Source organism: Xyrauchen texanus, chromosome 4, assembly GCF_025860055.1.
Source record: "Xyrauchen texanus isolate HMW12.3.18 chromosome 4, RBS_HiC_50CHRs, whole genome shotgun sequence".
NCBI classification, from domain to species: Eukaryota; Metazoa; Chordata; class Actinopteri; order Cypriniformes; family Catostomidae; genus Xyrauchen; species Xyrauchen texanus.
In genome coordinates, this window is record NC_068279.1 from 18,648,746 (window position 1) to 18,720,834 (window position 72,089).

The following is a 72,089-nucleotide window of genomic DNA, read 5'->3' on the forward strand; positions in this document are numbered from 1 at the left end:
ACCAACTGACTTCATTACACATTACCACAAACATCACACAGTTATCATCAATTGACTATCACAAGCTGTAACACATCTACGTTTGGCTCATTTCCCCCATCTGTCCAGCCTGAAAGATTAACCATATTCCAACCTGCGTATCAAAGACAGTGCGCTCTAATTGAGTAGATTAATACAATTTCGCCTTTAAAAGAGAAATGTGTTTCCAAGGTTGCATTCCAAAATTTCATTTTGCTTCAGAACTTTATGTTCTCGAGCATCTGCGCGTCACCAAACATCATCTTCTAACCTGCGTAGCGCATATGGTGCACTCTTAGTCATATGCAGATTAATGAAATGTGCATTTAAAAGAAAACAAGTATTTATGATTGATTTTTTTTTCTTCAGAACCCCGTGTTCATAGCGTGTGCGCGTGTTCGCGCGCGACTTCTCTTTTGGCACGCGCTGCGCACTTTGCAGCGACGCTCAGAGGAGTGAGGTGTGTGTAACCAAGAGCTAAATTTGGTTTCGTGATGAGGAGTGAAGGAGCAAGCCGTTGGGTTCTGTTCTCCCATTTTCTGTGAAGGAACACAGGACTCTGCCCTCATATCCACAGAACACAACTCCGGAATACAAATCGGAACTCTTTTTGCGTATTAAAATATATTCAGTAATATTTTGACGATTTAAAGTGGGATCTCTCTGATTTTTTTCTTCAAAAGGGAAAATATGTTAGATTGAACACTAATACCACATCCTACCAAAACAAAAACAACATTTAAATCATATGTATATTTTTTTTTTCCAGAATAGAAATGGATCCGCTCATCACTTCCACTGAGTTCCCGCGTAATTGGACAAACGACTCCACCACAAAGAATGAAACGGAAATATACTGGAACCAGTTTGTGCAACCAATTTGGAGGATAGTTCTCTGGGCAGTAGCTTACAGCACAATTGTCATCGTGTCCGTGGTGGGCAACATCACCGTGATGTGGATCATTTTGGCGCACAAACGCATGCGAACAGTGACGAACTATTTCCTCGTGAACTTGGCTTTCGCTGAAGCGGCGATGTCCGCATTTAACACTGTTATAAACTTTGTCTACTCCGTGCACAATGAGTGGTATTTCGGGCTTTATTACTGCCGATTCCACAACTTTTTTCCCATAGCCGCTGTATTTGCTAGTATATGTTCCATGACAGCGATTGCACTCGACAGGTAAGTTCCTTCGTCAACTCTCACTTCCCTTGTGGAACATTCACTTGTGCGTGTTCTCTCTCAGTTGACTGTTTGCGTTTGTATCTTTTTGGTTGTTAATGAACAAGATATTACACGCAGCACTGGTTCTGATGTAGCGACACTTAGGAATAGTTCACCCCAAAATGAAAATTATCAAATCATTTACTCACCCTCATGCCATCTCAGATGTGTATGTTCTTTCTATAGAAGATTATCTCAGCTCTGTTGGTCCATTCAAAGTGAATGGTGGCCAGAATTTGAAGCTCCAAAAAGGATATAAAGGCAGCATTAAAGTAATTCATATGATTCCAGTAATTTATTCTGAAGCTATATGATAGTTGTGTGGGTGAGAATCTGATCAATATTTAAGTCTAAAATATTTTAGTCATGCACATCTTGGATGGCATGAGTGTGAGTAAATGATGAGAGAATTTTCATTTCTGGGTGAACTATCACTTTAAATGTTCTCTTCAATTGAAAAAGTTTAAATTTCTGGTATAATTTAGTGACAAGCAATTGGACTCTATTTTTCAAATGGATTTGCCTTTCCGAACTAACGAATGATACAACGTCAACGAAACGTCTTCTGAATATAAGTAAAAAAAAAACAAAAAACATTATTGCATGGTTTAATTAAAAAAAACATAATTGCCCATTTTAGATTAACTTTACATTTGCCAAGTATGAGAACAAGTAAGCTAAAAATAATTATTTGCTATTTAGAATCACTCGTGGTACAGCTGTACTTACAATAGCCTTAATTTAACATTCTAGATGGATCATAGTATAGGCTACTACATAATTTACTCACAAATTAAATTATTAGTTATTCTAGAAATTCCTTTAAAAAATGTTCTATTGATACCAGTTCATGCCAAAATATCATACAGTGATTGTTAATAATAAAACTATGTTAGTTTGGTATTTGCCACCACTATCATAATATAAGATGGAAAGGGAAATAAATAAAATTAAACTGTGATTATTATTATTATGCATTTTGTTCAGTGTTAATAAAGCTAGTAATAGTAATGTTTAGCAATGTTTAGTACCAGCAGTGTTATCACAAATTGCCTTCACAATGTAAACACAATGACGATAGCTCTTAGCATAGATTGATGTCAGAGCTTATGTCTCTATGACCATATAATAGATGGGTGTTTATCATCTCACCCATAGCTTACCATATAGTCATTGCTCAGAAATCATAATTGAGGGGGTGGGGGGTGATGAGAATTGTGAGAGGGTCTGCCTTGTTCTGGATTTGTTTCTTCATTCATCAAGTGTTCCAAATAGAGTGATTAATTATTCATAAGATTATTGAGAGCTAATATTTCAAAAACAATGTTTGCCTCCCATTTATATCTTTATATGCAGAAACATAAATTTTGCCTTCTTTAATATTCTGTTAAACCTGAGAGAGCTAAGAGATGGATGGCAAAGGTTCTAGGAAGGAATTCACTCTGCGCTCAGGTCCTTGTAGATGAAATACCCATCAGAACTAATGGATCATTCATTACATCTTAGTAAAACACTTTTGAGCAAAGCTAGCCAAGATTACATTCTCTCAATCAAGGGTTTACAAACAAATAACCAAGAGCATATGCCTTGATGTGTCTAATAAAGAAGTTTAGCAGAGCCTAGCATTTTCCATTAAGCGTTCCCATTAAGAGTAGTTCTGCTGTTGCAATGTTTAATTTGAATTTGATTTTGTTTTATCTTCTAGCACATTTAAGAGACTTTCCTAAGGTAATTTGAGGAACTGCTGATTTGATAACCATCAAGCAAAGGGCAATGTGAGGTTGGAAAATTAAATTAGGTACTCAAAAATTTAATTTTCACAGAATGCACTTAAACCTCAGTGAAGCCCTGCTAATCATTGCCCCACTAGTTATTCCTTGTGCCCCCCAGAAACTTCTGACATCCCCCTCCAGGTCCGATAAAGAGCCAGCCACTTGCCCACTCTAAAGTTCAAAATGCCTCCATTTAATATTTTTGGGTGAACTAACAACCACATGCATGGTGGTATTTATGTACAATGATATTATAAATAAATACTTCACTTTTTCAAGTGCATTTCCTTGCATTGAAATGGTTTTTATCACTCAATAAAAGCTAGTTATGCATCATTATTGGAATACAGACACATTTTGCTTACATAGATTTCAGCTCTGTTGCTCTAGTTGAGTCATTTGGCCCATTTACACTTGGTCACTTTTTTTTACTGATCAGATTGCTATCCAATTGAAAAAGCACATTCCATTTACACTTGGCCACATCAATGTGTCTCCACCAAATGGATATGAATCCGATCTTCAGTTCCAGTACTGTATGCAAACAACACTTACGCGATTATGCTTATGCCTGGCAGAAAATGTAAAAGATGTGATATATTATTTGATTCCAACTGACTTTGAACATTGCACGTGTGTCTCTGTTTGTGTGCGTGCTGTGTATTTCCCCCCTCTTGTGTTCTCACAGGCAAGATGAATCATTGAAAATGTTTAGTTTCAGTTTCTTATGCAATCTGCATCAAATAAATGAAGAAAAAATGACCTATCTTTCCAACAAATTGCTTCCATCTCTTTAATTGTTGTTATTTATTGCGAGACGTAAGCCCAATGCAAATACTCAGTAGCAGCTGTTATATTTCACGGTTTTCCTATGACGACGTAGAACTGTTCGGGCTGAGTGAAGTTTACATATTTGGCTTGAACATCCAGATGCATGTACACTTAACCAGTTTCATCTGGAATACATCTCAATCCACCTCTTGAAGTGGTTTGAACTATTGGCTTGCAGTCTGTCTCGAATGCGCTTCGGGGGGCATTTACACCTGGTCTTTTCATGATTGGATAGCTATCCGATCAGTGAAAATGTATGAAGTGGCCAAGTTTAAATCGGCCCATTGTTGCTTTGCAAGCACATGCAGATGGGCTCACATAACAAAACAGCAGCAAGACTGTCACCTTCGTGGACAGATCACTTGCATTGAGCTACAGTGTGACATAACTGTTTTACATGCTTTAATGAAAGAAGACTGCCTCTTTGTCCAAAAATAACATCTCACATTCTCACCTGTCTCACCAAGCAGGTGTTTGATGTCTTCACACTAACTTCACCTCTCTCATGGTTTCTATGTTTACATGTTTTTTATTTGTATTTAAACAGAAGACAAATCTTTTGTTGTGATGTGCTGTGACAGCAGTGGTATACTAAAAAGTAATTTACATTTTTTCACTTATTTTGGGGGAAAAACAGGAATTCTGTGATTTTTTTTATTATGGTCAAATGTGTGAAATGTAGCTGAGAATACTGCACTTTTATTGGTGGCTATATATACATATAGGCCGGAGTATGTGTAGAACATTTTTAATTCAAACTGTTACGCAGGACAGAATCTGAAAGAGCCAATGAGTCCTGACAAACAATCTCCAGTATGAATCAGCATTTGATTATCCTCCTCCTGTCACCCTCATGGCCTTCCGCATCCCTTCAGCTAAAGAGGAGCCAGAGAGGCCATTTCGAGAGCGAGAGAGCAAGAGAGAGAGAGAGAGAGAGAGAGATGCACACAGAGCTGTGTTTGTGTGTGTTTATGTTTGGTTATGCTGAAAAGCACTTTTATGTTGTGTTTAATTAAAAGTATTTTTGGTTGTTAACCCCGTTCCTGCTTTATGATGATCAAGAGACCTATCTGCCACAATGACTTTCTTGTCTTTCTTAATATTTCAGCTCTAGGTCCATAAAACACAAATGAATGTGTGCCAATTGTTTGAAGCCCCAAAAAGCACATATAGCCATTTCAAAAGTATTGGTAATCCGTTCGACTCCAGTTGATTAATTAATGCCTTCTAAACCTAGTGTGAAACACTAGGTGTGTGTAAGAAATTAATTTTTTTTGACAAAAAATTCACGAGGGTCGCGGTCAAGCACTTTGGCAGTTCACGCAAGAACATTTACAGGACAGTGTACCTCTTGTGCTTTTTTAACCAGAAATTAACTTCAAGAAATAACCCCTTCAAATTACTAAACTGCCTCAAAAAAATATCATTACTAGCCAACTTACCTCACAGAAATATATGGTTCTTTTGAATTTCTCTCTTAACAATTACAAATGAGTATGCTGTGTGTGTGTTTTGGGGTTAAAGGTTTCTATTAATAACTACTTTGAAAATCCTGGTAACCCCATATTAATGACTGAAGTATTGCCACATCCTTCTGAAGGAATTACTAATGATCTTGAACAGTATTCTAAAGTGAAAACGTATTATAAACCATTAAAAGTAACTGAGGATTTACTTGTCAGTTATAATTGAATACTTAAGCATTTGGTTCTACAATTTATTAATTTAATCAGATAAATAAATCAGTTACATACAAAAGTAAAAACATTCAAAACATCTTTCTATGACATTAAATTAATTGAACACAATACAATGCATAATACAAGTAATACTGCTTTACATTATCCTTTGTCAAACCTATAGCAGGATATGGTGCTTTTAAAGGTTCTCACAGTTGCAGCCTATACTACACAGGCTGTGTGCAGTGAACATGTGTGCTGTGCTGGAGACCTTCCACAAGTTTAATATGCAGTAATTAGTGTAAACATTAACTCCACAGTTGGCTTTCAAAGCATTACCTTTCAATGTAAAATAAAAAATCAAGATGTATATAAACATAAAGGGCCTACAGAAAGTGCACTGATTGCCAAAAGTCAATGGACAACGATGCTTCTCCAAGGCCAATTCCATCTGTCTGTGTACTTCCGCTAAAATGCCTCTGGTCTAAAAATATACTCCATGTGTCATTTGCCTATATTTTTGATCTGAACAGAACTAAACATATCTTAACTGCGTGAATGTGTTCATCGCAGCGCGTGTTCAGGCAGAGCAGTGTGAGCTCTGACAGAGATAATTTAGCAGATACAGACCACTTCTATTAAAATGAATTGGATAAATTGGAATGCCCAGCCAAGAAGCTTAAATGAATGGGATAAATTGGAACACCCAGCCAAGAAGTTTTGTGCCCTATGTTCAATGGACATAGAAAGGCACTCCCACCTTACAGGTAAAAGAGCTAATCACCTTTTAGATACAGACATCACCTGTCAATCAACTTGCTAATGCGCATACGCTTTAGCTATAAAAGCCGGGAAAATTGCGTGTTTTATCATAAAATGAGGTAAAGAAGCACAATTTATGATTCAAATATTATCAAATTTTATTGCTGATTTGAAAAAATGTTTTTTGTTCGTAACTTTGACCACCGTTTTTGATATAGTATTGGTGTGGAAAATCCCTTTTCCACAACCTAGTGGAAGCCCTTGTATCATTATGCCAATCTTGTGATTGGCCATTATGTTTGAGTTCTGCCCCATTTGCCCTGTATAACCGGCAGTGATGGGCAGTAGCTTCGTTACAAATAGATATTATTTTAACTAAATTTCTGAGTAATAACGTTGCTAGTTTTTAAATCAAGTAGCTTTTCAGTAGCAAAGCAATATTTATAGTGGTGTAGCATTGAGAAAAGCTACACCGCTACATCATACCTTGTACCCAGTATTTACTAATGCCAGTTTTGAATCAGAGCTAAAGTTGTCTGACCAATAATGAATCACTTATTTGAGTTGGTTCTTTAAAATGAATTGGTCACACGTTTTAGGAAAGCAGTCTGAATCAGTTTGCAATTCAGTCTGAATGACTCAGAAAGCTTGCAGGCTTGCTGCTGAATAATTTGCCATGGGCTCTCACTTGACAATAAGCTCACAGAATATTTTATAACACGGAAAATAAAGATAACGCTGATTGCAGTGGATCTACAATCAATGGAAATGAAACCTGCAAATGCATCCTATTGTTTGCCAGTGATGAAGGTCTTTATAAATTTCAACATGCTTGCAACTTCAAAATGAATTCTGCAGGTAAATACATTTTCCAACCAAAAGAGTATCAAAGCATATATTATCCTACATGAAAACACATAAAAAAGTATCATGGCATGACCATGTTTTTTTGGACATGTACCATTACTTGGATTCACTATGTTAATACAATGGTAGGCTATATGAATATGGTAATCATATAGTGAAGTAACATGGTATTTTTTAATTAACTTGAAGCACCACGCAAATACAGAATGGTATGTAGATATGGTAATTGAATATCAAAGTACCATGGTATTACCATCTGATACAATGAGAAATCACATTGTTATTGCCCAGATGCACATACACATGCAAGCACGCACGTGCGCGCACACACACTCACGCACAATTTGGCCTCTGATGATTTATCCTGTAATTCTGTGTCTAGCTGCTGTATTTCTGTATTGAATAGATAAATATATATATATATATATATATATATATATATATATATATATATATATATATATATATATATATATATAGATGAATGTATGTACAGTATTTTAGTGTTTAGAGTTTTTATACAGGAATGTGCAAATTAAATTATGTTTAAATGGGTATGGGTTTGTATTAGTAGCATGTCTAAATACGAATTTACATGTTTGATTTCTTTTTAATGCACTGACCATATTGCACCATACTGTATACTTGTAAACTGTATTGCATAAACTGTAATATACTGCACCATGCTTTGTCTATGACTATGCTCTCTGAATCTGTGATTGAAAAAATATGAAATAGCTTAAATGTAGCAAGCTACTTTTAGCAAGTAGCTTGTAGTGTAACTTGCTACTTTCTCTGAAGTGTAGCTTTTAGCATAGCTTTACTATTTTTTCTGTTGAGTAGTTTGTAGCTTAGCTGGCTAATTTTATTGAGTAGCTTGGCCAACACCGATAAGCGGGCGCTCAGAAATACTTTCTTCAGAATTTCTGACTTGGGGACAAGAACGCAGCGCTCATTCCTTGAAACTGTGACGTAGTACTGCGGCCTAGTTTTGCAATGTTTCATTCCCTTCATCTCAGGGAACTGAGGTTATGTGAGTAACCGGAGACATTCCCTATCGATACAGTTCACTCAATATTGCATTTGAACGCTATGGGGAACGGAGTCCCATCATGCCGCACTACGTATCATCTAGGTTATAAAACCTGGTGAACAGGTTCTGCGAAGACCATACTGCTGCAAAGCATATATGTTCTATGGGTATACAAATTGTCCATACCCATGAGGAAGCCTTGCCTCTAGTTGAATGCACCTTTACGCCAATAGGGCATCTAATGCCCTGTGACTCATAAGCGAGGGCGATCGCATCAACAATCCAGTGAAAGAGCCTTTGTTTGGAGACAGACATGCCTTTTGTGCATCCTTCATAACAAATGAAGAGCTTATCTGACAGTCTAAACTGGCGAGAGTGCTCCACATTCATGTGCAAAGCCTGCATGGGGCATAATAAATGCGCTAACTGCTCCTCATCTGAATTAGACGGTGGAGAAGAGAAAGCTTGTAGGTGCACTATCTGAGCCATGAAGGGTGTGGAAAGCACCTTAGGCACATAGCATTTTTTGGGTTTGATGTTGGCTTTTGAAAGCCCTGAACTTAATTCCAGATATGATCAACCGACAGCACCTGTATATCACCCACTTGACTGAGGCCAGAGCCAACAGCAGTGCGGATTTTAAAAAGAGCACACACAACTCAACGGATTCCAATGGTCCGAACATAAGCACTCTCAGCACCAGATTTATGTCCCATGTTGGAACTGTAGCAGGGTGAGGGGAGGGTTCAAGCGCCTCGCTCCCCTAAGGATCACGCTCCCCTTTGAAACAACACCCCCCCCCCCCCTAAAAAAAATCCCTCGAAAGTTATCAAAATGTACGAGATTAACTGCATTTTCTTTCATATTCATATAATGTAAAACATTTTTATTTAAAAATACTATGAAAACTGAATGAAAAGTCACACCACTGAAAAAGAATCTGAATGAACATTTGTAACAATGCCAATATTGTTCTGATATTTTGTGTATACTTTCTGTATAACATAAATACATAATTTTTTTTAATTATGCCTATACACCTTCAAACCATACAAAAACAGAAGGAAATATAAATAATTAAAAAGTGATACTGCAGCAGGAGCAACCCCTGGGCTTGAACACAAACCGAATCCTCCATTCATCTGCATTTAAATAGCAGAGCATTTTTCTCTCAATGGAGACATTTACATTGGATAGTTATTTGTTTTTTAAATATAATAATAATAATAATTGCAAGGATTCATACATGTGAATGTTAATCCACCTCAGTAGGACCTATAAAAGCATTTTTAAACTGTAGTAAACTTCCAGTAAGAATAAACGGCTGTGATTGGCCTATCCTGGCCAGCGCTGAGAAAAGTAACAGGTACTACGTGTCAGCGACAAGACTAAGGGATGAGAGGATGGTGATAGGCTTGGATAGCCAAGTTCAAAAAGCACCATACAAGTCATCCTTAAATCTTGTGCCTTATACAATCAATTCTTTTGAAGCCATTTGATAGTGTTGTGTGAGAGACCAACAGAAATATCAGTGTTAATTCATCGTTTTCCCCATTTGAAACTGGCACGCGAGACATCTTTGTTTACATAAGCACAGCTGAGAGCACACCTGACACTATTACATGCTTTGTGCAGTTAGTGCTAAGGTGGCTGCCAAAAGTTTAAACAAAGCAGGAGAGAAACCATTATTATGGAATTGCGATTGCGCACATTGGTTCTTGCATGTACTGTCACTATTTTTGCTGAATGTGTGAAAGTGATTTGAGAATGTGTCAGTCTGCTGCGCCCACCCCTTACAATCCTTTCGTGCACCCCTATGGGTACTCGCCCCACATTTTGAGAACCACTGCTATAGAGGAACCTGCCTCTGTGGCGTAAAATGCCGAAATGGTCGCTACATAGACCTTAAGTGTTGTCATAATACACTCATCCCCCCCCATTTCTGGAGAGGAAGTCAGCGACAGCCATCTGCACCCCCGGTCTGTGGACCACCTTGAACTTAAAGGGCTGGAGGGCCAGATACCAACGGGTGATCCGGGCGTTAGTATCCTTCATGCGGTGGAGCCATTGGAGTGGGGCGTGATCCGAGCAGAGAGTGAAGGCCTGCCCCAGCAGGTAGTATCGGAGCGTGAGGGCCACCCACTTGATGGCCAGACACTCCTTCTCCACTGTGCTGTACTTTGTTTCCCTCAAAACCGAGCAGTACCCAACCGATCGAGCAACTCATCAACACGGGGCATTGGGTACGCGTCAAATTTATACACCGCGTTCACTTTTCTATAATCCACACAGAATCGTACAGACCCGTCGCACTTGGGAACAAGAACAACCGGGCTGGACAAATCACTGTGGGATTCCTCTATTACGGCCATATCGAGCATCACATCTAATTCCTCCCGCACAATTTTCTTTTTATGTTCGGGCAAGCGATAGGGGCGGCTACGTACCACCACTCCTGGCTCGGCCTCGATGTGGTGCTGGATGATGTTCGTACAACCCAGTAGAGGGGAAAACACATCTGCAAACTCCTTTTGTAATTCAGAAACCTCTGTGAGTTGACGCGGTGAGAGGTGGTCTCCGTAAGTAACCGGGGTGCTATGATTACACTTTTTATTTACCTCCGGTCCGAGCTCCGCCCTCTCCCGAACTACCATGGCCAATGTCACAGGGACCTCCTCCCTCCACAATTTCAGGAGGTCGAGGTGATATATTTGACGCGCGCCCCCCTATCGGTTCGTTTAACCTCATAATCGAGATCCCCAACTCGTCGTGTGACCTCAAAGGGTCCTTGCCACTTCTCACAGAGTGAGAAGGCAGAGAGGAAGGGGAGGGAACAGGGGAAAATACAGGGGAAGGGGAAAGAGAGAGAGGGCTCCTCTGCCCTCGGGATCGCCGCCATGTGGTCCTCCACGAGCCGGACAGCAGCCTCCAGCAACGCCGGGTGTTGGCCCTGGACCCACTCCGCCGTTCTCCTGGGCAGGCATTGGATGAACTGTTCCAGCACTACCTGGTCAATGAGTCCCTCGACGTCGCGGTCCCCCACTAGCAGCCACCTTCGGCAGGCGTCCCGGAGCCGTTGGGCACAAGCGAATGAGCGGTCGGTCTTCTCCAGCTTCATAGCTCGGAGGAGTTGACGGTTCTCTTCCAGAACAAGGCGAGCTGCCCATTGGTCGTGCGGCCAGCCCCAAATCTCGGCGGTGCGCTCAAAGAGGTCGAGGAACGCTTCTGGATCGTCCGCCACCCCCATCTTCTGTAATGCAGGTGGGGGCAAAGAGGCGCGGGGGTCCGGGGTCGCGGCTGTGGCTGGATCGGCCTCCTGGTCGAGAAGACTCCGGATCGCATGCCGATCCTCTGCTTGAGCCCGCATGATCTCAAAGAACCGACGATCCTGGTCCTGCCGAAGCTCAAGCAGGGACTGTTGGTGGCTCTGATGCATCGCAGCGAGGGACTGGAGGACCTCCGCCAGCTGGGAGGACTCTATGGGGCGGTTACCTTCCATGACTGGGATAACGTTTTCCCGGGTTTCGGCACCAGTGTAAGAGATCTACTAACAAGGCAGTTCAGGTCAGTCACTTTTAATGTTTTTCACAATGTCACACAGACAGCTTCAATGACATACAACACAGCTCTGAGCCTTCAGCTTCACACATATATCAAAATGTACGTTCTTAGTGGACATTTATCTACACAACATCTCATATCTATCTGTCTCTCTCTCCCTTAGAGGCTCTGTGGCTGCTCTCTTATGCCGCTCTCCCCGTGCTCACTGAAATTAGAGACAGGTGCAAGCGCCCTTACCGCTTCCTCTCCCGGATGGGCGCTTGACCACGCCCCCGCTGCCACAATCTTGTAGATGGCGCTCTAGCATGCAATATGGTGTTCCTTATATACTGAGGCAATTCAGGCTCATGCACTGTGCTCCATTCAGGAGACATACGTGTAGGTCTACAGCTCCGACTGGGGATGCCAAATCGTGCCTTGCGCTTGAGAAAGCAGATCCCTCCTCCGCGGTATTTCCTATGGAAGGCTGACTAATATCTCCATCATTTCCGAAAACCATGGCTGGTTGGCCATTTTGGCGCAACCAACAGAACCATTTCCTTGTCTTCTCAGACTTTGCTAATGACAGAGTGGTGGAGATGTACCGGTGGAAACGCATATTAGCGTTTCGTCGACCACTTGTGGGCCAAGGCGTCCACTCCCAGAGGATCTTGGGACATGGAGTATCAAACAGGGTAGTGGGCTGTCTCTGCATAGGCTGTCTCTGCATAGTCCGGCAATTTCTGGGTTATGTCTGGATGGTAAATGCCCGGTTACCTTAAGTTTCACATGAGCTGCATTCAACATTCACACACTGTTATTGTGTTTATTTGGAGTCCTACAGAAACCCAATACCCCTAAACCTATTCCTTACCTTAACCTTACCACTAAATCGAACCCTAATCCTAACCTTTGTAACAGCGAATGAGACACTTGCAAGACTTAGGCTGCCGTGGTGTTACCTTCTGGACAGTCCAATTTTTGTGGATGAAGCACAATCTAAAATAAGGCTAATTTAGTCTACATAGAAAGGAAGTGTGTTTGTGCGCAAATGAATAACAATGACTTAATTTACGCAGTGCAATATGAGCATGGTTCACACCTACATAAACTAGACTGAGGGTGGTTAGTGAATAAGACGCAGCTTTTAGAGCTGAAATGACCCGGACAAATTTTAAAATCCTTGTTTTACCACATTGGTTGATTGGCAAGTGAGTAGGCAGTCCTTCGCCTTGTATCAATAGTATCAAAACGCATTATGGTTTAGACTCCAATTGTGTTGTAGTCACAATCATTTCTGAGAAATTGCAAAAAATGTTGGACCCTGTTAACACCTGTATTTAGTGATTAGATCACCCAACATGGATGTTTTATCTTCAGATAAAACAGTAACATCCCTTCAATCCCATTTCACAATGCCAAAATGGACAATTGAGTGGTGCATGTGTAATGGTAGCCAGCTGGTAGGTAGAGTATGTAGCTCACACCCCTGGCCTCAAGATGCACACTAGAGACCTCGTTAGCCTGCCCGCCTCCTATGCTGGAGACACTGGTTAAAATCACGTTTGGAGTGGGTCGAGCAGGATTGGTAACACATGGTTTCTTCCAGCTCCACATGAATGAATAAAATATTTCCAGCCATAAGTATTCATTGTCTATTTATTGTCCACAGATTACTGGAACAGATTTGTCCGCTCTATTTTTTTAAGCTCATATTTTGTCTTAGAATAGCCAAAATTATACTCTTGGCTATTTTTATTTGGTATAGTCTATTACTGCAAAACAAACCCAAGACTAACAACCACACAAATCCTCTATAAAGGCACTCACTATATTTGAAAGCTTTGTGTGTGGGTTTTACTGGCTTGGCTTTCTCATTCCATTTTATGAGGATAAAGTTCCACATTGGAGCAAATGATTTAAGAGGATTTAACCTGGATTACACTGAGATCTTTGTGAACTAAGAGTTCACCCAAAAATGAAAATTTCATCATTTACTTACCCTCATGCCATGCAGGTGTGTTTGACTTTCTTTCTTCTGCTGAACACAAACAAAGATTTTTAGACGAATATTTCAGCTCTGTAGGTTGTCAGTGCAAGTGATTGGATGCCAACATTTTGAAGCTCCAAAATGCACATACTGGGTGAACTATCCCTTTAAGGGTGTGTGTTTGTGCATGTGTGCTTGATGAAGTCACTAATGTTTTGACAATTTAAATTGTCGAGTGTGCAGCAGGACAATATCGCCTGCTTTCAAGCACATCCTGAGCTGCAAGATATGAATTACATTCACAGTGGGGTAAATAAGAGTGGTTGTAAAAGGACTGAAATGTATGCTGAGAGCTTAATCTACATGCAGACAGTTTACAGTATCTTAATTTCTACCACCGAGGTTTTCAAAGGATGCAAAATTAACACTCTTTTCTCTTCTCTTTGAAAAAATGCAATTGTTGAGGTAGTTTTTTTTTTTTTTTTGCAGGAAGAGATAAAACGATCCTTAAAAAGTAGCATAATTTCTTTTCTATTTAATTATAAATGTAATTATTTAATTATCTGTTAGGACTGAAAAGAGCTAAAGTAACATTTAGACAAAATATCTGTTTGTGTAGCTCCACTGATATAGCATGGTATTATTAACGCCAATGACATGAGTTTTGTTACTGGGGAACAACACAGATACTGATCAAATGTGTACCTTGAATGCACAGTAAGTTTCTTTGGATGAAAATGTCTGCCATAAATGAAATATATATATATATATATATATAAATTTTTTTTTAAGAAATCAACCACAAACAAAAGTGTTTACTGATGAATGTGAATTAATTATTTTGAATTTCTTTTTCATAATCATTCAACAGTAAGTAATGCTGTATGAATTGCATTCAACAGTAGTCAACTGTAAATATGCTTATTGTAAAACTGCACTGTTGATAAAAGAATTGTTGAGCAAACTTACAAATTCAAGGCAACATGATGGAGTAAGATTTTTTAGTTCTCTCAACAATTGTCCTCAGTATCATTGCTCTGATCAGACAATGTGTGTTTGCTTGTTCACCAAATGCAAAAAAATCTTGTTGAGAGAACTAATCATTTCTTGTTCAGCCAACTATCAATTCACAATACGGGTTGTCACCATTTCAATTACTTTTACATGAAGTTAACTGCAATATTTGCAGGAATGTCTTGCAAGACAGTATGTTCAATGGACACACAATAGTCCTCAACCCATAACACACAAACCTCAATAACGGTGACAATCAACAAATTTCATTACAGTACAGTATGTTAAAAGATGGGCTCCTTACATCAACACACACAATGTTACTAACAGTGGCAACAAACAATAATAAAAACAGCATAAATAAAGTCACCAAACAGCAAAAAATAAGCCTATAACACTAACCACATACTTTATTCATGTTGCAATGCATGCTGGGATCTAAAAAATAAGCAATTTAATATGAAATTGTTCTGTTCTCTAACAGATATATGGCCATCATCCATCCCCTGCAGCAGAGGATGTCTGCGACTCAGACAAAGTTGGTCATTGGGGTGATCTGGGTGCTGGCTTTTCTGCTTGCCTTCCCCCAGTACTACTACTCCAACACAGACCAGTTGCCTGGAAGGGTTGTCTGCTACATCGATTGGCCTGATTACACTCTCCTGAACTTCAGAAAGATGTAAATATCTCACTTATAACTACTGAACAGGCAATGTTATTGCCCATGGTGCCATGGGCAGATATTGGAAAATATTCAGGTTTACATTCTCAACGTAGATTTATGGTTTTAGGTTCCTTTGCAGCCGCTTAAAGATAAAATGTCCACAAATGGCTTCCAATATTGTTGGAAATATAAGCTTTAGAATTTATTTGGAGTAATCAAAAATTATAGCAGCTATTCCACATAATGTTTACTTATATAACAAAATAAAAGAGCTTCATTATAATACAAATATTAAACACAGGAAAGTTATGGCACAAAGAGAGGGAAAAGGAAACAGTGAAAGATTATTAAAGCAAACATAATGGAAAATGTTGCCCAAGGGGAAATACGATGACTTAATAAGAACAGACTCTAATGATTATTAATCCTTAGTGTGGGGATAGAATCTCAAAACCTTTGCTTGTACGCAGATCAACATTAATTTGAAGTGCTGAAGTCTAATCTGAAGTGCTGCGAAAAACTACACAAGGCAGACAGTCTGTAGGGTTCAGTCCCGCAAAACCATTAGAAGTGGAGACAATGCTGCAAAGATTCGATTAAGTTCCTTGTGTACATCTCATCTCTTATCTCAAATAATTTTTTTTATTTTTATTTAAAAAACTCCTGCTAATAGTCTTTGGACATTCAATTTCAGGCTTCTCCATTTGGTATAAACCCCAAAACAGCAGTCTGCACTTTAAAACAGACTGATCTCACAGTGAAATCGGAAAAAGTAGGTTGACTTTGCTTTAGCTAAAATCAGTCTGTGCTATCAAAATTCGAAACATTGGCCCCAGTGGCCAAAGCATTAAGTGTTGTTGGTCATATGGGCATGTGTGAGCCCCATTTTCAGGACATAATGTCCACAGAGGGGCACCAAAGGTGTAATACAGTGAAGAGAAAAGCATATTTTATAAACTCAAACCCCAAACCTAAACCTAACCATCAGTGGAGTAAAAATGTAAAATCAATGATTATGCAAATGTGAATACTTCCTGGTTTCAACACAGGATCCAAACCTGGGTCACTCATACAGCTGATGCAAGGCACTTCTGTTTGGGCCAGAAGGAAAGGTGAATATGCTGGAAGCTGCTTCAAAAATGTCTGCTAGGAGATGGCACTGGTTGTGAGTCGGCATAATGTGGTCCATCTTAGGGTACTGGAACTCAACAACAGTGAAACAACATGCCGCCTCCCCACGTGACAATGTTGCGTAAAAAGCAGCAACCTGCTATTGTGTTTTTTTAATTAATTTTTTTATCCCCTTTTCTCCCCATTTTGGCATGCCCAATTCCCACTACTTACTAGGTCCTCATGGTGGCGTGGAGACTCACCTCAATCCGGGTGGTGTAGGACAAGTCTCAATTGCCTCCGCTTCTGAGACATTCAGTCTGCGTATCTTATCACGTGGCTTGCTGCTCATGACATAGTGGAGGCTCACAGCACATGGAGGCTCATGCTATTCTCTGCGATCCACACACAACTTGCCACGTGCCCCATTGAGAGCGAGAACCACTTAATCACGACCACGAGGAGTTTACCCCATGTGACTCTGCCCTCACTAGCAACCGGGCCAATTTTATTGCTTAGGGTACCTGGCTGGTTTTAACCTGCAATTGTTAAAACCAGGTGGTAAGCGTCGCATAAGTCCAGTTTGAATACCGACAATATCATGTGCATAGGATAATGATTCTTCGCCATGATGTCGTTCAGCCCCTATAGTCTATGCATGGCCTTAAGGAGCCATCCTTCTTACCAACAAAGAAGCACCATGACCAAGCCGGGGAAGAGGAGGGATGAAGAATTCGTGCTGCAAGAGAATAACTGATGTAACTCTCCAGGGCCTCCCTCTCCAGAGCAAAGAGCAAATAAAGGCGTCCCAGAGGTGGAGAAGTTCCTGGTAACAGATAAATTGCACAGTCGCACAGTTGGTGCGGAGGCAGAGAAGAAACCCTTGACTTACTGAACACTACCCTCAAATCGTGGTAGCCCCCTGGCACAGAGGTGAGATCTGCAGGCTCCTCCTGTGGCACAGAATAAGGTGAGACAGGGGAAAGAGCAGAGACAAGACAATGAGACAGGCACCAAGTCAAGAATTAATTTTCTGCCCAGTTAATATGTGGGTTATGAGTTTCTAGCCATGGGTGTCCAAGAACCACTGGAACTGAAGATGATCGAATAAAACATTTTTCCTTGATGTGGTTGCCGGATAAGGTGAGGGTGATGGGAACTGTGACATGAGTGACCATGGTGAGCAGCCTACCACAGAGTTGGCAGGCTGGAATGGGTTCCTTAAGGGGTTTCAAGGGAATATACCAAGTATTGACCAGTTCAGAGTCCATAAAATGACCCGCAGATACAGAGTCAATAAACGCAGTGATGGAGTGGATCTTGTAGTTGTGTTGCAACCTTGCTGGCAATACTGTCTTTTCTCCAGGGGATTTCAACAGGGGGATAATGCACACCAATAACCCTGGGCTAATGGTGAGTATGGTCTTTTACTGGACAATTAATGGCTTTGTGTCCCTGCTGCCCACAGTATAGGCACAGACCATTGACGAGGCGATGGTGTTGCTCTATAGAGGATAGCCGAGTTCTCCCTACCTGCATGGGCTCCTGCTCCAACACAGGTTCCGCTGATGGTATGACGGTGGAAGCATCTGGAGCCTCCCAAGGTGTGGTAGCTCTACGATAACTTAGATTAAAGGCAAGGCAGTTGTCTACTCTGAGGGCCAGAACAACTAGGTCATTGAGATGTTTCAGGGGGTCCAGCACATAGATCTTTTCTTTCACCTGGTTGGAGAGCCCGCACAGGAACCGACTCCACAGTGCCTTCACATTCAAACCACATGTGGTAGCGAGAGTGCAAAATTCGACAGCGTAATCTGAGACTGACCTTTTTCCTTGACCAAGCTCAGACAGAACTCTTACTGCTTCTGTTCCTGTGACAGATCAGATCAAACACTTTATAGTTAATCAGAGAAGGTGCGGAAGGAAGCGCTTAATGGATGTTCATTGTCCCACACCACTGTCCCCCATTCCTAAGCCCGACTGGAGAGCAGTGTGATCACATAAGCCACTTTAGACTTCTCTGATGGGAATGATGAAGGCTGAAGGGCAAAAATCAGAGAACATTGGGACAAAAAGGATCTACATGTCTTAGGCTCACCGGAGTAAGTTGCGGTGGATTAAGGAGGTGCTCATTAAAGAGGTGACCGGTAGAAAATCAATTTTGGAGGGGTGGTGGCGGCACTGGGAGTGGAATCGGCATAGGAAGAAACTATAAGCTGTTGGATCTTGGATGACAGACCAGCTATCCTCTCCACCAATTGTTCAATGGCAAGGCCAGTTATGTTCAGTTGCTTCTGTTTGTGACCGATGAGCGTCCCCTGCTGAGTGATGGCAGTTTGGAGAAAAGTGTCCTCCGCTGGGTCCATGTTTGGCCAGATTGTTCTGTCAATGATTTTAGGAAGGATCCAAGGATGCAGAGGAACACTAAACAGTTTATTGAAGAGATAATGATGTACAGATGCTAATGGAGAAGCACAGGTGCAGCGACCTAAGCAAACAGTGGAGAACAACAATATACAGAGACTGGAGTAGAAGTGTCGAGGCTGCTCTGAATGTCTTTCCACTCTGGGATGTCTCTCAAGTCTCTTGCTGTCCTATTCTGCATATCAAAGCACTGTTTTGTGGTCCGGTCTGCATAACGCAGGAATGCCCCTGATCGGCCCAAAAGTGTGTCGGCCCACTGGGAAAATACCCGGTATGCCAGATTACCAGTCCAGCCCTGGCAGCATGCTTTTTTGTATGAACATGCAGCATGATGATGGTGCGGAAAATGAGCTCCACAAATCTCACACCTTATTTTACTAGGCTCTGTCTTTTGTGACTCTTTTTTGAAGGTCCTCATTAAATGTACATGCATGCTTTCTTGACATGTTTTGAACCACAATTTCACCTGTGTGCTCTTTCAAACTGAACCTTGTCTAACTGGATGTCTATTGATAGGGGATTGTTATTGGATAGTTTAATCCAGTCATGTACTTCAAATAACCTGGTGTGATTTTATTGGTTTTACAAGCCATATACTTGGCTACCTTTGATTAGAATACTCACATGACTGAGAAAGCATAGGTGATAGAGACATTTTAGGAGAGGGGGAAATATATTTTTTTTTCAGAATAAGTCGGGACCCAAATAAAGAGCTTATATACGGGACTGTCCCGGGAAAAACAGAATGTCTGGCCACCCAATTTTAGGTTAAAAAAAATGTCAGTGTTTAAAATAGTATACACTGAAAAAAGTGGTAAACTTTGTTATCTTCTCCTTTCGTTAATGTAACCCAAATTGTCAGGTAAACTAATTTAGATTAAATTAAAAAATTTTTTTATAAAACCTGTTAGTTTGTAGGTTACCACATAAAGCATATTTTTAGGTTATCTCACAATTTTTTTTTGTATGTCTTTAAAAAAGAGAGAGATGCTTGAGAAGGACAAGATAGTGAAAACCAGACAAAAGTGGTGTTACTGTCATTTACCACCCCCTACCTCAAACACTTTTCTCTCTCAAAACACATTTCTCTCTTTCTCCCTCTGTCTCTTTCATTTTCTGACATTATTTCATCCCTTCGATGGGTACATTTCAATCACCTGTTTCTTAACAGTACATGTACCTCTTCCACATTCTGTTTCGTGCTACATTCATAACTTTTTAGCCTGTTATTTTCCTCCTATTAACTCTCTGAGAGAAAGGTGCTCGTTCTTTTCTATTAGTTAAGGAGACAGCTTTTTAGGCACCAGAGATGTTCCCTTAAGCACCGTACCATGTCTCTCTCTCTTTGACTCACTAAAACTCATTTAATATTTTCCTGACGCTCCCCTATTCCATTCCTGTATCTTTCACACCACAGCTGGGATGTGATATTGAACCTGTTTGCTGGTGTTTCTACCATGGGTATCACATGCATTTTTCTGCTTTGTGGTATATTTGACTATAATTCACACTCCACCAATAAGTTGTAACAGCATCACAATTCTCACAGCCATGCAGCAAGTACAAACCTGGCAAATGCAGCCTCAGAACCACATGAGGTTGGATGGATTCAGGAGGAGATCATTTAAGCACAGTGAGTTGTTTGTGCTGTAATCCAGATAGCATCCAAACCCTCTTAAACACCAAAAGTGGTGTGTCCTTCCACAGCACCAGCTTAAATATTGTACTCGTCATTCTGCAGTCATCTGTTTGCCCTATATGAAAAAAAAAATGGTTTAGTGTAGCTCATCTGCTTATCTTCTTATCTTTGGGATATTTAACTCAAAAATTTAAAATCAAAGGAGTCAGTTGAGGTGGTTTGGGCATCTGGTAAGGATGCCCCCTGGGGAGGTGTTTCAGGCACGTCCAGCTGGGAGGAGGCCTCGGGGAAGACCCAGGACTAGGTGGAGAGATTACATCTCCACACTGGCCTGGGAACGCCTCGGGGTCCCCCAGTCAGAGTTGGTTAATGTGGCTCGGGATAGGGAAGTTTGGGGCCCCCTGCTGGAGCAGCTGCCCCCGCGACCCGACTTCGGATAAGTGGTTGAAGATGGATGGATGGATGGATGGATTTAAAATCATCATTTTGTTCTAAAACGGAATAACTTTTTTCTTACATGTAACACAAAAGTAAATGTCAGGAAGAATGTTAGCATCTTTTGTGTTTCATGGAGGAAAGAAGGTCCTGTTTGGAATGACTTCAGGGTGAGTAAATGATGACAGAATTTATGGGTGAATCATTCCTTTTAATAAGTGTCAATTAGATTTCACACACAGATAGTAAGGAAATCAATCCATCTTCTGGACTAAATAGGAAGCACGGCTTCCCCTAATATTTCATAAGAAATGTGATGAGTTTAATATATGTGTAGCAATGAGGGAGGTCACAAGAGCAGGATCTAAATGCAGCTTAGTTTAATAAGAATAAAACTAAATACAAAACAGGTTGAATACAGAAACAGAGGCAAGACAGGAAGACAGGAAGACAGGAAGACAGGAAGACAGGAAGACAGGAAGACAGGAAGACAGGAAGACAGGAAGACAGAACATATGAAAACAAACAGGACTGAAAGTAGTGCATGAACTGGGGAGAAACATTACACCTGACAAAAGAGAACAGAAAAACAGGGCATTATATACATGAGGGATAGTTAGGTAAATGACACACAGGTGAAAACAATGGGGAACAGCTGGAAGTGATCAGAGCAGGGGATTATGGGAAGTGTAGTCCAAGGGAAACAGATGACAGGGGCAAAACACAAGGTAAACAACAGAGAATCATAACAATATGTACAAATAATCAATTTAAAGTACATATTATTCTTTTGTACATTTTTGTGCAACGTTTTTCTACATGAATATGTCCATAGAAGTCAGTGAACGCACAGCCCATAGAGTCCTATTGTACCCGTGTTTCAATATGAGTACATGACAAATACCTGTCCCCTTTAAATCAATGGTGCAAAATCGATTTTAATTGGATGAAAGACTCTAAAAACATCATTTTGGATCCTGTCATTGTGCTTCTCTGGGAGTCTAGGGAGCTTCTTTAGTGCTATTTGCATTAAATCTGCAATTGATTGCCTATTGGATATTGGGTTTTCAGTCAACGTTCTGTTTTTGTCTAGGGTATTTTTGTGGCTCTAAGATAAACTCGCAATAATCTAACATATCTTATTTATTTCAGCTGTCGTTGTCGGATATTTGACCAAATTTGTTGCAAAAACAGTTTTGAGCTTAATTTATATTTTTGTTAAGAAATCTCACTGTTTGAGTAGCAGCATGAGCAGCTTTTGGGAACAATATTGCAGATACTTAATAACATAGTCTGTGCTTCTTCACTTTTGATAAGCAGTGGCCAGTCAAAAACCATCCTACATTAAAAAGTCAAAATGTGGAGTTGTTATATTAAGGGGCTATTTCAATCTGACCTGACCATTAAAAATTGCTGTAGTTGGTGTAACCTCATGTAGTCAGATTGAGTCAGCCATTTTAAATAGACTTGAATAAAGCCATTTAGAATCTTCCACATGCAAAAAAAACTATACATGCATGCTCAGTATGTGTGATATACTCCTAACAGCTTAAAATATTTATAATAAATATCTATTACACCCAGTGAGAATTGACAATTGCAATGAATATCATGCTGTCCATGTCTGAATGGATGCACTCATTATATTTATAATGAAGTCATAATGACTGTGACAGATGGGCAAGTGTGGCCAGCCGAGATTGGACTTGTAGAGATGAGACAAAATAGATTACTTTGATTAGAACTGACACCAGGTCAGTTGTACAGACCACATTGCTCCGCAGACAATCTAGCTCTTATTCAAGGCTTTGCTTGGGTGGGTGTTATAAAAGGCTGCAGACACATGCCTGAGTATTAATAGTCCACTGTGTTATGAAAGCTCACATGAGGCATACATGACATAAGCTTGCACACTTCGTGTTTAAGTGCAGACATATTATTTGTATGCTGATCATTTAACATTCACACACTTACATATTGATTTCTCTCTCTCTCTCTCTCTCTCTCTCTCTCTCTCTCTCTCTCTCTCTCTCTCTCTCTCTCTCTCTCTCTCTCTCTCTCTCCCTCTGTCTCTGTCTCTCTCAAACACACACATGGACCACTCTGACACTCATATGCTCTCAAAAATGGCTTGAACAGGAGGGTTAGAGGCGTGCTAGCATTGTGCACCTTTCCTCTGTTGCCACATTCATCCTCTGGGTAAACAGCCAAGCAGCAAACTGCATGAGCACTCATACACAAAGGCATTTTTACACACTCACACTCACAGACATACCTATTTACATGCTACAATAGACAGCACCCAGCTAAGGCAGCAAGAATCCACATTATCTTTCCCATACCCGTCTTGCGGCCCATCACCAAATGTTTGTATATGCTTAAATATGTGGGCCCCACAGCTTATATAAGTCCTAATTACATTACACCTGATGCCAACTCCAACCATAAGACATGGGATACTTCATATGCCATTGTCTGAACCTTGGATTTAGGATGGACCACACCGAACCTCACCAAAATTACTGGCCAGGTTGAACTGTGTTTCACATCCCTGATCTCTGCCTGCATCACCTCGGTCTATTGATGGACTACGATCTTGAAATGGAATGCATAGACTAACAATTGCCAACAAAAGCCTTCATCAGCCAGTTAACAAGGACAATTGCATCTATGTGAACTTCTGCAGTTAGTCCAGGATGGACTTCAAAGTCATTGGTCATTAATCTTACAGTTCAAACTAAATTGATGTTAAAACACTGACCCTTAACACTTAGTTTAATAATTTTAAACCATGATTTTAACTATACATAAGTAATATTTACATTATATTCATGATGTTAGCCAGAGGGGAACTGGCCCCCACAGTGAGTCTGGTTTCTCCCAAGGTTATTTTTCTCCCATTAACAAGCATCTTATGGAGTTTTGTGTTCCTTGCCACAGTCGCCTTCGGCTTGCTCACTGGGGTTATTAATACAATTATTATTTAATTACTTATTTTTAAATATGATTAACAATCATATTTTATCTAATTACACAATGATGATTCATCGACATTATAGACATTACAGTTTTATCGTCTGTTAATGCCTGATCTTCTGTAAAGCTGCTTTGAAACAATGTGTGTTGTGAAAGGTGCTATACAAATAAAATTGACTTGACTTGACATTTTTTGAGCCATTTAATCTTATAACGGCACTTGGTGAAAGTTCCCATGCTCTTCTGGAAGTAGAAGACCTTTCCAAAATGCTACCTTCATATTTTGATGCACTCACCTTTTTTATGTGAAATATTTGCTGATTTTGATCAAGTAAAATGAACAATAACGTTTATATTGTTACTGATATTTCAAAATGAATATTTATTGAATTCAAGCATCAAGTGCTTATTATTGTAGAGAAAATAGGTTTAAACAGGTTTCAAAAATATATACTTTTATTTCATATGTTAGGCTTTATATGGTCAAGCTTTATTCTTTGTATAAAAGGGCTGTCAAACGGCTTGGGTGGTTGGGAAAATTTTAATATTCATATTTTATTTTGTGTGGTTCAAAAGTACTGATTAAACAAGATATGCAAAGTTTGTTGAGAAAGACTATAATGTTGGTCTGACAAAATCTTTAAATGAAGACATTTTTACAGGTTTAACAGTAAGAAAGAAAGAAAGAAAGAATGAAGGGAGCATCTTAAAGCATATTAAAGTGCTTGTATGTCATTTTTGACAGCTGAAGTTTGAAATGACAAAATTCCAAAACAGACTCAACTCATTTTAAGTTGAGTCTGTTTTGTCAATGTAGTTGTTATGATTGTGGTAAGCAGGAGAAGGCAGACGGGAGGTTTGGAACTAAACGCGGTACTTTATTAACAAGCAAAGTAAAACAAAACACTGGAACAAAGAAAAGGTTCACGAGGGGAAAAAACTGAACTCAAATACAAAATAACACACCGAAGAACACAGGTTGGTTAAACATCCACGAAGGGCAAGATTACCTCGAATGAACACGAGTGGAAGACAGGAACGTAGTCAAAGAACATGAAACTTCAACGAACAACAAAGGGAAGGGGAGAAAGCGGGGTTTAAATAAACAGACAAGGTAATGACAAAATAACAGACAGGTGCGGACAATAAAACAGTGATCAGGGCTGGGAGTGTGATCCGGGAATTGTGGGAAGTGCAGTTTCACACACGGACAGTGAGACTCAGGGCGGACAACAGGGAAAACGTGACATGGAACGGGATCAGTGACGGGTGAAACGGAAAACACAGAGCAGACAACAAGGAAACGTGACATAAACGTGACTAGTGAGACAGAGAACACAGGGCAGACAACAAGGGATCGTAACATAGCCCCACCCCCCCTCAAACGGACCGGATTCCAGACAGTACTAAAGAACGAAATAACAAAAATTACAAAACAACAACAAAAATGTTCACAGAGAGAGGGGCTAGAACAGAGGAAGAACCGACAGACAAAAGGGGGCACAAGGGACACAGAGATAGTCCAAGGAGGCACAAGGGGCAATTAGGCAGTCCACGGAGGCACCAAGGGCAATTAGGCAGTCCACGGAGGCATAAGGGGCAGACAGGTAGACCAGGGAGGCCGAGAGGGCAGGCGGGCAGTCTATGGGAGTGTGAGACGGAGACCGGGTCAGGTGGCCTGGGAGGCGTCAACCGGGCAGGGACAGGTTTAGGTGGTCTGGGAGGCGGCCACAATTTGGGGACAGGTTTGGGTGGCCCGGGAGCTGGCCACAAGGCAAGAGCCGGTTCAGGGGGCCTGGGAGGTGGTCACAGGACTGAGGCCGGTTTAGATGGCCCGGGAGCTGGCCACAGGGCAAGGGCCGGTTCAGGGGGCCTGGGAGGTGGCCACAGGACAGAGGCCGGTTTAGGTGGCCTAGGAGGTGGCCGTAGGGCAAGGGCCGGTTCAGGGGGCCTGGGAGGAGGAGTGGCCACTGGGGGAGCTGGCGGAGCCACGTGAGGCGGACCCAAGGTGGACTTTTGAGGTGGAGCAGTCGAAGACTTGGGTGGCGACGCTGAAGGAGGCATAGGCAGGGCCGCAGGAGACCCTGGGGGCAGAGCAGAAGCAGGCAGAGCCGTGGGGTACACTGTGGGCGGAGCAGAGGCAGGCTGAACCATGGCGGACTCAGGTGGTAAGGCCTTGGGTGGGTCAGGGTTCTGCAACCGTGGTGGGTTCTGCCTCCCTTGGCTGTCTCTTGGAAGGTCATGGCTACTGGCGCTGGCTCTTGGATGGTCATGGCTACTGGCGCTGGCTCAGGGACGGTCGAGGCTACTGGCGCTGGCTCAGGGACGGTCGAGGCTACTGGCGCTGGCTCAGGGACGGTCGAGGCTACTGGCGCTGGCTCAGGGACGGTCGAGACTACAGGCGCTGGCTCAGGGACGGTCGAGGCTGGCAATGCTGGATCGCTGACCGTGGCTGGCGTGGGCTCAGGCTCGCTGACCGTGGCAGGCGTAGGTGCTGGCTCGCTGACTGTGGCAGGAAGATAACAAACGATATTCAGGTGCAGACAATAACGCTGTGGCGGTGGTGATGAGGGCCGAGAACCATGGGAAATGTAGTTTATTACACAGACAGTGAAACAAGGGGCGGACAACAAGGAAAACGTGACATGGAACATGAAAAGTGGCATGTGAAACAGAAAACACGGGGCAGACAACACAGGAACGTGACAGCATGAACCAGAACTACTTGAACACTTTTCAACAGAATTTCACCAAAACCCTTGCATAGATACTGTAGGAGCCTACTGTATTTGTTAAATTCATCCATATTTAAAGTGTTTGATGAAGCTAAAATATTTCATAATTGATTATGGCCCCTCTAAATATATATATATATATATATATATATATATATATATATATATATATATATATATATATATATATATATATTGTAGTATTTACCTTCAGTTTACATTATGTAAACAAAGTTTAAAAACGGTACTCTCTCTTTAAGGACAGTGGCTGTTCAGCTAATATGTTTTGGTTGAGCAGTTTCTTTACCACATCTGTGCAGTGTGTTTGATCTAACTGTAAATAACAGAACAGATATTAAAAGAGACTTATAATAGTAGATCTCAACTTTGGAAAATTGGTCCCGGGGCCCTTGCTAGTCATAATCCACCCCTGAGATGTGGCTGTGTCTTTGATGGCTCAGATTTGAATTTGTACCTAAAAGTGCATTTTTAAATGAATCCTCCAAGCCATTCAAAAAGAAAATGTTCCACAAGCATGCACACCGATTACACTCATTCTTCTTCTTTAATAACAACAGAAGTGTGACAATATTTCTTCTGCTCAGTTTCACTAAACATGATGCTGGAACTATAACTCTTAGTTTAAATATCAGTAGTTACTGCTGTGTGACACTGTTTGCACCTGGTAACAAGCAAACACTAAAGTGTTTTAACTCCAAACCTGAAAGGTGGAAACCAAATGGGAAGTGTGCTGCTGAGGCATTACTTCTAACTCCATTTTGTCAGTTCTATTTTCATAAGCAGACTTGTTTTTGGTCCTGAAAGGAAGCTGTCTATCTGGCATAGTGCTGTACCCCCATTACCTGTGATGATGAATTGACCCATTGTTCTGACAGATGGTATTCTAATTTACTCCATTACTTATAACCACACTATGCCTTTTTACTGCTATGATATTTCAAAGGAAGTGCTCAATTAATGTTGATTACGTTTCCACATCCACAGATGAAAAATAATTGAATGTTCTCTCTTAGCTAGTCTGAGCTCTGAGACCTTAATACTTCAATCACATACCCTCTCTCCTGTCTCCCTGCACTCCAAAAATATTTCACCCAATCCAATGTCAGAAAACTACAAGGTCTATGATATCTGGAGAAATGTCCATTAGCAATCACATTCAGTTAAATGGATAAAGTTGCTCTCCTGGCGCACCTGCATGCTACCTGAGCCAAGAACTTGGGCTGTAAATGTCATGTGACTAATCCTACCCTCAAGTGGACCTGGAAAGCTCGTACCTCCTAGTTGAGCATTCATTACTACATTCAAGTGGAAAACAAAATACGGAAGAAGCCAAACTTAAACAAATATGCAATGAATGACTGCAAAATCTATTTTTCTGTTGTACTGGGGAATAAACATAAGAGAATAAACCTACATCACTTATCACATCATATATTATTTATTAATGAATGGTATCTAATATATTATTAATTAATTTGTGTTTGTCATTAATTGACTGTCATGTACTGTACAACAAATTAATATTATTGAAATAAAGGAGTTGAAATAGTTTTGCAAAATCATTGGTTTCCGTCATCTGTTATGTCATCACATGCCCCTTAAAACATCACAACTTGGAAACTTGGGTATCATCTAGATTAGAATTCTGACTTTCCCATTCATTAATATGACTTTGCTTGGTCATTTGTGTGCTTGGAACTTATAATAACATATAAATTAAATATTTCCTTCTCCACTTGAAGGGATCAAGAAAATGAGGTCATCACAGTGCAGCCACAGCACATGGGGCTACTGTTTGTGAAAGGATTTGCGAATAAAAATATTACTTCTAAAATTGTCTGTACATTTATTTGACTGCCGAATATAACTTGTTCAATCGAAACCAGCTGTTATTAGTTTTAAATATAGAATATGATCATTTTGATGTCAAATATTATCATTTACAGTATGTAAGCATTAATTTAAGCAGTAAAGATGCATATTGCATGTCTTATGGTAGTTTTCATTTTCATATGCCACCTTTCTCAGGCTTTAGAAGTATGCTAAACGTGTGAGTATGTGTATTTATCATCTTTTTATATGTCTGACACAATAAAACAGGCATACTGAATCAACTTCAGAAAGAACTTACATCTATAATCTACAGTGGAAACAAGTTGGGTATGTAAGTATTTTGTATCAAAATACTTGCTAGACTGTTGTAGAAATGACAATTTTTACTGTAGTGTTTACCTCTGAAACGAAGCAAATCTAAATCGCATCACGGCAGACTTTGAGGTATCGGCAAACATCGGATCGCTGATTAAAGCAATCAATATAAGATTGTATCATGATGAAACTTGTGGTTTACACCCTCTAATCAGTTGAAAAATTAAGTTTAGATTAGAACTGACACAAGTATTAATCCATTTTATCCTGCTAAGAGCCCTCCAAAAATAGCTAGAATACTTAGCTACTTTTGAATTGCCGTCAATAGAGAAAGATACTTTTTGCTGCCAGAATAGTAGTTACAGCATTTACATACCAACAGGAGCAAAATGGCGAATGCTAACCAGCAAAACCCTAAATACACAAAAGTTAGAGAGTATTCTCATACTGGATTAAAAAGTGTGGGCCACTCCACTGACTTTTTTTTTTGCTGTTTACAGTGTCCAGGACTGTCAGAGAGACAGATATCTGTCAGGTAGTTGGGATATTTTATAGTGTAAAATGATTACAGGTCCTAAAACTGGTCTGATTGAAGACTAGAGGAGTGTTCAATGTTTTATCCATTTTTGTAGCACTTCCTTATTCATCTGCCTAAATGAAATGGGTATCAGCAGATCACTCTCTCTCTCTCTCTCTGTCTATCACTGTCTCACTATAACTTTCTCTCTTTCTCACCCTTTCTTCATTTGTTTTCACTTGCTCTCCTTCTCTGTGACATTCAGTCTCCTGTTCTCCTGATTGCAGTTAATTGCCATATAAATTGTGAGCAGGTCCTCGGCTCAAAGTTGTCAATGTGAGCTGACTGGAGTTCCTTTGTGGTGTACCTTGTTCAATCATCTCTCCTGCTAATGCTCTTTAAAGGGATCGTTCACCCAAAAACTAAAGTTCTATCATCATTTACTCACCTTATGTTGTTCCAAACCCATATATTAGTCTTAGAGACTATTCACTTTCATTGCATCTTTTTTTATTTTCCATACAATGAAAGGAAATATTGACTCAATATTGACCCATTCTGCCTAACATCTCCTTTTGTGTTTCACGGAAGAAAGTCATTAAACCACTACATTAAAACACCATGAGAGTGAATTAATGATTATATAATTTTCATTTTTTGGTGAACTGTCCACTGTTAAACTGTTTTAATTAATCTTTATGCATTTCTCTTTCTCCCTTTCTCACTCTATCTATCTATCTATCTATCTATCTATCTATCTATCTATCTATCTATCTATCTATCTATCTATCTATCTGTCTGTCTGTCTGTCTGTCTGTCTGTCTGTCTGTCTGTCTGTCTGTCTATCTGCCTGCCTGCCTGCCTGCCTGCCTGCCTGCCTGCCTGCCTGTCTGTCTGTCTGTCTATCTATCTATCTATCTATCTATCTATCTATCTATCTATCTATCTATCTATCTATCTATCTCTTTTCTTTTCGTGAAGGTACTATGTGTGTGTAGCAGTGCTGATCTACTTCCTCCCTCTCTTGGTGATGGGCTGTGCTTATCTGGTGGTGGGTTTGACTCTGTGGGCCAGTGAGATCCCAGGAGACTCGTCTGATTGTTACCAAGAGCAGCTGGCTGCCAAACGCAAGGTCTTTATCATTTTGTCCTCTTGCTCCTCTCTTCATCATCCTTTTTGCTCATGGCACTTGCATACACACAGACACACATAACAGGTCAGCTACTGAACTCTGAGTTAACACAGCAGACAGAGTTCACACACAAGAGCAGCAGGAGAAGAGGGTCAGACAGGGCTGCATTAAATAATCATTGTGAAACTCACCTAAAGTGAAAAGGTCTGTCTGCTACTGTCATCTGTATTCCATGTGTGTGCATGTGTGTATGTCTGCCTCATTCACCCCACTTACAAGAAGGTAAGTTCTGCTGTCTACTGTCTAATATCCACTTTCTCTTAAACCCTTATATTCTGTTGAGATTGACTTTACTAGCTTTATGTTTGTAAAAAAAAAAAAAAAAACCCTAATAGCCATTTCAAAATAAACTTTTGTGATGAGGAGGAGGGCGTGGCCAGGCCGTGACGATGGACGCCTGGCGCTGAGTTGCCCCAATCAGCGGGAGAGAGATAGACAGGATACGGGGATGCCAGTTTTCATGTGAGAGAGAGAGACACACAGATGTGTTTTTGTGCACGTGTTTTTTTATGCTAAAAAGCAGTTTTATGTTTGTGTTATTAAAGTATTTTTGATTGTTTACCCCAGTTCCCGCTTCCTCCTCAGTAGGGAAGGCAAAGGTCTGCCACAGTGATACCGAAACAGGAACTGGAGAAAGACGCGCCATCAGAGAGCCCTAACTGCTGACAGAGGATCGCAATGCCAAGGATACCTGATCTGGTGGTATTGGAGTGGTTCGCTAGGAGGCGGAGGAGCCCGCTGCCATCCGCCAGGAGGTGAAGTCCAGTTCCAGTCTGGCCGGTGTTGCGGAGGATAGCTGCACAGCTGGCTGAGGACCAAATGGCAGCGTGGTCGGGAACCAGAATGTTTTTCTTTTCCTCTCCCCTCTCTCTCTCACTGGCTCTCCTGCTCTCTCAATCTCTCCCCTCTCCCTCCCCTCATCCTACTCAGGTTCCCAGGAGGCAGGGAAGACCAGCTGGTGGTGGAATGGCCGAAGGGGCAACTCCTTCCCTCAAGGGGGATGGGGGGCGTGTAAGTCAGGCCATTTGGTTCCCCAGCCTGTACCGGCCATTGGGGGTACGTGACAAGGAGGGGGGCATGGCTTGCACTGAGTTACCCCAACCAGCGGGAGAGAGAGATAAGGAGGAGCCGGAGACGCCAGAGTAAGAGCGACACACGGAGCTGGGTGTGCGTCGACTTGTGTTTTGGTTATGCTGAAAAGCAGTTTTATGTTGTGTTTGTTTATTAAAACTATTTTTGGTTAGTAATCCGGTTCCTGCTTCATCCTTTCAGATGAATAGGCTGTCTGCCACAACCTTTATTTAACAGACCTAATCAAACCTATTTGAAGCTTTCACCTTCAGTTGTATCACAAATTATACAGTATATGCCCTTATTCTGAAATGTTTCTTCAGTGTGGTAACATTGTTTGTGTTTGAGGTCAATTTGATGGCAAAAATTACAATAAAACAAATCCAAAACAAATCCAAAAAACAAATCCAAATTGATAACATGCAGAAAATATTAGCATGCAAATATTGATTGCATGTACAGTGGTTGTGTTTATTTTATATTTTATTTTTGTGAGTAATCTTACATTTTTCATAGAGGATATGTGATGAATGTTTTCAAGTTGAAATTTTATTTACACAGTTCTCATAAGCTTAGGAAAAGTCATGAAATACCTACCTGATACTTCATATGTGTTTTGAGATTTGTTAAAAGGGTCACTCAGACCCCAAACAAAACATGATATTGTTGTTGAAATGCTCTATCCATCTTCGTCTCCCTCACATCCTTCCTCAACTCAAAATGATTTGTCCTCCACATAAAAAAACTGATTCTATTTTGTCACCCATATACAGTATGTCATACTTACAGTATGATGACACAATGTGACATACGGGTGCATGTGTGTCCCTTTCTTCTTAGAACATCAAAATCTCAGGCAGTTTTCTGGTGACTGAGTGATTTGCTTCAACATACTCTGTCCTCTGTATGTCATGGTGATTTCCATGCTGATTTCAGGCCAACTTCAAGCTGTACTCTCCAATGTGGAAGAACAAGAGAAGGTTAGGGCTTTTTACAGCCTGAAGTGGTCAGGGCAGTTTATATGTTGTGGACCAAGGACTGTTTTCTGCTATAGACTGATACCAGAACTGTCCAATGGCAGCTTTTTTTGTTGTAGCAGTGGCAAAACCAACATGGCAAGGTGAAGTCAAATTAGCTCTTGTTCTATTACACGAAATACTCCTAGTCAGAGCCAGCATTACCTGGCCTCGACCAGAGAACATATTGTATATCAGAATTTCACCATCAGAATAGGTGAATCCATTACCTCCAAAGTAAAATGTCATTTAAAGTTGCAAAATGAAGCTTCTGTGCCACTAGCGACACCAGACAGAATTGCAAAAGTAACTAGATAGGTAAAGTTTGTAAATACAAACTTTAATGTTGGTTTGACAAAGCCTTGTCTTATAGACAGAAAGAAAGAAAGAAAGAACAAAAATGTGAGTATGTTCAGTAAGATCAATTTGTGCATAGTTTGTTAAATGTAGACTGACATCTAGGTAGTTTAACAGTCAGAAAGGTTGGTCTTGAGATTTTTTACATTTGTCTTTGCCAAGCCAACATAATGCTTTTTTCTAAACAGGTTTCACTAGACACTTACCCCATCTTCCATTGTTTTTGGATAACAGGTAGTTCTACCCCCAAATCTTGCCATTGGTTAAGCCAATGTTGCAATGTTGGCAATCAAGCAAAAATAACAATGTTTTTATGTCAACAATGTTTTGACATCTGTCCTTTATTACAGTTTTCTAGAAAATCAACCTAAAAATGTGTCAATTTTAGTTGACTCTTCACATTTATCCTAGATAATAATTTAGATATGGTTAGGAACATTACACACAGCAGCTTTAACCTTGTACGAACCCGTGTCCACATGTGTTGACGTTGTATTTTGGCTTTGTTATAAGAATCATATTTGTAATTATGAGGCCATAACCACAGGCAAGTCCATGGATGGCTCCACAATACTGTGATTAGTGTCACGTTCACTGTTGTCTTTTGGTTTTGTACTGTTATTTTGAAGTTTAGTTTAGTTCCTGTTTCCTGTTTTGGTTTTTGTAGTCCTTTGTAGTTTCTTTTATTCTGTCATGTTCACTGTTGTCTTTTGTTTTGTGTTTTCATGTTGAAGTTTAGTTTAGTTCCTGTTTTGGTTTTTGTAGTTTCTTTTATTCTGTCATGTTCACTGTTGTCTTTTGTTTTGTGCTGTCATTTTGAAGTTTAGTTTAGTTCCTCTTTCCTGTTTGGTCTTTGTAGTCCTCTGTAGTTTCTTTTTATGATTGGTGTTCCCCTGATTGCTTCTCCTTCCCTGAATGTTTCCCCCAGGTGTCCCTCATTCCCTTGTTTGTTCCTCTTGTATTTAAACCCTGATTCTTTGTTCAGCCCTGGTCGATCGTTGTTTGAATGCTGATGTTTGTTCATGTTCGCTGCTCCTGTATCTTGTTCGCTCGAGGTCTCCCCGTGTTTTAGTTTCCTTTTCCCATTGTGGACCTTTTATTTTTCCCGTGTTTGTACAGTTATTATTTGTTCATTAATAAAGCCGCGATTGGATCCACACCTCCCGTCTGCCTTCTCCTTCCACACAAGCGTTACAGAACGATCGACCAAGAAATGGATCCAGCTGTCCAGCAGGCCAACTACCAGCTGCTTTGTTTGAAGCAGGGGGACTGACTGGTAGAAGACCACGTCCGGGACTTCCTTGAGCTGGCAAACATCTCCGACTTCCCGGACTCGGCCTTGGTGGTTTTCTTCTGGGGTAACCTGAACCCCTCGCTGAAGGAGTGGTTGCCACCGGCATTGCGCGGCTGGACACTGCAGGAGATCATGGAAGAGACTTTGCTGGTCAGCGACTCGCCACTCACTGTGGGCGTGGCAGAGGAGGACCCTACCTCACCTCCCGCAGTGGTGACCTTCCACGCGCCCATGGCTCTTCCCATCATGCCTGCCCCACCTGTCAGCGAGCAAACCCCCACACCAGTCGTTTCCCATGAGCCTGCATGGTCCACTTCGTCTGTCCGGAGGAGGAAGAGAAGACGGGCTTCCGCCTCCCGGCCCACGCCTGCCACGGTCTGCGAGCCAGAGCCCACGCCTGTCACTGTGAGCGAGCCTGCGCCCTCGTCAGCCACGGTCTGCGAGCCTGCGCCCACGTCAGCCACGGTCAGCGAGCCAGAGCCCGCCAGCGTCACCCACGGTCAACCAGCCAGAGCCATTAGCCCCTGATGTCAGTGGGCCGGCGCCTGTAGCCTCGACCGTCCCTGAGCCAGCGCCAGTAGCCTCGACCGTCCCTGAGCCAGCGCCAGTAGCCTCGACCGTCCCTGAGCCAGCGCCAGTAGCCTCGACCATCCAAAAGCCAGCGCCAGTGGTCGTGCCCGTCCAAGAGCCAGAGCCTCCCAGGGCTCCGCCTCTCGAGCCTCCCAGGGCTCCGCCTCTCGAGCCCTCCAGGGCTCCGCCTCTCAAGTCTCGAGTCTTTCAGGGCTCCTCATCTCGAGCCTCCCAGGGCTCCGCCTCTCAAGTCTCTCGAGCCTTCCAGGGCCACGCCTCCCAGGGCTCCGCCTCCCGAGCCTCCTACTGCTCCGCCCCCAGAAACTCCCGATCCTCCTACGGCTCCGCCTCCCAAGCCTCCTACGGCTCTTCTCCCAGAAACTCCCGAACCTCCTACGGCTCCGCCTCCCGAGCCTCTTACGGCTCTTCACCCAGAGACTCTAAAGCCTCCTATGGCGCCGCCTTCCTCGGCTCCGCCTCCTGAGCCTCCTACGGCTCCGCCTCCAGAACCTTCCAGGCCTCCGCCTCTGGAGCCTCCTGCAGTGCCACCTCCATCGGCTCTGCCTCCAGAGCCTTCCAGGCCTCCGCCTCTAAAGAATCCTACGGTGCCGCCTCCTGGGCCTTCCTCGGCTCCGCCTCCTGAGCCTTCCTCGGCTCCGCCTCCTGAGCCTCTTACGGCTCTTCACCCAGAGACTCTAAAGCCTCCTATGGCGCCGCCTTCCTCGGCTCCGCCTCCAGAACCTTCCAGGCCTCCGCCTCTAAAGAATCCTACGGCGCCGCCTCCTGGGCCTTCCTCGGCTCCGCCTCCTGAGCCTTCCTCGGCTCCGCCTCCTGAGCCTCCAGAGTCTCCCTCGGCCCTGCCTTCAACTGCTCTGCCTCAGAAGTCCTCCTTGGCTCTGCCAACTTCCCCAGTGGCCACTCCTCCTCCCAGGCCCCCTAAACCGGTCCTTACCTTGTGGCCACCTCCCTGGCCTCCTAAACCTGTCCCTACCCGATGGATGCCCCCCAGGCCACCTGACCCTGGCCCCACCTCACACCCCCATAGACTGCCTGCCCGCCTTTTCGGCCTCCCTGGTCTGCCTGCCCGCCCTTTGTGCCCCGTGGACTGCCTAATTTCCCCCTGTGCCCCGTAGACTGCCTAATTGCCCATTATGCTACTATGGACTGCCTGATTGGTGATTGGTGTTCCCCTGATTGCTTCTCCTTCCCTGATTGTTTCCCCCAGATGTCCCTCATTCCCTTGTTTGTTCCTCTTGTATTTCAACCCTGGTTCTTTGTTCAGTCCTGGTCGATCGTTGTTTGAATGTTGATGTTTGTTTATGTTCGCTGCTCCTGTATCTTGTTCGCTCGAGGTCTCGTGTTTAGTTTCCTTTTCCCATTGTGGACCTTTTTATTTTTCCCGTGTTTGTACAGTTATTATTTGTTCATTAATAAAGCCGCGATTGGATCCACACCTCCCGTCTGCCTTCTCCTTCCACACAAGCGTTACAGTTAGGTTAATATAGATAAAATAAATAAAAAACAAACTATAGTATTTGTTATGAATAAATGTATAGCCTATACACGTTTAGAAACCTATAACTACAGCTTTCACAGTTGTAATAAAAATAAAGTCTAATAGATTCACCCGAATAGCTTTAATGTGAATCTATACAAATTACCAGTTAGTGCTACTGCAGTAAAAAAAAATTATATGGTTGATGTTTTGCATTTCAAAACTCATGTGCATTATTTGTTTCCTCTTTACCTCATCAGTGCAGTGCTTTTTATAATGCCTATAAACACTTTTAGTGACTCTCGAGCAGATTGAGAGCTTTGACTTCCTCCATATAGAGCTTTTATACTGAAATGTTCTCTGTAGAATTCAAATGGTCACATAAGTATTGTGTTCTGTCGGCTGCCACGATATCAGGTTTCGCTCTGTGTTGTTCCAGAGCTCTGGCAATCTAATCTCTGCAGCATGCTGATGTGCACAGCAGTGATCACGTGAAAACAAGCTTTATTCACGCCACACAGATGTACGTGTGATTATAGAGAGCCTTAAATACCAACATTTTGCATCAGCAGCATTTCCGAGCCACCCGAAATTCATACAATTTTATATGCAGAAAAAAACCCTGAAAAAATTACCCATCAAAGTGGCAAGTAAGAGTGATGGAGTTACCCACCAATGTTGATGTGTTCATTTCAAACCCTGTTTATAATGCATCAATATCGCTTCAAGCAGCAATATTCATTTTATTAGAGCATTCGGTTCTCACCGGCCATGTTAGGTGATTGTGTGTTTCGCAGCACGGCAGCCTCACCGCTCAGGCACCCTAGCACGGGTGCACATTTCTCAAATGTTACCACAGTGTTTGCATGCCTGAGCATTCTCCTATTGGGGAAGCAGGGGCCAGATTCATAAATAAAAATAATTAAGAAAGTTCTTAGGATAAATTATAAGAAGTTCGTAAGAATTTTACATGCAAGTTCACACAGCTAGAGATATCGTGCGAGACAGCGACATCATCCCGTTGATTTTTCAATGAGAGCACAGCACAGTGAGTGTGAGATACTAGAATCGACTAGAGTGCAGGCAAGACGGTGGAGAAGTTAAAGTTTCTATGAACTATTTCACTGTTCTTTATCATTGGTCTTTAACCACATACATAGTTAAGGTCTAATAAAATGATACGTGGAAAACTTTCAGCATTCTGAGTGAGGCTGATTCATATATTGATATAACGTTAATCTTGGTTACTGACATGATGCATCAAGCACTGCTGCAGGTTTTATAAAATGATCTCCATGCAGAATGTGCATTTTTAGAGGCAAAAGAACTGATTCCTTGTGAAATTAGTATGATATCTTAGTCTTATCAACAGTACATCTAAAGTTAACAGCATTTCAAACGATACTATGGCCAGTTGTACAGTCCACCAATAACGTTACAGCGGTGGCAGCAGTAGGAACGCCCACCAGCGACACAGATCACAAAGTCTAGCGACTTGCCATACGTGGTGTGAACGGTATTTTTTAAAAATCTGTTGATGTTCATTGACCCCACCCATAGGCCTGACTTAACTTTGCTTAAATGAGTTCAAATTTACTATATAGTGTGCTGTTCAAAATTGTTCATAATGTTGAAAAATTATACATCTGTATCTGTAAACATCTGGGGAGCATGCACATCAATCACATGCACATGCTTTGACATTAGTCTGATCATACTATATTAGCTTGCTCATGAATTTGCCTTGTCTAAGAGCTTACAACAAATTCAATACTTCGACACTGGCAAATCATAACGATAAAAGTATTTTAACCTATTTTAAGTAGTAAGCACCCGCTTTTATTTTGTTATGTAAAATGTGTGAGATGTGTCAGTTTTTAACAACAAAACACTACAGTATCAGTAGCAATGTCACATGTTTTATTTTATGAGTGTCATCATTCATCATTATAGTGGAGAGATTTGTATTACTGTGGGTCACTGAAACTATTTATTATTTTATTAGTATAGGAGCATTTCCTAACATGGGGCCTCTACACTATGGGGCTTTTTTCACTAAAGTTTGAATTTAAAGCTTCGTTACTCAAGTTTCTGCATATACTGTAGTTAATTTCTATATCTGCTGTTCAAAACATAAGCTCCCCACTCACACTCTCTACATTAGTTCATCAACATATGTGTTCACTACATGTGTCGTGGTCAGGGCAGTAACACGTAGTATCAGGTAAGTAAGGTATTTGAATGACTTAATTATTGCAAGTGTGTGCAACTAAGGTGTGTTTTCTGCAGTCGGCTCCATACATCCTCTAAGCATCGCAAATGTGCTTTCTCATGTGCTAGCTTATCCCTCTGCAGGGAATGGCACAATAGTAACATATTACAGCCTTAAAGGCTTATGTTTGCATAATTGATTTATATTTATATATTTTATTTATTTTATTTTATTTTATTTCAGATGTGTCCCTCATCTTCTGAAGTCCTGGTTGTTGTCCTGAGTCTAATTATTTGGTTTTTTATTTTCTTTTGGGGGCTTAGGTTAAATAGGACCTAATTCCTTTTGGGGTAAACTCCACTCCCCCACCATCATCGCCTCTGGTGGGATCTGATGGTTCAAGCAGCATTGGAGCACTGAACCATAGGATGGGTCTTACACCAAATTATGTATCTTTTGTTTGTATTAGTCCAATAATCTCGAGTCTTTCTGATAGAAATGTAAATGTAATCGTAGTTCTAGCAGGAAGATCTCTAGACTAATTAATCAGGCATCACATCCCATCACAACACAGCACCCTCTTTATAAGCCTGAAAGATACCTCTCATTGTTTGCATACTCCTGTGTTTTCAACCCCCATCCCACCCACGTATTTCTGATACTGTAGAAATATATTTACTGTGCATTTTCACACTGAGAATAAATGTATTCATCTAAAAGCTGAAAAATTTTGCTTTCAGAGTTTTTATTTGTAGTTAGGATGAAAATAAGGTGCATTTTGAACTGTTCGGAGACCAGTGCAGACAAACAGCACACTAGATGTTAAGTCATTTACTAAATAGGGAGCAAGGGTGCATCCTATAACTTTCTATGCAGCTAAGTGCATTCAGTCCTAAAATTCAGGCTGCAGATGATGTTTGGACCACTCAACATGTATGGCAAACATAGGACAATGATAATCAGTACATAGATTCAGAACTATATAATGCAAAATTGTATTTTACCATGGTTGGCAGGGATTTACTGGCTATTACTTTTAATTATATTTATTTATTCAGCTTTATAGAAAATCAGCTGTAATGTCTATAATGTCTCAAAAACATGAATACCCAACACTCCTGGACACATAATAAACTGTTTGATGAAACAGCTTAACAGTCCAGCTGTCCACATATGTGGACAACCATTTTTAGGAAAACTATCTGCTCTAGATTGTTTTATTATTTTTTTATTAGGTGCTACTAGTTACAAATCAAAAAAGGTAATGGAAAATGCACACAGCAGCCACTCGGTGGTCTCAGGAGGTTATCATATAATTTATGTTATATAAAGCTTGTTTTGAGTTATGAAAAAATGTCTGTAGCACAATGCAAATTTTTTAGTCAGTCTCTCTTTATATTTAATTTAGCCTTTTTAAGGCATGTTCGTGATGCTACTTACTTGGTGTGACTTGCAGACAATGGAGCACCTATATCATGAAAATAGCTGTGAGACAGTGACATTCTGGCATTTTTTGTAGAACGTGGGCAGTATGCAAACCCCAGGAAATAAGATAAAAAAAACTGAAATAAATGTATTTACGCACATATTGAAAATCTCTCTTCTCTTGCCCTCCCCTCAGGTGGTGAAGATGATGATTGTTGTGGTGTGCACCTTCGCTGTTTGCTGGCTTCCCTATCATGTGTTTTTCCTGATTCACCAGTTCTTCCCGAACCTGTCTGAGCATCTCTTCATTCAGCAGGTCTATCTGACTATCATGTGGCTGGCAATGAGCTCCACTATGTACAACCCCATTATCTACTGCTGCCTCAATGACAGGTAATTTCATCTGGAGTGAAAACACAGTAATAATTGACGTGCACACACACACACACACACACACACACAAACAAGCACATTTAGCTCTTTCCAGAGTTTCTGTAAAATTTGCTACAATATCATCATTGTTCAAAATTATCCATTTTGTTCCACAGAACAAAGTCCAATGCTGTGATGTATTATTCTCTAATGTATTCTCCCAGTATTTCTGGCTCACTGAGACATCACAAAACCCTCTGAAAGAAAGCGAAATCAGACTATCCTAGAACATTTCCACCTTTAAGCCCATTATGATCATCTAAGTTTCTCAATTACACCAAATTCCACTTCCTCTGTCATCAAGTTAATCTGTGTATTTGTCACATTCTTTAGAGAGACCAGTTACAGACTCAATTCTCTTCAGTGCAACAAACCAACATAGGACATAACCCCATAAAATTAACAATATATCAATGCATGAAAAACTAAATAAACAATCAATCTATCATAAACAGTATCAGTCCCAAATCCCCAAAAATAAATAGTATATACACATACAAAGATAGATCAGCATTGCCTTAGAAACCCCCGTCAAACTCCTCCCACCTTGGATGTCAACAGTCCCAACACAATCGCAGGCCGTGACACGAGCGACAGAAAGACAGAGAGAGAGCGCAATTAGCACCCGTCAGATGTGGTTGCAGTTTATCTCAAGTGATCACACAATTGGAATGCTTGTGTTCCTTTTAAGCACAAATAGCGTGCGCTGAATCAATCGCGACTACCCACTCCTCCATCTCCTTCATTCCACTGCACCCACTCCAACACAGCACCTCAAATAAATAAGTGATCTAAATAAGAGACACTTTACAACCAACCCTTCTGGCAGAGGGTTTGACAGAAGACTGACAAAATAAGGTCACTTGTGAGCCAGTATCAAGAATACATTTAACACGTCTTCCATTAATCTCTAGTTCAACATCAGGGCACTAACCCACTAATGCTTGTCTTGGAGGGGAGCTTAAAAGAGCCGAGCTGACTGTCCCTCAGTGGCGGTGCACTCTAAAAACCTGCTGTTGATCTCTGACGTTGGGGACAAGCAAGCTGGATATGACCCGGATTTCCACAGTCCAAACATATAGGACGGCCATACTCATCCCACTGATATTCTCTGCGATTTGGTAACTTCTCCATTTGCAACTGACCTACAGGACCATGGGCTGGAGGAAACCTCCCAGGATGCCTGGAAGGTATAGGTTCTACAGCTGGTGATAATGTGGATCCAGACTGCATTCTCTCCATCAGTCGATCTCCAAGAACTTTAATTTGTTCTGATAGTTCCCATAATAGTTCCAGGTGCAAGTCATCTTTCCATCTGACTTTTTGGGGCTGATACAGTTTGGACTGAATTTGCTTGTGCCTCAGTCAGTGCTACAGGAAAGCTTAGTTGTGGTTGTCGTCGCAGGAGCCATTGTCATTCCCCCTTAAATGTGCCTGCTCTCCCCCTCTAGATTTTATAGGGTTGGTCTTAAAGACACTTAAAGGGGGGGGGGTAGTTTTAAGGGGATGGAAGTCGGCTGGAGTGCCGACGGGTGGGGCTAGTGATTGGGGAGGGGTAGTAGATGGAGATAAATGTTGATTTAATGTATATTTGTTTTGATTTGAATCAATAAAAACTATTTTAATAGGAAAAAAGAAACCCCCATCAAGCTCCTACCATGTTGGATGTCAAGAGAGAGACAGAAAGACATAGAGAGAGAGCAATTAGCACTCGTCAGACGCGGTTGCAGTTTATCACATGCGATCACTGGAATGCTTACGTTCCTTTTAAGCACAAATAGCTTACGACACAAATCAACTGTGAATGCCTGCTCCTCTCTCTTCTTCGTTCCTCCACACCCACTGCAACACAGCACCTCAAATAAATAAGTGATCCAAATAAGAGACACTTTACAACCAACCCTCTAACAGCAAAACCCTGTTCACTCCAATAAGCAATCCCACATCCCTTTTCACAATACTTGCGTGCGTTGTCTGAAATGAATATCGTCCATCTGTGCCACTTTCAAACCAGGACACTGTTCTCTCGTGCCACTCTCGCCGGGGGGAGACAAAAAAAGACCTCGACTGGATATGCTGATTCTCCTCTTATCCAGCCTCCTTCGGTAACCCTCAATCAAAGTTATTAGTCCCAGTAATTAGTTCGTATCCACTTGATCACAGGGTGATGTTGGCAAGAAGATTCCTCTCCAAACACAAACCAGAAAAGCAAAAAAAAAAAAAACCACTATAAACACAATTATCAAAAGACCCACATGCAATTGTGAATTCACACAAACACAACAAAATGCTTTGAGAATGCTTTCCCCACTCTCCCACCCAACCTGCTAACCATCAGACATATTTTTCTCCTATCTTTATCACTTTTACAGGTTCCGTGCCGGGTTCAAGCAAGCTTTCCGCTGTTGTCCATGCATTCCTGAGGGATCCTATGAGAGTCTAGAGCTCAAGTCCACACGGTACCTTCAAACCCAGACCAGTTTGTACAGGGCCAGTCGAATGGAGACCACTGTGTCCTGTGTGATGCAGCCTTGTGAAGATGGGCAGAAGGCCATGTTTGGGAGCATTAGAGGGGCGGTAGGGAGGCCAGCAGTTCACAGCCCTTCAAGGGAGCTCACCTCTAATGGCTTGACCTCTCTTATTATGTCCAAGACCGTGTAGGAGATGTCCAGCTTTTACTCCAGTAACAATCAACTAGGAGCCCAGAAACCCAAGGTTCCTGTTATAGGAGAAAACCCACCATTCTATAATGATAAGTAATTTTTATGAATCGTCTAAAATCTTCCCCCGTGTAAATATGTTGATTACCTCGAGCAGTGTGAATGGGTGTATGCTTAAATTTTTAGCTGGTATTACAGCTGTTAAAAGAGAAGTTCATACAAAAATGAAAATTTTGTCATTACTAACCCTTGTGTCATTCCCAATCCGTATGACTTTCTTTCTTCTGTGGAACACAAAAGGTTAATTCATAGGAATGTCTTGGTCACTCTTTTGCATTTAATGAAAGTGAATGAGGACTGGGGCTGTTAAGCTCCAAGCTCCAAAATGATAGATGTAGTCTATATGACTTTTATGATATATTCTATGTCTTCTGAAGCCATACAATAGCTTTGTGTGAGGAACTGACCACATTTTAGATTGTTAATTACTGAAAATCTTGACATCCACTTTATCACTTCATCTCTCCTTTACTTGTTCATTAGAGTAAATGAGAGAAGTAGCATTATCCATTTTGTGACTTATTTGAGTTATATCTTTTCAATGAATTATTTGATCCAGATCCCAAAACTGGTCTGAATGATTCGATGATTAATCCGATTGATCTGTTTCGTGAATTCAACTCACATTCCCAGAGCCAAAGATTATCAGAAAATAATTACTTTAATTTCTGCTTTGTTACTTCAGAAGACTTAAAATATAGTGTGTACATCATATGAAACACTTTAATGACACTTTTATGATACTTTTGCAGAATTTTTTAAAGCTTGGAAGTCTTATTTCCCATTCGTCATAATTACATTAAAAACAGCAGTACAATTGTTCACATTTCTCGTTTTGTGTTCCACTGAAGAAAATAAGTCATACAGTTTGTGAAGGACATGAGAGTGAGTAAATTAGGAAAGAAATTTAAATTTTTGAATTAAATAATCCTTTAAGTACTTTAGCAAGTTAAGGGGATGAAGTGTTTCTCATTTCATAATGTTCTGAAAGGATCATCTTTCATTCTTGTCCCACTCTATTCGTCATGAGTTTTCTCATTTTGATTGGAGGAACATTTGCTTTGATTTTCTTAGCTAATGCTTTATTACCAAAGTAATGTACTGTAAATGATGTAAACATATTGTGTTGTGATGACTTAGTCTTTTATTGATCCTAATTTATTGACTCTGCAATCACTGAAGACATTTTAAAAGTTGACATTAATGGACATGTGACACTTAGGTACAGTGAGTCACTATGGGTATTGAATTTGGCCATGTATATACAGTGCTAGCGTCTTGCTAACAACAAAACTCTTGTGTGTATTCCAGTGTTGGTAGTGTAGCGTAATAAGGGGTCAAATATCTCAACAGTAAATGCCAATCTTGATCATTATTGCATCTTTATTGAGCAACAGTGCCATCAAAGATGACTCACCAGACTTAAATGATATCTCAGCATATGTTCTTGGTTGTTGTTTCTTCAGTAGCAAATCTACCAGTGTGGAGATTTTTGTGCACTTCAAAATGTCTAAGTTGATAAAGGACACGACAATAACACGGAGGGCAGAGTTTCTGTTATTGAAAATGCTTCAGTTGCTTCATGGCCAGTTAGAGCAGTAATTCAGCCTGCAAAATTAACATTTACAATGTGCATTGCCAATATCAACACCTTGTAGCTCCACAGGCAGATTATACAGGACAAAATTAATGGACTTTTCAAGGTGTACCTGAAAACAAAAATGCATGTTGGTGAAAGCTCTGAATGTCATTCTGCCCTGATTCTGTGCTGTTCTGAAGAATATATATGTGTCTGAATTTTTTTTTTATGTGCACAACATTTTTGTACAATAAGGATATTTTGTTTCTGTCTGTTTCTTTTTCGTTCTCTCTCTCTCTCTCTCTCTCACACTGGATTAAAAGGGTTTGTTCTCCCAAAAATGAAAATTCTCTCATCACTAACTCAATCTGTATGACTTTCTTTTCTTCACATTCATTTTATGGAAAAATATGCATTGTTGGGTATGACCTGATTTCAAAGTAATAAGTTACTGTAATGTAATTACTTTTAGTCAAATATAGTGTAACAAAATACATTTAAATTCTCACAATCAGACTTTTAAGTACATTACTTAGGATACATTTTTCAAAAATAATATCTATGTATATTTGTTTGTGTTTCTGTGACAGCTTAGGGGACAACAAAAATGAACAAGTAGGAAATCTAGACATTATTTGGAATTTGTTAACTAGAAAAATTTAATTCTATTTAAAAAGTAATAAGAATGACGAGAGTAACGAACTACAAATACTCACGTTACTGTAATTAAGTTGTTTTTCACAGGAATTGTACTTTAAGTAGATTAAAAATTGTATACCTTTACTTGAGTACATTTTAAGTACTGTAACTGTACTTTTAATGCACTATTTTCCCACCCTTTGTGTTCGCTATTCCCTGTCCTGATTTTATTTTATCCATCAACATGATTGGCTAGGGTGAGTCTAGTGACTCCTGTCAAATGAAATCACACGTAAAAACTTGAACGGCAGCTGTAGATCTGGCGCCAACTGTTATAGATGCGGAGGATGCCTCAAGCACAGTTCAACACCTGAACATCACGGCCGCACCTAAAAGAGCTTTTCACAGTGAAAAGGCCAATTGCTTGACTGTGTTATGTGAGTTTAGCTTGCTCAAACCAGATATCAGCATTAATCCTACCTCTAATTTTAAGAAACATATCAAGGTAAATTTCATATTTCTGCTTCATTCTGTGTGTCTATAACGTAGCCTGTAATTTAGCTATCTATCACTGAGATCATTGGGTTATTGTGAGAGATTAAGGCAATGTTATCAATAGGGCTGGGCAGAAAAGAGAAGGAGATGTCCTCGATATCGATGATAAACTTTTGAGTAATGTTCTATGCTTAGCCTATGATCTACATCTAGAACAGGGGTGTTCTTTACATTGATCGCGATAGCAAGACAATCACTGGTTGGTTGATCTAGACAAAATATTGACAAAAAGATTGACTTTTTATATCCTGACATCTGTAGCTGTGTGCTGTTTGATTGACAGGTGGCTAATGTATGTTCACTAATGCGGTTACGTGCCTAAATGAACAAATTCAATTTATAATTCCACCAATGCCCGTTTTGGTGAGGCATTAATGTAAATGCAGTCGTTTTGGTCTAAAGTGAATGGGGGCAAAAAGAGTATTTGCACGAAAATGTCAGACTTGAAATGTACATTTATGCAAACTGAGCACTGTCTAGTAGGCTATGTCACATAAATGCTATTAATCAAACAACAATAACAAGGAAACCAGAAAACCACTCACTACTTTTGGCTGAATAATTTAAAAGTATGAATGTAATAGAATAAAACAGTGACATTTTTAATAACAATATTTTTTAATAATATTGTTCGTTTTTTTTTTATAATAATACTGACCCCTGATGTAGAGAGTGTGTTAATTTGTATAATAAATTACCAGGAAATTAGATCTGCTTCTCACCCAGCCTATCATATCTCTTCTGGAGACATGGATTTAACCACTGGAGTCACATGGATTAGGGTACTTGTACGCTGACTTACGTGATTTTTGGAGCTTCCAAATTCTGGCATCCATTCAATTGCATTGTATGGACCAAAAGAGCTGAAATATTCTTCTAAAAATCCTATTTAGTTTTCTGCTGAAGAAAGAAAGTCATTGTAACGAGTAGTTGGTGAGATGAGAAGATGATGAAAGTGAAACAAACAAACGTGAAAGGGCTGGGACGATTCGTCGATGTAATCAACTTCATCGATTACAGAAATACGTTGATTTGCATAACATGCGTTGGTGCGTCGCAATGGAATAATTAATATGGCATCACCCAGTTTAAGCATGGATTCCCCGAAGAACAAGCTGCTGCTAAAAAAACTTAGGCCTTGGATGTGGCCACAGAGCTGGGACTGGGTCTGGTGTGCCATCCCTTAGTACATTCATTGTTATGCTGTGAATGGATGTGATAATGACAGCATGCATGTTATGATGTAATATATTCCAAATATTTTGGGCGGTAAATGACTGTGATCTGCATGTGTCTGATTGTTTGGTAGGTACTGACAGCTCATTCCAAATGTAAATTAACCACACTCTGTTCCAGATATTTTCAGAGATTCAAAAATATTTTTAACAGATTAGAGATGCTTTCACACAATTGCAACTGACTTCACACGCTCTATATATGGGTAGATGACATTAAATACTTTTAGAAAGTTGACATGTCCTGTGGTGCAACATGCTTAACTCCACCTAAAACTATTTTAAATAGCATTTTGCTAATTCTTGCATAATTATTTTACATGCAGCTTTAATGATCACATATTAATGAACACAAACCATTTTGCAATTGATTTAAATCTCTTCAAGGTTGATTTATAATATGGGCTTTTCTAAGGACGTGTCTATGTACACATACGACAAATGAACGCTTTTGGAGCATTAAACTTTGGATCCATCACATCATAAGCACTTCGAGGATACTACCCCCTGCTAACTAAGACTTGAAACATTCTAGTCACCCAAAAATTTAAATTCTGTTAACATTTACTCACCTTCATGTCGCTCCAAACCTGTATGAATTTCTGTCTTCAGCAGAACACAATAGTATAAACTTTTTTTGTCCTTCCAATGAAAGTCCAATGAAATATCTTCTTTTGTGTTCTGCAGAAGAAAGAAAGTCATACAGGTTTGGAGCGACATGAAGGTGAGTAAATGTTGACATAATTATCATTTTTGAGTGAATTATACCTTTAAGGTCAGGGGCATGATTAATTGCATAATTTCTTTTAATGCATAATTTTTTTATATAATTAATCGCACTGAAGTAACATGCTAAATCGACAGCCCTAATTTAAATAAACTTTAACCTAAAAGTTAATGGACATTTACGTCAACTACCCATACATCTCCCTCTCTCTCCCTGAAATTGGCATGTCTCAAGTCTGTCTGATCAACACACTCTATACCTATTTCCACTTCTGATTCCCTTAAGATTATGGTGAAAGTAAAAAAAGGTATAGAAATGAGCGCTGAAGGTTTTTTTTTTCTTTTTTTTTCTGCCAGTTGTGTTTTTTGTATTTGTGTATATGTGTGAGAGTACAGGAGCATTTGCTGTCATCAGGTCTATCTCCCTATAATCAGAGTAATTACCCAAGAGAGTATAGCATAAAGGGGAGGACAACAGCTGTGTGTGCAAGCATTCACATACAAACTCATCCACCCTCCAGCATTATTCACATCTCTCCACAGGCCATTCTGCATGGCTGCTTGAATTAACTCAAAGTTATTATTCATGTCTTTATCTATAGCGATTATGAAGGAATGTATGTGTTTAGACATACTTCTACATGAGTCCAGCTGGTAGAGTTAATCAGTTATTCAGACAGTAAGATGTGCTTTGATTTCTAGCCAGAACAGGAGGCCTCACAGTGGTGCACTGCTGACTTTAAATCTCCTAAAACTCAGATTCAAGATTATAATAAAAATACTTAATTCCTTTATTAATAGCATTAAAGGGTGATATTCAAATTTTGATTCTTTTAATGTGCCCCACTGTAAGTCAAGGTTTCTTGACCAAAAATATAATAATTTCATTTATATGTCTTATTCTCGGAAATAAATGGCTGTTTTATGCTGTTGTCTGCTAAGTTTAAGGTCAAATTGAAATGGTCAGGGACCTTGGAAGAATAAAATCTTCAGCTTCTTTAGAAGGTAATGCAGTGCCACAGCTGCTACCCTACAGCTTGCAGAATTAGTTATCTGCAGTGTCAGAAATATACTATTCCATAAAGAGGCTGTAATTGCCCCCTGGATTTGATTTTCAGGGGTGAAATAAATAAATAAATGTGGGCATTTTGTGCCACTTTTGGGGGCATTTTTGCCCTGAGCGCCACTTAATGTCTTACTCAAATTATATGCTTACTGGAGTAATTTGGTCTTCTTTTCATGTTAATGCATTCATCTAACTAAGGTCAGAAATTAAACTATTTAGCACAGCTATTTGCAGTTTCTATAGATGGTCATTTAGATAAGTAAAGTACATCAAACAATTTTAAATAACAAAATAATTATGTGTTTTATTCATTGATTAAATTCAAGTTACTTGTTGATGTCTAAGTTTAACAAGTACAATGGTGTATGGAAATACTTATATGCTTTCGCTATAGTTTCCTAAATATATGATGTTGTTTTTTTTCAAGTATATGACAAAAACAGAACTTTACCAATGGGCCAAGTTTTGTTATTTTGTAATTAACATAATGGCAAAGAATTTGCTTTCAGTGTTGTGCTATGTCGTTCCCACATATGAAGCTTTTGTAAAGGATTTTGTATGTATATGCTTCTGTATACTCTGTCTATATCTGTATTCAGGCCTGTGTTTAACACCATTTGTAATCTCCATACACGTTAAGGTTCGGTTATGGAAGGAGGAGACGGGGAGCAGTGGCACACTTCAGGTAGGCTTTTATTTCCTGCCTTCAGTATACTTCAGTTCAGCCTTCTTTGTGCTTTTCTTGGTCCAGTCAGTTCAAAACTCTCAGTTAACATCAACTTTTAGAAATCTTCAGCTTCACAATAAAACATACAATATTATTCTCTCTCAGCTCTCTGGCGGGTTGGCTGCTTTTGAGGTCTCTCCCCGCTATAACTGTAACAAGAAAAAGCTGTTAGAAATTATGCCACACCACTCCCTCTCTCCTGCAAACAGACAAATGACCAGGGCTGGACTGGGAAGAGAAATCGGCTCTGGATTTTACATAGCAACTGGCCCAAAAATTCTCAAGAGTTGTTGAGCGCTGTCCTTTCTGCATATCATGGCGCCGTTTTGTAGTCCGTTCTGCATAACGCGGCAGCTCATTTTAGCTTATCGCAGCCCATTCGGCACATTTCGCGGCCATCCCACCGGACCCCTCGGTTCTCCCGATGGCCAGTCCTCCCCTGATCGACCCCAAAGTGCATCGGCCCACCGGGAAAATGCCCGGTATGCCAGATTGCCAATCCAGTCCTGCACACGACCACACCCCCCATCACCAAAACATATTTAAGCATGTCAATCAGGTTAAGCTATAAAGTATAAATCATATTCATTTAATTGTGTGTCTTATTTGTGACACAAAATGAGCCTTTGAATTTAATAAGCAGAGAGCAAGACCCAAGTCTCTGGCTCTCTGTAAAAATCAAATGTCTCATTGAAATTCCACTTAGTTTGCCTGGTCAGATGTTGAGTTGTGCCCCTGTCTGCAGAGCAGGGTTGATCTTTGTTGTTCCTACATGAGCTGTTTAAAATAGTTAATCTAATACAATCTCGGTTAACCAACCTCTTTCCTTAAGAAAGTTAAGGAGACAGACTTGTGGTGAATATCAAAAGAATCAATAGCCATTCAGTAGAGTAAGCCCATTTACTTGCTTCCAGATCCTTCCTGCTGGACACTGTGAGTCCATTTGTAGTAAAAGGACATCCAATTTTATCATCATTTTTCTCAGAGAAATGCTGCTCATGATTCGATGCGGAAAAGGATAAGGAAATAATTAAATCAGTCAGAGCTGCGGCTACCAGACACAATAAGACTTTGCCTTATCTTTTAAAGTCCCATGATCTTTGCTCCTCTCCGGGAACCAGCACCTTATCGTGGTGGAGAGGTTTGTGTGCCCTTATGATCCTGAGGGTTGTGTTGTCTGGAGCCATGTGCTCCTGGTAGGGTCTCCCAAGGCAAAGTGGTCTCAGGTGAGGGGCCAGACTAAGAATGGTTCAAAAATGACTCATGGAAAAAGCGGCAAGAGGAGGAGTTACCCTGCCGGAGGAAGCCCGGGGCCCCTGTCTGGAGCCAGGCCCAGATGGAGGCTCGTCGGCGGCGCCTGGTGGCCGGGTTTGTCACGGAGCCCGGCCGGGCACAGCCCGAGAAGCAACGTGGAACCCCCTCTACATCCCTTGGGCCCACCACCCATTGGAGGAACCGCGGGAGTCGGTGCGCTGCCATATGGGCGGCAGTGAAGGCCGTGGGCCTCGACGGACCAGACCCGGGCAGCAAAGGCTTGCTCTGGGGACGTGGAATGTCACCTCACTGGGGGAAGGAGCCGGAACTAGTGAGGGAGGTGGAGCGTTACCAGTTGGATCTGGTGGGGCTTACATCGGCCTTACAGTTTTGGCTCTGGATCCGTACTCCTGGATAGGGGATGGACTCTATTCTTCTCTGGAGTTTCCCAGGGTGTGAGGCTGACAGGCGGTGTGGGGATACTCCACGAGTCCCGGCTGGCGCCACTACGTTGGAGTTTACCCGGTGGATGAGAGGGTTAGCCTCCCTACGCCCTCACGGGTTGTGGGGAAAACTCTGACTGTTGTCTGTGCATATGCACCGAACAGCAGTTCAGAGTATTCGGCCTTCTTGGAGACCCTGAATGGAGTCCTGAATAGGGCCCCAGTAGGGGACTCCATAGTGATGCTGGGTGACTTCAGCGCTGCGTGGGAAATGACAGGGACACCTGGAAAGGCGTGATTGGGAGGAGCGGCCTCCCTGATCTGAACTCAAGTGGATGTTTGTTATTAGATTTCTGTGCTAGTCATGGATTATCTATAACAAACACCATGTTCGAACATAAGGATGCTCATAAGTGTGCGTGGTACCAGAGCACCCTAGGCCGAAGGTCGATGATCGATTTTGTAATCGTGTGCGTCGGATCTGAGGCCATATGTTTGGACACTTCGGGTAAAGAGAGGGGCAGAGCTGTCAACCGATCACCATCTGGTGGTGAGTTGGGTCAGGGGTGGGGAAAGACTCTGGACAGACCTGGGAAGCCCAAGCGAGTAGTCTTGGGTGAACTGGGAACGTTTGGAGGAGGTCCCTGTCCGTGAGATCTTCAACTCACACCTCCGGCGGAGCTTTTCAGGCATCCCTGCGGAGGTTGGGGACATTGAACCGGAGTGGGCAATGTTCAAAGCTTCCATTGCCGAAGCCGTGGTGGAGAGCTGCGGCCTCAAGGTTTTAGGTGCCGCAAGGGGTGGTAACCCTCGAACACCGTGGTGGACACTGGTGGTCAGGGAAGCCGTCCGACTGAAGAAAGAGGCCTTCTGGGATTTGTTGTTAGTTGTGAGGTCTCCGGAGGCAGTTGCAAGGTACCGAAGGGCCCGAAGTGCTGCGGCCTCGGCCGTGAGGGAGGCAAAGCAGTGGGTGTGGGAAAAGTTCGGAGAAGCCATGGAGAAGGACTTTCGGTCCGCACCAAAGTGCTTCTGGAAAGCCGATCCGCCACCTTAGGAGGGAAGCGGGGAACCATTCAAGCTGTATACAGCAAAGATGGGGCGCTGTTGACCTCAACCGAGGAGGTTATTGGGCGAGTGGAAGGAACACTTTGAAGAACTCCTAAATCCCAACACGCCCTCTATGGTAGAGGCAGAGCCGGAGGATGATGGGGGATCAGATTCTATTTCCTGGGGAGGTCACTGAGGTAGTCAAACAACTCCGCAGTGGCAAAGCCCGAGGAATTGATGAGATCCGACCAGAAATGCTGAAAGCTCTGGATGTGGAGGGGTGTCATGGATGACACGCCTCTTCAACATTGCGTGGAAATCTGGGACAGTACCTAAGGAGTGGCAGAGCGGGGTGGTGGTTCCCCTCTTCAAAAGGGGGATCAGAGAGTGTGTGCCAACTACAGGGGTATCACACTTCTCAGCCTCCCTGGTAAAGTTTACTCCAAGGTGCTGGAGAGGAGGGTTCGGCCGATTGTCGAACCTCAGATTGAAGAAGGAACAATGCGGTTTTAGGTCCTGGTCGGTGGAGCGACGGACCAGATCTTTACTCTGCAAGGATCCTGGAGGGGGCCTGGGAGTATGCCCATCCGGTCTACATGTGTTTTGTGGATCTGGAGAAGCGTATGACCGGGTCCCCGGGAGAACTGTGGGAGGTGCTGCTGGAGATGCGGGGTGGAGGGTCCCTTCTTAGGGCGATCCAATCCCTGTACGTCCAAAGCGAGGGCTGTGTCGGGTCCTCGGCACAAAGTCGAGTTCATTCCATGTGGGGGTTGGTCTCCGCCAAGGCTGCGCTTTGTCACCAATCCTGTTTGTGATATTCATGGACAGGATATCGAGCGTAGTCGAGGTGGGGAAGGTGTGCTTGATTCGGTGGGCTGGGGATCTCATCAGCTGCTTTTGCAGATGATGTTGTCTTCATGTCATCATCGGTCCGTGACCTTCAGCTCTCACTGGATAAGCTTGGCAGTCGAGTGTGAAGCAGCTGGGATGAGGATTAGCACCTCTAAATCTGAGGCCATGGTTCTCAGCAGGAAACCGATGGAGTGCGTACTCCAGGTAGGGAATGAGGTTTTGCCCCAAGTGAAGGAGTTCAAGTACCTCGGGGTCTTGTTCACGAGTGAGGGACAATGGAGCGGGAGGTTGGCGGAGAATCGGGGCAGCAGGGGCGGTATTGCACTCAGCTCTATCGCACCGTTGTCACGCGAAAGAGAGCTGAGCCGAAGGCAAAGCTCTCGATCTACCGATCAATTTTCGTTCCTACCCTCACCTATGGTCATGAAGGTTGGGTCATGACCGAAAGAACTAGGTCGCAGTACAAGCGGCGAAATGGGCTTCCTCAGAAGGGTGGCGGGCTTCTCCCTTAGAGATAGGGTGAGGAGCTCAGTCATCCGTGAGGAGCTTCGGAGTAGAGCAGCTGCTCGCTTTGCGTTGAAAGGAGTCAGTTGAGGTGGTTTGGGCATCTGGTAAGGATGCCCCTGGCCGCCTCCCTAGGGAGGTGTTTCAGGCACGTCCAGCTGGGAGGAGGCCTCGGGGAAGACCCAGGACTAGGTGGAGAGATTACATCTCCACACTGGCCTGGGAGCAGCCTCGGGGTCAGCCCAGTCAGAGCTGGTTAATGTGGCTCGGGATAGGGAAGTTTGGGGCCCCTGCTGGAGCAGCTGCCCCGTGACCCGACTCGGATAAGCGGTTGAAGATGGATGGATGGATGATCTTTGCTTCCATTTTTTTTTCTCCCTAAATCACTCAGTGATTTGCTCTATTGATTGTTTTCTTTAGCCTACTCCTATCCGTCTGTCAGTTCTGAGCTATTAAATTTGGTGTTTTGTCTCTTACTCCCTACTTCATCTTTGTTGTCAATCACAATGTAGCCACTTGTTCTTATCACCACTTCTAAGAAGCTCTTAACTTTTTAATAGTTAATTTATCAAAAATAAATTGTCATTAATTAGTCACCTTCATGTCATTCCAAATCTAAATTTATTTATTTCTTCTATGGAACACCAGTCACCATTCACTTGAATTCACAAGAAAGATCTTCCATGGAAGTAAGACAAGTTTTGAACAACACAAGGGTAATTAATAATAATAATTAATGTCAGAATTTTTATTTATGTCTGACCTATCGAATCAATGTACAGTAACATGTAGAGACATCACCCTGTAATATATCACCCATTCAACAAGTATGTGGAATATTTCCTACAATTCAGTGAAGTTATCACTTCAACGACAGTTCTGAATCACAACAACGTTTACATTTCTCCTTACATGATCCTAATTGTGTAATAGCACAAAAGGAGACAGTATTTTTACATCTGAGTTTTGGTTGCTAGTGCCTCCATCTACATTCTTACAGTATCTCAGATGTTAATTAGGCAAAATATAGATTTTAAACATACAGGATAGTTCTAGACATGTCAGCTTCTTAGGGAAAAATCATGTCATTCTTATTTTGAGTGAATCTTCCTTTGTATTCTAATGGTGCAATTGATTCTTAAAATAGAAAACCTTTGCAGTGGTGAATTAGCATTTTTAAATCAGAGCCTGAATACAAATTATTGTTTTCTTTCAAAAGCCTGCTATGCTTGGCATAGCAATGGTGATGTTTTATTGTTCCATTTCAAAGGTGTTACAGTCCATCATTGAACAGTAATTTAATGATCTCCCTAAATGTGCCATTGGAAAATGTTTGTAATGGACAACCAGTAATATCCCTTTAAGTTGTTTAGTTGAGTCTCAAATGTAAATGCTATTTTGAGTCAAATCATAAATATGCTATAAATTGATTTATTTAGTCATGTAACAGTCTCTTTGGTTTCTCTATTCTGTCTTGCACTCTTCTTGTTTTCACATAAAAAATCAGAGCTCACGTCTAGAATCTTCAGTAAACATGCCAGTCCTGACAAATGTCAGGTATAACACACACACACACACACACACACACACACACACACACACACACACACACACACACACACACACACGTGCACGCACAGGTTTGTTTCAATATCACTGTTTCAAGTGAGGTCATCTGATAGACTTCCATTGTTTTCACAGCAGGCTAGTGATATATCCCCTAACCCTAAACCTAACTCTCACAGACACTTGTGTACATCAGTAGATTTAAAGCTAAATATAATTTGGCCATTTTATGAGCCTTTTATACTAGTGAGGACCACCTAAACTATCCTCACTATTGGGTTGTCAACAAGTTTCACCATATCAGTGAGGACATTTTCAAATATTTGGCACTCACAAATATAGTGAAACCTGTACACACACACACACCGTTGGTGCGACTATCCTTAGCAGTGGCGGTTCTAGCTTGAATGGTGCCCTGGGCGATTTTCTAAACCTTCTCAACAGTCAACAATATACCATTAGCATTTGTTGGCAATATAAAAACATAACATAAGATTTGCAGTCGCAACACTTTATTTAAAACATAAGCAGAATGACTCGTGACGAAATTCAAGTGCTCTCATATTGATTATGACTTCTGAAGACTTTAACTAAAGCCCTTGAATGCAATACCTGTATGACTATTTTATACGAATGTACTGTAACTCTGAAGGGAATTGACTGTCATCAGAAAAGTTTCGATGGCATTTTCTTTTCATCTTACCCCCACATAATGCCTAATAAATTATTGTTTATAAGCACAGGGCTGCTTTGTGTACAGATGTTACCAGGGTAACAGATATATTTCAGCTGTTCCATAAGCGCCACTTACTGTCAGAGAGCGAATTTGTATATTCATTCAGCCCGTCTGCCGTTTTTGTTAGATCAATGTGAAAATCTGACCGCATTTATTCACAGCATACACACAATGTTATACATTTTAACCGGTTAATTCTAAAAATCTAAACCATTCGGATAATAAGGTATCTAGAAGTATTCACAGTAATTTGAAGTGCCCACGATAAAAATACTGTGCATGTTCGTTAATGCAATTCATAGCACATTACTGTTATACAATTCATATAAAAAAATAATGATATAAAGATATGTATATAAGTTCATCCTTTCAGAGCAAAAATATATATTTATTTCAAAACATTAACGTCTATTTATTTTAGTACTGTGGCTTGACTCGACTTGACTTGAAACTCATCAGGACTCGACCTGACTTGCTTGAGTTGTCTGCACTGCACTTGAGACTTGACTCGAGACTTGATGGTTCAGACTTGAGACTTGATTATGACTTGAACATGTATGACCCACCTCTCTTCATGTGTGTTCCACAAAAGAAGAAAATTGTACAAGACAGCATAAGGGGGAATAAATGATTAGAGCATTAGAGCATTGGAATTTTTGTGTGAACTATTCCTTGAAATGAAATACTGGGTTACATTTTATTTTAATGTGTCCTTGTTACCGTGTAATTACACAAGTAATTACTGATTGTTAATAATTATCAACATTACGTACATACTATAGATTTAGGTTTAAGGTAAGGGGTTGGTTTAGGAATAGTTGCTTGTAACTACACATCATTTACTGTTATTACTTTAGTACAAGAACACATTAAAATAAAGTGTTACCAGAAACTGCCTTTGCATTGGAGTGCGCTGCCGCCATAGGCAGCTCACTTGGTTTTGAAAAAGAGCTACTGTGTCCCATCTCAGCTAAGGACAAAGTGAATGTATCTGCCTCAGCCAGTGTAGACAGAGAATTCACCTGCTCATGACAAAGACTGTAATGAGGCTCAAGGTCTCTCTTACCACTCTATTCAGTCTAATGGAAAGAAGAAAAGGGCAGGCACACTCTCCTTTCATCCATCTTCTCTTTGCTCCAGTGTCCCTCTATAACTCTCTACCTCTCTTACTCTCACTTTCTCTGCAGGAGGGGATGTTGACATTCCTGCCTGTAAGAGGGTGGGACAACCCCCACAGAGATCCTGACCCTTAAGAAAAGAGCACAGGATGAGAAATGCCTGCATTAGCCTCTTCCAGCTTCTCTTGCCAATTAAAATTCTTTGACCCTGTGAAATTGCCTTGGTCAAAATATGCAATATATGGTATCTCTCAATGAAGGAAAGGGGAACCCAAATAATGGAGAACCCACTATTTGGCATCATTAGGAGATGCTAGGGAAAATTACACCTGGGGCTTCAGTGTCTTAATATGGTGAGGCGTGAACCACAACACTCTGCTGATGGGAGCAGGTCCATTGTGTCCTATTCCATAGCTGTATATAAATACCATATTGACTGCATCAGGTTCCTTTCATGTACTAAAATGATCTGTTATGGCTGGAAACTAAAAGCTGGAAATACTGCATAAACCTTATCATTAGCATCTTCCACTGACATATTTTGTACATAAAGTACAAAATATGGCCTAGTAATGAATTATTAATGTATTGCATTTGCATCTCTGCTATGATCAGAGCATACCAAGAATATCACAAAGTGATCCAACAGTAAGCGTGGAGCTGAGGACTAACTGTTGTCCTGAGGGAGCCATTTCTCTAGTGAGATTAACAGTGTGGGTTCCTGTGCCTAAATCAATGGCCTAAAAGGCAGCTGGAATTGTATCAGGGGAATGCCATTGGTTGTTAATATAACAAATTTGACACGTTGATGGAGGTCCTGTTTCTCTGTGTGCATTTTCCTTTCCTTCACTAATGAAATGAAAAGACTGCTAGTTCCCAGCCAGCAGCACACAGCATGAAGACAACAACTTAGCCATTCATAAAGAAATACAAACTTGCTTGCAAACACGAGAAAATACACCAAATAAAGCATGCAGATTGCAAGGCCTTTTGTTCTGGGTAACAATATCCTCACAGTTTTCCTTTATTGTTGCTTATTTTGCTTAATCAAGTTGTCTAAACATTACAAACAGTCCAAAGGTTTTGGGCTCTGTGGCAGGGCGGAGGGCAGGGTCGGGTCGTGATCCTACACACCCGGTCCTGTATTAGGCTAATCAAGCCTCCGAGAGGGATAAAGGTTGACTGCAGAGGATCGTGCAGGAGAGAGAGAGATCGTTTACGGACATGTCCGTCATGTGTGTGTGTGTTTGTCTTCTGTTTTAGTTTATTATTAAACTATTATTTATATTGAAAAGCCGGTTCTCGCCTTCTCCTTTCCATTTATCCCTTTACACTGGTGCCGAAATCCGGGAAGGAGGTGGGATACGCCATAATAGAGTTCTCGCCACTACCGTCCACCTCAACGGAGCAGCCGCGGCCATCTGCCGGGGGACGAGGAGCCCAGCAGCCGACCGCAAGGGGAGAAGGGGCTCCTAAACGACCGCCTGGAGCGGTCAGGGCCACTGCCAGGGACACAGGAGTCACCTACCGGCCGCTGTTCTCGCCTCCTCCTTTCCATTGATCCCTTTACAGGCTCATAACTCATTTTTCTTAAAAATCAGTAGACTTAAGATTTAAGTGTTAAAATTATTGAGTACAGAGTTGAGACTAGAGGGCTTACCCACATGTCCTTGCACTTTAATGTCCTTGGTCAAATTATACATATGGGAGTATTTAAATACAGTATTTGTATGAATCTAAGAATCCATAGATGTTTTAGCTCTTTTGTAGTATTATTTATGTTGTTTTTTTTACAAATAGTTGTTTGTGTAATGTCACCATTAGGATGATTTGTGTCACCTATGGCCATAGAACCAAATTAATTTATTATATGGATAACTAATAATAAATAAATAAGGGTTGTAAAGGTTGTGTTACCCATGATTGTGGTTTGTGTAGAGGGGTAAATTACACTTCATGTTCAGCTACTGCTAGTACTGCTTAAATATAAATATATATAACATGATTAGATTTTGTTAGATTTACTCAATATAAATATATAAAGTTGTTTTAATAAAAAATAAAACACTATTTTCAACTTGCAATATACTTTATATCTTAAATGTAGAAAAAAACAATGTCCTGCAAAACTTAAAAAACCTTAAAAAAATTACATGAATAAAACCACTAGTAAACTCAAAAAGCCATTTCTTTCAGTGTTTATTTTTATTTTAATTAGAAAGTAGCAGTCTGTCTTCTCTCTTTTGTTATTAACAGTTTTTATTGATTCTTATCTATATCACAGAATAAACAATATATATATATATATATATATATATATATATATATATATATATATATATATATATATATATGTATACGTTAAACCCCCATTGTTTCCCTTTCCTTTCCCCTCCCAAACCCCAACCCCACAAATATCCCTGTGGTCAAAGAGCTACACACGTACAACCAAACAAAAGACATGTTTAAGAAACTAAAACTATAAAAATTAATGAATACATAGGAGAAAAGAAAAATTCCACAAAGGATACTGTAACGAACCCCGCTCCTCTAGTTCTCCCCGCTTCATCAAGCTCACAGGCTCGCTCCCTGAGCTCACACGCTCACTCCCAATCACCCCCCTCTGGCTCTCATGCACGCTCCCAATCACCAGCGTATTAGTTTCACCTGTACTCGTCCCAATCACCTGGTTATTCGTTTCACCTGCACCGCTCGTTTTCTCCCCTATATATATCACAACCCTTTAGTTTCACTCTTGTTGGTTATTGTTTAGTTTACCCCTTCGCTTTGCCAGCTCCAGTGTTCCCCTAGCTCCCCTGTCTATTGAACTCGCTTGTTTACCCTTTCTGCTATTCTGACTTCCCCGGCTTAGACCTTACGCTTTCCTCGACCACTCTTTTGTAGTTTTGCCCCGTTGCCATATCCTGATTCCCCGGCTTCGACCTTTCGCTCCCCTCGACCACTCTCTTCTGGATTTGCCCTATTTGTACTTTTGCTTTGCCTGCAATAAACGCAGTTTGACTATACATTGTGACTGTCTCTTCTTGTGCGGGTTACAGAATAACCAACCATACAGAAGACAGTCACAATGGAATCCATTGAGGATCTCCGCAGCTCACTAGAGCGGATTTGCACGGCGCTTTCTGCCCAAGGATCTACGGTTGGGAAACACGACCAAGCGCTCACGGCTCAGGGACAGCAAATACAGGAAATACTGCAAACGGTACGTACCATTTCCGATCAGTTTCAACCTGTTCCACCTGTGTCTGTCCCTGTACCCGTTGATGTTCCCACTGCATTTCCCAGTGCCGCGAGCTTTCAACCCCCCGAGCGGTTTGACGGTTCGTCGGAAGCTTGTCAGGGTTTTTTAATGCAATGTACTGTTTATATGACGTATCACCCCCTTTTAAGCACTGACAGTGAGAGAGTACATTTTTTAATCTCACCGCTCTCGGGTAAGGCACGGCAATGGGCCACTGCATTGTGGACTGCCGAGAGCCCCCTTTTGACGTCATATGATCAGTTTTGTCACCAGATTGCCGTGGTTTTTTATCACCCGGCAGCTGGTAGGGATGTAGGCTGCCGCCTTGTGTTTTTGAAACAGGCGTCACGCACAGCCGCTGCCTACGCACTTGATTTCCGCACCCTTGCCGCGGGTAGCTGGTGGAGCGACCCCGCTTTGTTGACTGTATACCGCCTGGGTTTGAATGACCAGCTCCAAATGGAATTGGCATGTCGAGGAGAATCGCTGTCGCTGGAGAACTATATTCAGCTCTCCATCACAGTGGATAACCTGCTTCGCGACCGTGCTTGTCGGAGCCCCTCTGTCGTCCAAGAGCCTGCTACGGGTCTCAACTCGCCTAAACTCGTTTCTCCCGAGTGCTCTTCCAAATCCGAACCCATGCAACTTGGTCGCGCTCCACTAACCCAGGCAGAACGAGCTAGATGGTTGACACAGAGCCTCTGCCTATACTGTGGCACCCTGGGTCACCGAATTGACTCATGCCCAGCCGGTCCCTCTCCAAAAGCCAGGTGAGGACGTCTGTCTTTCTCAACGTTACCCAGAAACAAGTCTGCCTCCTGGTAATGTTGAGTTTTAACAATGTCTCGTTTTCTACCCCAGCCCTAGTGGATTCCGGGGCAGCGGGAAATTTTTTAGACGATGGCTTGGTCCAGAAACTATCCATCCCACTCAGTCCGGTCGTGCCACCTCTCAGAGTTAACTCTCTAGATGGGGCACCCCTCGGATCGGGTCTCATTTCCTTCCAGACCATGCCATTGTCCCTCCAGGTGGGCTTGTTTCACACGGAGCTCATCCAGTTTTTTATAGTGCACTCACCTAGAGACCCTGTGGTTTTAGGCCACCCCTGGTTAGCGCTTCATGACCCCCACATTTCCTGGCTGCACGGGGAGCTGTTGCGCTGGACCGACCACTGTTTGTCACATTGTATTTCCCTTCCGGTGTCCTCCACCTCCGTAGAGAGCCCCGAAGTGAAGTCTCCTGTCTCCATCCCTCCTGAGTACTCCTCCTACGCTGATGTGTTCGAGAAGACCCAGGTTAGTCTCCCCCCACATCGCAGTGTGGACTGCGCCATCGATCTCCTTCCGGGGTCCCCACTCCCTAAGAGCCGAGTGTACCCCTTAACGCTACCCGAAACCAAAGCCATGGAGGACTATATCGACGAGGCGCTCAGTCTAGGCATCATTCGGCCGTCCACCTCTCCGGTGGCGTCCAGCTTCTTTTTCGTGGGCAAGAAGGACGGTGGGCTTCGCCCCTGCAACGATTACCGGGCCCTAAATAAGGCTACGGTGAAGTTCGCCTACCCCCTGCCTCTCATCCAACCGTCCCTCGAGCAGGTCAGTAAGGCTAAGATCTTTACTAAGCTTGACCTCAGGAGCGTGTACAACCTTGTACGCATCCGCAAGGGAGACGAGTGGAAGACTGAGTTCATCACCACCAGGGGGCACTACGAGTACTTGGTGATGCCGTACGGCCTCGCCAACTCCCCCTCGGTGTTCCAGTCATTCATGAACGACGTCTTCCGGGACATGCTAGACCTCTTCCTCGTCGTCTACATCGACGACCTTTTAATTTACTCCTCCACACTCTCTGAACACACCGTTCATGTCTCGAGAGTGTTACAGAGACTGCGAGAACACGACCTGTTCGTGAAGGCAGAGAAGTGTGCCTTTCACCGCCCCTCCGTCTCCTTCTTGGGCTACGTCTTATCTGCTGGAACTATGGAGATGGAGACCGACAAGGTTGCCGCAGTCCTGTCCTGGCCCGTGCCCAACACGCTCAAAGAACTCCAATGATTCCTGGGTTTCGCCAACTACTACCGGCGTTTTATTAGAAACTTCGGCAAGATCGCCGCACCCCTCACCTCCCTGACCCGAGGCAACCCGAAGTTCCTCACTTGGAACACACCCGCCCAGCAGGCCTTCCAGGCCCTAAAGGAGGCCTTTACAACCTCCCCAGTTCTCCAACAACCTGACCCCACTCTGCCGTTCGTGGTAGAGGTGGATGCCTCAAAGGTGGGAGTGGGAGCTGTACTCTCTCAACCACACGGGACTCCCGCCAAGCTTTACCCTTGCGCTTTCTATTCCCATAAACTGTCCTCCCGAACAGAACTACGACGTTGGGAATAGAGAGCTGCTGGCCATCAAGCTAGCCCTGGAGGAGTGGCGTCACTGGTTGGAGAGCTCTAGGATCCCTTTCGTCGTTTTCACCGACCATAAGAACCTGGAGTACCTCCGCTCAGCCAAGAGGTTGAACCCTCGACAGGCCAGGTGGGCGATGTTCTTTACCCGCTTTAACTTTTCTGTCACTTTTCGCCCGGGCTCCCAGAACATCAAGGCTGACGCCCTCTCTCGTCTCTTCGACCATGGCTCAGAACCCCCGGGGTCGGAGACAATCCTCCCCACGTCGTGCGTCGTCGCACCCGTTAGGTGGGAACTGACAGAGGCTATCCTGCAGGCTCAAGGCGACGAGCCAGCGCCTCCTCAAACGCCCCCCAACAGGATGTATGTACCCACCATTATTCGCCCCCAGCTCATGCAATGGGTTCACACTTCCCTCTGTTCTGGCCACCCGGGGATTACCCGTACTACCGAGCTCCTTGCTAGGAGATTTTGGTGGCCCTCGCTCAAGGACGACGTCCACGAATACATCCTCTCGTGTCCGGTCTGTGCCCAGTCCAAAACACCTCGTCACCTTCCCACAGGACTCCTCCAACCGTTACCTATCCCTGACCGACCATGGTCCCACATCGCCATAGACTTTATTACCGACTTGCCCCCCTCCGATGGCCGGACCGAGATCCTTGTGGTAATAGACCGTTTCTCCAAAATGTGCCGCCTGATTCCCCTACCCGGGTTACCAAACGTGACACAACTGGCCGACCACATGATCACCACATCTTCCGAAACTTCGGTATTCCCGAGGAGATCACTTCAGATCGGGGTACCCAGTTCACGTCTCGCTTCTGGCGGGCCTTCAGTGACAGACTGGGTATCCAACTCAACTTCTCCTCGGGATACCACCCCCAGACCAATGGCCAGACCGAGCGTCTCAACCAGGAGATTGGCAGGTACCTGCGAGCCTACTGCGCCCAGACCCAAGGCAGCTGGCACACCTATCTCCCCTGGGCCGAATACGCCCAGAACAGCCTGGTCAGCTCTTCTACTGGTCTTACCCCTTTCCAGTGCGTCCTGGGCTACCAACCACCACTTTTCCCATGGGAAGCGGATCCCAGTGACGTTCCGGCGGTGGATGCCTGGGCCCGAAGATGTGCCCAGGTCTGGAGAGCCACCCATGACCGGATTCAACACTCCACCCAGACCCAGAAGGCTAAGGCAGACCGCCGACGCCGTCCTGCACCCCTGTTCCATCCGGGCCAAAGGGTTTGGCTCTCGACCCGAGACATCCGCCTCCGTCTCCCGTGTAAGAAGCTAAGCCCCAAGTATGTCGGCCCTTTTAAAATGATTAAATGTATTAACCCAGTCACTTACCAATTACTTTTGCCACCCCGCTACAAAATTTGTCCTGTGTTTCATGTTTCCCTTTTGAAGCCCGTGTTCTATAGCCCCATGTTCCGCCCACGGCAGCCCAAACACCCCTCCACCACTCGATGTCGGTGGTCAACCCGCCCTATACGGTCCGGGCCTTGCTAGACTCCGACGTCGGGGTGGCGAGTTGCAGTATCTGGTCGACTGGGAGGGCTACGGACCTGAGGAACAGTCGTGGGTACGATCGAGAGATGTCCTGGACCAGGCTCTCAAGCTAGACTACCATCGCCAACATCCCGATCGTCCCGCACCGCTTCCCAGAGGTCACGCTCCTCGCAACCGAGCGCGGCCGTCCGGAGCCATCCGTAGCAGAGGGGGGAGTACTGTAATGAACCCCGCTCCTCTAGTTCTCCCCGCTTCATCGAGCTCACAGGCTCGCTCCCCGAGTTCACACGCTCACTCCCAATCACCCCCCTCTGGCTCTCATGCACGCTCCCAATCACCAGCGTATTAGTTTCACCTGTACTCGTCCCAATCACCTGGTTATTCGTTTCACCTGCACCGCTCGTTTTCTCCCCTATATATATCACAACCCTTTCGTTTCACTCTTGTTGTTTATTGTTTAGTTTACCCCTTCGCTTTGCCAGCTCTAGTGTTCCCCTAGCTCCCCTGTCTATTCAACTCACTTGTTTACCCGTTCTGCTATTCTGACTCCCCCGGCTTCGACCTTACGCTTTCCTCGACCACTCTTTTGTAGTTTTGCCCCGTTGCCATATCCTGATTCCCCGGCTTCGACCTTTCGCTCCCCTCGACCACTCTCTTCTGGATTTGCCCTATTTGTACTTTTGCTTTGCCTGCAATAAACGCAGTTTGACTATACATTGTGACTGTCTCTTCTTGTGCGGGTTACAGATACAATTCACAATTTCAACCACAATCGTGTTTCTCTCCACATGATCCTCAACAAGAGCTCTCCAGAAAAGCTAAGTAGTTGTCCAATTTCTTACCATATGTGACCAATCTACCAAGCTGTTTATATGACATCTTTTCAAATGCCGCCACCCTGCCCAATTCAGGAACCATTCTTGAAATAAGGGAGCATCTTTGGACTTCCATCCTCTAAGAATTATTTGTCTGCCAATCAACTTTGGACCAAGCTTTTTGTATATTTATACCCACCTCATCACCCAATACACATAGTCTGGGGAAAAATTCTTGAATCTAGCGCAGAACCACAAAGCATGGGCTATATGTCTCCATTCTCCAACTGACATCGCCAGCAGGTAGGTGTGTCTTTTAAGCCAAGCCAAAACAATCCAGTCCAGTAGAAATGATGAAAAATCATAAACTGAATAAGGCATAACCTTGCATCCTTAGACATGGTTTAACATTTTTTAAATTATTTCCCACTCCCCATCCTCCAATACCAAGTGCAAATCTCTTTCCCATAACCTCTTAAGGCTCCTTCACCAGTACGCTGAATCAACAAGTAAGACACTGACACTTCATGACCCTTTCCAAAGGCTGTGAGCACTATACACAGAGTGTCTGCAGCTTTAAGGAGCTGTGTACTACCACCAACAAATAGTACAAAGTAGATGGCGCAACTGTAAATGTATGAAAATTGACACCAAGAAATCCCAAAATGCTGAGTTATATTTCCAAATGATCTCAAAGCTCTATTTTCATAAAGGTCACCAAGTGTACATAGCAAATAGTAATGTTCAGTTCGTGAATTAATCATTCTTTTGAACCGTTTCTTTTTAGTGAACAAGTTTAACTAGTTCACCAAATTGGACTGAATCGTTTGAAACAGTTCACGTCTCGAGTCAAAACTGATCAACAAGTTACTCTCTCTTAACCTCTCGGATGTGCCTGACACTCCAAATCGAAATGAGCTGATAACCGGGAGTAATATGATCCTAGAACTGGTGATATATTGCCAACTCTTCTTTGCAATTAACTGCTCCAACTAGTTCCCAAATTGGACTGAACACTCGGGTCGCAACAGTTCTCGTGTCAACAGTACAATGAGTCGTGTACAACAGTATACTGAACTGCGAATCGCCTCTTTGACATTCTGAGAACCGAAGAGCATCTGACATTGAGCATGTGTGATTAAGGGGCGAAATGTATGTTTCAGGTGTATTTTGCTGAAAATCAGAGAGTGTAACGAATAAAACATACTGGAAATATGTTTATGACTTGATTGTATTACCGTTTTATCAACGTAAATACATACATTGAGTCGTTTGCAGCAGTTCTCGAGTCAACAGTATACTGATCCGAGGACAGCAGCTCTTGCATCAGCAGTACATTTAGTCGATTACAGCAGTTTGCCAGTACACTTAACTGAGAATCTCCTCTTTCTGACATAATACTGAGAACTGCTGATCAGTGAGCAGCAGATGAGTATGCATGAACCGAGTTCTTGAATGAGGGGGCAAAACGGTTCAGTCAAAAGATGTAAACAAATTTTACTATAAAGAATTGTGCATGCAGATTATATCTGAAGTTGTGATGAGCTGGATCGTGGTTTGTGTAAAAAAGGGTGAGTTGATTAAGACTAATTTAATACCTTTTTTGCTTTAAACGTGCAGAACATTCACGTTTGTATATCAGTGTCAGAAGTGGGTGCTTTAGGTGCAAAACTTTAATGTAGGATGTATTGTAAGATCACTGAATAAATCACTGATGACAATAAATACCCTTATTATTATAACTTAATTAAATTAAATGTTATAATCAGCAATATGCCCTTACATATGGCTTTATTGAAAGTATTTGTGCATGTATTATATGACGCCGGCACACACACACACTCACACACACCAACACAGAGGTTTGTTTCATTATATAAGTGAGGACATCTAATAGACTTCCATTGATTTCACAGCAGGCTAGTGATATATCCCCTGACCCTAAACCCAACTCTCTCAGACACCTGGGTACATCCATAGATTATACTATATACTGTATCTATACAAATATACTGTACATACACGCACATATATAAAGCAATATCACATGAGCAAGAGTGCAATATGGTCATACATCAGCACTGCATGTGTGCCGTAGGAAAAACTGAGTATAGTGATCAAGAGTCGATCACTATAGAAACTGCAATGTCCTGAATCAATGTAAGAGACACATTATACAGTAACTCTTAACACATATGCACTGCTCTTACACTTTAGTTTAGAGTGATACACACAGTGAAGCGTTTGAGTGCTGATGGTGTCAGACCATCAGTGCTCATGGAACGTCTCTCGTCCAATCATCTTCAAGGACTGGAGCTAAATGTTCTATATATATATAGATCCTTAACATAAACCAGAACTTTAAACTGTACATTAATATGTTAAATATAATAAAAAATAAAACAGGCCCCAGTAAACAATATCATCGAACCCTCTGTCAATGATTATTGAAATTCAATGATTTCCCAGCATTTTTTGAACACTGATTAGTAGGCAAAATGGAAGACGGTGGTTCCTCGGCACAGTGCACACACCTGTAGCCATAATTAGAAAATATGTTCCAGTTTTCTGAAAATGTTAAAGAAGCATATTGAGGTATGTAAACTTTTAATTTCTTGTGAAAGCTTGAAATTATCAGTGCTTTAGAGCTCAAGTTTCAGTATGATGTATGGCTGGTCAAATAATTTTTAATGAAGTTACCATAGCCTTGTGGATACACCGCTAAAGCATAGGTAAGGTTCGACAATGACATTGGAATGCAAAAGTTTGAATTAAAATGTAAATGAGCTTAAGAGTTTAAGTTAATATCTTTTAACTTTTATATATTTTTTTGTTGTTGCTGTTGTTACCTTGCATAATTACTATAGTTATGTGTAGAGCTGCACTATTAAATCATAAAAAGAATGTGATCTCGATTCATACACCCACACAATCTCTTTCCTAAATGATAACGATGAGCCTGTCTATTAAACCTTTGACAAAAATCATACCGGAAACATTTAAATCTGCGTTGGTGCTGCCGCTGAGCCAGAGAGAGCAGTTCAAATGTACAGGTATGAAACAGCTTCATAAACAGTCTTTTCTAGTCCTGGACTTACAGCCAAAGTGCACGGTCATGTCTGTATTTACAGCAATTTCACTGTCTGCTTGATTCAAAAGTGGATGAATGTATACACATAGATGTGTACACACTCCCAGAGCTGTGTGAGAACACTACCATGCTGGTTTTGTGGGGGTGGGTAGGAGTGTTAAATAAAAAAAGATGATTGTCTTTTTTGTCATTTCAGTTGTTTCATTTCTATAAGTTTTGTAACATTCCAAGCTCTTTATTCCACACTTTTTACTACAAACTTGTCAGTGTATTCAGTAGGTTGCTTCAGAGTCATAAGGTATTGTAATTATTACATACAAAAATGCAACAATAATAAAACAATGCGTTTACATAAAAAGGAAATTGACTTTTGATACTTAAGTACTTTTAAAACCAAGTACTTCTGTACTTTTACCTAAGTAAAAATCTGTCTTTACAACTTTCACTTGTAATGGAGTCATTTTTGACCAGAAGTATATGTACTTGCACCCAAGTCATGGAGATGTGTACTTTGTCCACCTCTGGCTAAAAGATCTTCTTGTCTCTCTTTCTCTGTTTCTCACACATGTAGATAAGCAGTGTTTTAAAAGGTTTGCAAAGGTTGTTGTTTGCTTTTGGAAGCATTTTTATTGCAGCATCTATACGTTCTTAACCACCAGCTGTCCAATACTCTCTCAAAACAGAGTTTAATGTAGTGGAATAAAATCAACACCTTCCATCCACTGAAACTTATGTGAGAGCTTGTTTGAAACTGCTGAAGCTGTCAGCTAAATTTAGACCAAACTCTCAGTGGTGTGCACAAACAAACACACATAAATGTATGAGGAACTACTGGTACTTCAGATTATTTATTTATTTATTTTAAATCATTCACACATATTTTCTTGCAAAGAAACAAAGTGCAAAGCCATGACCTCTGGTGGACTTGAAATTTAGTAAGATTTCAGTAGAAAAAACAGTGATCTTTCAACTTGTGGCCCCAGCTTTAAATATGTACATTATGAAGGATGTTGGTAGACTAAATCGCTAGAATTATCAGAGCTGTGGAAAATGTAATCATGCTTGTGACACCGAGAATTGTTGGCTCTCAAAGACCTGGGTTTGAATCCTGCCTGGGTCATGTCCCGATCCTATTACCCCCTCAATTTTCCCGTCTCTCTCTTGACTGTCCTATAAAAAAATCAAAAATTTGGAATGCCCAATTCCCAATGCGCTCTAATGCAGCACGTGTGGAGTCCCACGCTATTTTCCGCGGCATTTACGCACAACTCACCACAAGCCCCACTGAGAGCGAGAACTACATTATAGTGACTATGAGGAGGTTAACCCATGTGACTCTACCCTCCTTAGCAACCAGGCCAATTTGTTTGCCTAGGACACCTGGCTGGAGTCACTTAGCACACCCTGGATTCAAACTCACGAATCCAGGGGTGTTAGTCAGCGTCAATTCTCGGTGAGTTACCCAGGCTCCCCCAAAGAACCTATATCTTGAATTAATTTGTAAAGAGTAAGCTTTTGCTTTTTAGTGACCAGAAATGAGGTCAGCAAGAATCTGTCATGGGGAGTCTAAGACGAGAAATGGCTTGGTCGGATACAGTTAGCAGTGAGAGCAAGCATGCAGAGCAGTTGGTCAGGGGTCAGGTAGGCTTGATATGGAAAACCTTGCCAAGCTAATGAGGATCATGCCCTCAGGGGCCAATGCACCTGTGGTGGGGAAGAAAGTGGGGAGAAGAACATGTATCAGTAATGAGAGCACAATTAAGTTAGTTAATTTCTGTTTTAGGACCTGTCCAGTGTGTCCCCCGCCTTTCGCCCAATGTTAGCTGGGATAGGCTCCAGCCCCCCGCAACCCTGTACACAGGATAAGCGGTTGACGATGGATGGATGGATGAATTTCTGTTTTAGGCTGTGCAGTAGAGCAACTACAGCTGAAAGTTGGTTCCCTTTTTAAGCTTTAAAGGGACAAAATATCAATTTCCTTGATATTTAGATATAACAATAAAACATACTGTTCATGTCAGAACTCAAAACTTCCTCCCCAGTCTAAAAACCTCTCCAGTGGCAAAAATCAAGCATTTCATACAGAGGGCCAGAGACAGGGTGGAAAATTATCATTTATTATTAAACTATGACAGTTTTGGTGCAAAAAGCTTTAATGACATGGTCAGTGGATCTCAGGGAAGATAATAAAATGATTTTTTTTTTAATTACATTTCATGACCCCTTTAAAATTAGGCACTACACAGCCACTGTGTTGAAGCAACGGATCACAATATTCACTAAAACATTTCCTCCTTAAAACATCAACAGTTTTATTGTGTTGTGTTAATTCATTGAAATCTGATAACTGAAATTAACTTAGATTTTCTAAGTGGTTTGTATTTTTTTACGTTAAATATGTTAACATTGCACTAACATGAACTAACATGAACTTACATTATACAAGTCATTGTTCATTGTGAGTTAATGATATCTAATGTATTTACTAATATTAACTTATTGAACTTTATTGTGAAGTGTTACTACTGTGGAAATAGAAAACAACATATATAGAAGGTATTTTATCACTTAACACCTTTACTGATGTAATGAGTTATGTGCAACAGGAGTAGGCAGACGGGTGGTTGGGATCCAAATGCAGCTTTATTGAAGTGAACAAAAGGTAAGTAAATAAAGACAGGAACAAACAAAAGGTCCACGATGGGAAAACGCTAACTAAAGAACTGGAATAAACACAGGAGGGGTGCAGACAGCGAACATCCTCAATGGGTAGGGAAATCCTCGGACGGGAGATCCTCGAGCAAGCGGGCAAACTGCGGGGAAACAAGAACATGCAAGGGCAGAAACGACAGATAACACCACGAACATGAAACGCCAACGAATGACATGCAAAGCCAACGAATGACAACGGAGAGAGGAAACGACAGGGTTTAAATAGACAGACACAGTGATAACAAAATAAGCGACAGGTGTGGATAATAATGCTGTGACGGCGGTGATGAGGAGTGAGGAAGAAGGGAAGTGTAGTTTTAACAGAGACAGTGAAACACAGGCGGACAAGGAAGACATGACAGGGAGCGTGTTTGGTGAAACAGAAAACACGGCACGGACAACGAGGAAGAGTGACATGGAATGTGACTGGCGAGGGTGAAACAGAAAACACGGGGCAGACTTCAAGGAAACGTGACAAGAACGTGACTAGGAAAACAGAGAACACAGGGCAGACAACACGGGAACGTAACAACTGAACACTATTATTAGATAATTAAAGACTTTACACTATTGTTGGATGGATGCAATTACGACAAAATGTAAGTTATGAAGTGAATAAATGTCAATGTTCAGAAAAAATATGTTTTTATAATAAGCTGTTTCCTTACATGGTTTGTTATAGCTGAAAACAAACAAATATATCCGTATAGAAATGAATTTAGTATACAATTTTTTGTCCCTTATCTCAGGAATCAGTGATCAATTGATTTCTAAAAGTACAAATATTCCATGTACAGTCATAAAAGCTGCATGTATAACAATATTTAAAGAAATAGTAAAATGCTGTTTACAATAGTGTTAATGGAATATAGCTAACACTACTGTCAACAACCCAGATACAATATCTCCTTTTGCCATATCACCACATACTCCATGGTTACATTATCTGGCCTTCAGAATGACACCTTATTTTTCAAGAGAGGTATGTCCATAATTTCCAGAGTGTCATTAGGTAGTTATGACTGAATGTGTCATATGGGAATAACATAAACACACTCATCGATTGC

The 72,089-nt window shown here is 41.9% G+C and overlaps 1 protein-coding gene across 1 annotated transcript; it reads left to right on the forward strand.

The window, feature by feature from the left end:
- Positions 1-585: 585 nt before the first annotated feature.
- LOC127642452 (substance-P receptor-like) lies at positions 586-43,898 on the forward strand. The gene is made up of 5 exons (XM_052125073.1): positions 586-1,201; positions 15,216-15,410; positions 30,382-30,532; positions 40,229-40,425; positions 42,837-43,898. Exons 1-5 carry the CDS (start codon positions 795-797, stop codon positions 43,123-43,125), a joined length of 1,239 nt encoding a protein of 412 aa, XP_051981033.1. The 5' UTR covers positions 586-794; the 3' UTR covers positions 43,126-43,898.
- The last annotated feature ends 28,191 nt before the right edge of the window (positions 43,899-72,089 follow it).

What these genes read in the sequence shown, in the direction of transcription:
- LOC127642452 (XM_052125073.1), top strand. Translation starts at nt 795, where the DNA reads ATGGATCCGCTCATCACTTCCACTGAGTTCCCGCGTAATTGGACAAAC. An exon ending in ACAGCGATTGCACTCGACAG is followed by an intron (nt 1,202 to 15,215) that starts GTAAGTTCCTTC and finishes GTTCTCTAACAG; the next exon opens with ATATATGGCCATCATCCATC. An exon ending in AGCTGGCTGCCAAACGCAAG is followed by an intron (nt 30,533 to 40,228) that starts GTCTTTATCATT and finishes CCCTCCCCTCAG; the next exon opens with GTGGTGAAGATGATGATTGT.